General features: G+C 40.3%; 4 protein-coding genes and 1 long non-coding RNA gene across 8 annotated transcripts; 2 read left to right on the plus strand and 3 right to left on the minus strand.

Moving 5' to 3' along the window:
* Positions 1-1,897: 1,897 nt before the first annotated feature.
* Positions 1,898-33,388, plus strand: LOC109431288 (polycomb protein suz12). 3 transcript variants are annotated; one of them, XM_019707503.3, is made up of 6 exons: positions 1,898-2,499; positions 9,982-10,028; positions 10,089-11,674; positions 14,942-15,299; positions 30,573-30,879; positions 32,071-33,388. In XM_019707503.3, the coding sequence occupies exons 1-6, from the start codon at positions 2,400-2,402 to the stop codon at positions 32,394-32,396; spliced, it is 2,724 nt and encodes a 907-aa protein (XP_019563048.2). In that variant the 5' UTR covers positions 1,898-2,399; the 3' UTR covers positions 32,397-33,388. The 3 variants fall into 3 exon arrangements, with proteins under 3 accessions (XP_019563048.2, XP_029724271.1, XP_062715633.1); XM_029868411.2 differs by having other exon boundaries at positions 32,240-33,388; XM_062859649.1 differs by having other exon boundaries at positions 32,368-33,388.
* A 572-nt stretch (positions 33,389-33,960) lies between these two features.
* On the minus strand, positions 33,961-35,022 carry LOC134291649 (uncharacterized). The gene is made up of 2 exons (XR_009999211.1): positions 34,282-35,022; positions 33,961-34,211 (listed from the first exon to the last, which is right to left on the minus strand). It is a non-coding gene; the product is annotated as an uncharacterized LOC134291649 (long non-coding RNA).
* A 4,670-nt stretch (positions 35,023-39,692) lies between these two features.
* LOC109431307 (RNA-binding protein 28) lies at positions 39,693-45,355 on the minus strand. Its single transcript, XM_019707524.3, has 2 exons — positions 44,852-45,355; positions 39,693-41,295 (listed from the first exon to the last, which is right to left on the minus strand). The coding sequence occupies exons 1-2, from the start codon at positions 45,209-45,211 to the stop codon at positions 39,730-39,732; spliced, it is 1,926 nt and encodes a 641-aa protein (XP_019563069.3). The 5' UTR covers positions 45,212-45,355; the 3' UTR covers positions 39,693-39,729.
* A 349-nt stretch (positions 45,356-45,704) lies between these two features.
* LOC109431323 (tRNA-splicing endonuclease subunit Sen34) lies at positions 45,705-47,549 on the plus strand. 2 transcript variants are annotated; one of them, XM_062859650.1, is made up of 5 exons: positions 45,705-45,722; positions 45,780-45,884; positions 45,944-46,291; positions 46,413-46,520; positions 46,585-47,549. In XM_062859650.1, the coding sequence occupies exons 2-5, from the start codon at positions 45,824-45,826 to the stop codon at positions 46,926-46,928; spliced, it is 861 nt and encodes a 286-aa protein (XP_062715634.1). In that variant the 5' UTR covers positions 45,705-45,722; positions 45,780-45,823; the 3' UTR covers positions 46,929-47,549. The 2 variants fall into 2 exon arrangements, with proteins under 2 accessions (XP_062715634.1, XP_019563091.2); XM_019707546.3 differs by lacking the exon at positions 45,705-45,722 and having other exon boundaries at positions 45,729-45,884.
* Positions 47,550-57,801: 10,252 nt separating this feature from the next.
* Positions 57,802-58,887, minus strand: LOC109431996 (small ribosomal subunit protein uS2m). Its single transcript, XM_019708299.3, has 3 exons — positions 58,679-58,887; positions 58,538-58,603; positions 57,802-58,479 (listed from the first exon to the last, which is right to left on the minus strand). The coding sequence occupies exons 1-3, from the start codon at positions 58,704-58,706 to the stop codon at positions 57,851-57,853; spliced, it is 723 nt and encodes a 240-aa protein (XP_019563844.2). The 5' UTR covers positions 58,707-58,887; the 3' UTR covers positions 57,802-57,850.
* Positions 58,888-60,693: the final 1,806 nt, after the last annotated feature.

The raw sequence follows: 60,693 nt of genomic DNA on the forward strand, positions 1-60,693 counted from the left end.
TCTGTCCGGGGTATAAGAGTTACACATTCACAAAATCTGCTCGTACACTATGTACACTATTCTAGCTGCGAAATGGCTATATTTTTTGGATCGCCAAGAGGCCGTATGAATAAAGTTGAGTAAAACTCTTTACTCAGATCTCTGTGAAGTTTCACAGAGATTTGCTCCACGGCTTCATAGAGATTTAGTAAAGAGTATTTACTCAACTTTATTCATATGGCCTATGGTCACTAGTAAACCTATAGGGCACTGCACTGTTTTGATTTTGTATGGGACTTTGACGTTTCGTGGCCTTGTTGTTTACAAAATTTCTGTAAGAGTGAAAGAGAAGGAGAGATTTTCATGCAGTGCCCTATAGCCTTACTGGTTATTGTCAGACATGGTTGAAACAAACTGTCGTTTATAGTCAACAGCTTCAGGTTTCACATTGTTCAACAATAAAGTAAGGTTTTGAGAAAAACTAACCTTTTCAGTTAGGACAAATTTACTGTTTGGACACAGACAAACAGACGTATCACTTGGAACAACATGCGATAAAAATCATCGTCACGCAAACATAATCGCCCAATGCTAATTTCGCTGTGGTACGCAAATGCACTGAGTAGATGGTGGTAGTGAGCAAACGTCAAACAGGAGTAAAAACGATGTAAACGCCATGAGCGTGCGATTTGCGAACTATGGAATATTTGAATAATCCGTTAAAAAGGGAAACGATGGGAAGTGTGTTGAGTGAGACGTCTGTTTGTCTGTGGTTTGGACTTTATGTCAAGCGGATTTTTTCTATGCGAGTGCTATTGCCCGTTGTGAAGATTTTAGATTCCGACGCACTTCAATAGGGCACTGCACTGTTTTGATTTTGTATGGGATTTTGACGTTTCGTGGCCTTGTTGTTTACAAAATTTCTGTATGAGTGAAAGAGAAGGAGAGTATTTCATGCAGTGCCCTATGATTAGGCTCATTTTCAGCGTAGGTGCGTTATAAATGTTTGTTTACAATGCAAAACTATCACCAAATGTGTACCTAACAACACAGCGTAAACAATTCACCAGGACGCGGTCTGGTTTTATATCTGTGGGCCCACGCAAGAAAAATCCACGCAACTAATTTTCGCGCAGGAGTCTAAACAGGTGGTATCTCCGCAATATTTTTGCTTGGTGTAAATAGGGCACTGCACTGTTTTGATTTTGTATGAAATTTTGACATTTCCTGACCTTGTTGTTTACTAAATCCCAATGAGAGCGAAAGAGAGGGTAAGAACTACGTGCAGTGCCCTATATCAATAAATAATTATATTTGAGTGTCATAGGGCACTGCATGAAATTCTCTCTTTCTCTTTCACTCTTATAGAAATTTAGTAAACAACAAGGCCAAGAAACGTCAAAATCCCATACAAAATCAAAACAATGCACTGCCCTATAGGGTGTGTTAGAATAGTTATTTATGTAACGAGTTGCAAAAAGTTGATTTTTTCAGCACGAGTCGTACATTTATCCAACGAGGCTTGCCGAGTTGGATAAATACGAAGAGTGCTGAAAAAATCGAGTTTTGCAACGAGTTCCATACAACATTTTATGCAATGATTTTTTCATAATGCAACCCATTTGAGTTGCATAATGTTCATAATGCAACTCAAATGAGTTGCATTATGAACATTATACAACTATTTTTCATTATGCAATTCATTTCAGTTGCATAATGAACCAGTGCGGAAAAATTGTCCATTATGATACCAAAATAAGTTATATAAAATATAAATTATGATACTGAATTGCATAAAATATGTAACTTAAGTTTTGCGTGTTCTATTGCATTTGGCAGCGGCGCCATCTGTTGTTGTTTTTATTTGGCATTCAAAAGACGCCCTTTTAACGAATCCGTCTTGCTGTCAGAATTTCTTCGCGAGTGGCCGTCGAACGGTGAGCGTCATGTCAAAAACTTCCTCACTTTTGAGCGGGTTTTATTTTCCGATCGTCTTTTGCAAAAACGAAGCTGCGCATAGTGGTGAAAAAGAAAAGCTGTTTTGTTGTGACCTCAGTTGCTAAATGCAGAAAATATTATCGGATTTCGGTGCTTCAGTGTCCGGTTGTGATGTTCATGTGCGATAAGTAGTGAAAAATCCGTGACAGAATCGCTTTGCTCACGCAGGAATTTGCTGCGATCAGCGCTCGTTGCATCGAAAGAAAGGAAACCGCGCTTGCCCCGCACCTACTCTCCTCCCACTGCCCTGCTTGGTCAACAAACCATAATCGGTAAATTACTAGCAGAGGGCAGCGCCGCCGACCGCCATCAAGCTGGAAGCGAAAGATTTAAAAGCCTGCAGCGGCGGCCCCGTTGCGAGCGGGGTTGGTAGTTGCGCTGCTAGCGGTGGGGGCAACGGGACTAATTCCAAGAACCGGAAGATGGTGTCGAAGAAGAAGGAAAAAGATGCGGAAGTGACCAAACAGCCGAAAATGGAAGCATTCCAGACGGACCATGAGCTTTTTATGCAAGCCTTTGAAAGTAAGTGTTTCTTGTTTGTTTTTGTGTTGGTCTTTTTGTTTGTTTCATGGCGTTCTAATGGACAAAGTTTTTTTTTGTGTTGTTTTTTTATGAATGTATAGATCAGACGATATGAAAGGATGTTTGTGGTTGGTAACATAATTCGTGTTCAGCCGTATGAATGAGTAACTCAAGTAACTAAATGTTTAGTTTATGCGTTTTTTTTTGACCTAGTGCCTGGCCAGGGTGTCGCGATGTTATTATTAAATTACAAATCAATTTGTATTTTTATTGTCAACGTACGGTTCACGTTAGCATTGCCATTTTTAAGGTCAAGGACTCAAGGAGGTAATGGACAAACATCTCAAGTGTTTAATCAAAGATATTACCCAGGCCAAGACTAATGAAAAGTCTCTATAATAATGCAAAATGAATTGAATTGTAGATTTTAATGAATAGTTTGATTAAAAACATTGAATGCTTTTTCAAGTACAGGTCGGACTAGATTAAACGGCGTCGCGTTCTTAAGCAAACATATTTCTGACGTACGGAATTGTCCTTTCTATTTAATATACCTTATGATCCCTACAGGAATTTTCACGGAACGGACGGAAAACTGGCTAAATATACGCCCGGAATTTCTCTTTACAATAAATTTCACAAAATTCTATCAAATAAAAAGGATTTTTATCCAACATCATGGAGTTTTCATTAAAAATAGCAGCTTAGAATAGGACAGATCGGTGAAGTACTAGATTTGTAGTAATGAGCTGAATTTTAGTATGGTGAGAAGGTCAATTCTCCGTTTCTGCAATGAAATGGTGCAAAAAGCGTGGGTATTATGATTCCTTGCCTAATTTGATGCTGTTTGAGCAAAACTTTGGGCAACAGTGTTGTTGTTTTCTCCATTTATTGCAACATAAACAACATAGCTATCCAAAGTTTTGCTCAAACAGCATAAAATTAGGCAAGGAATCATAATACCTACGCTTTTTGCACCATTTCATTGCAGAAACGGATAATGGGCCTTCTCACCATACTAAAATTCAGCTCATTACTACAAATCTAGTACTACATCGAACGTGCCCCATTGCCATCGCTCTACAAGATTTTGCCAGAAGGTCATTTCAGTTTTTTTTTCGGAAATTCTTCTGGAAGTGATCCAGAAACTCCTAGCAGTCGCGTTAGAACTTTTCATACTAAAGTTTGACAAAAGAATCATGGAAATTTAGCAGTAACTTTTCAGGGATTGCACCAGGGATTACACGTAAATTTTCGCTATACATTCTTTTTGAACATTTTCTAGGATTCTATAACATTCCCCAGAAAACCATTCCCCAGAATACCAATCCCCAGAATTCCATTCCCCAGAAAACCATTTCCCAGAATGTACCATTTCCCAGAAATCCATTCCCCAGAATGCGCCATTCCCCAGAAATCCATTGCCCAGAATGTACCATTCCCCAGAAAAGCTTAATATACTCTGCTAAAAAGTTTAATTCGATACACAAACAGTACAATGTTGATCATAATGATATGTTATAGGCAAGGATTTTAACTTTATAGTATTATTACGAGCAAATATCTATTTCTTATACGGTATACGTAAAGGGCCCATATAGCCGAGGCGGTAAACGCACGGGTATTCAGCATGACCATGCTGAGGGTGACGGGTTCGATTCCCGGTCGGTCCAGGATCTTTTCGTAAAGGAAATTTCCTTGACTTCCTTGGGCATAGAGTATCTTCGTGCCTGCCACACGATATACACATGCAAAATGGTCATTGGCAGAGGAAGCTCTCAGTTAAAAACTGTGGAAGTGCTCATTGAACACTAAGCTGAGAAGCAGGCTTTGTCCCAGTGAGGACGTTACGCCAAGAAGAAGAAGAAGAAGAAGAAGATATGTAACAAATCAAAGTAAAAAATGTTTACATACATACATATCCATAAATATATTCTACAATGGTTCAAACGTTTAATTACCATTGTACACAGTTGCATGTTGATCTTTAAACCTATCTTGAAAGTTCACAAACTGTCATCATTCCAGTTGCGTTGCTATAAAATGTTTTGTTTTTGACAGATTTGTAAAAATGGTGCAGCACTTGTTTCACGACGAATAACGTTTTAAAAGTGATGTGCAAAATTTACAGAGAAAACGCATTTTCTTCTGATGTTGTTCAGTGTACAAGATGCTAATGAACCAGTTTATGGTCGGTTTAGGTACAACAAAAAAACTTTGAGATACTCGGAACTCACTGACCACGTTTTTCTACGCAAACGGTTGGATGGATCCATCCCAATGGCTGTTCCTAATTATCCGCTTCAAAGGCCCTTCATTCATGCGGTATGATAAGGGCTTTTATCATTATTGCAATACTATGGAATAGAAAAAGTGAACATATAAGCAGTTTTAACAACAATTCTAAATATTTGTAATGAAGAAGGAATAAAGTATCATTGTTTTCTTTTTGGCATTAAAACAATGTTCCTTCATTTTAAACAACATTTTTCATAGAATTAAGGCAATTAGTAAAATTTTGAAATTATAACTGCTTACATTTTCAACATATATTCTCCCTTCTTTGTACAGAGGCTGTTCTTTCGAATTGCACTTTTCAGGAAATTATGGGCATTATTACAACCACCGGCGTTAAATTGCTGTTATATTTATTATACCTATATTTTTTCAAATTTCTATACACCTGTGCTTGTGGTGCCGATAATTACCTAAACATTGTAACTCGAAAGAACAGCCTATGTAGAAAAGAAGGGAAAATCTAGGTTGAAAAAGTAAGCAGTTGTGATGCCGATAATTTCCTGAAAAGTGCAATTCGAAAGAACTGCCTATGCAGCAAAGAAGGAAAAATCTAAGTTGAATTTTTTTTTATTTATTTATTTATTTATTTATTTATTTATTCAGTATTTATTCCGTAGTACATAAGTGCAAATAATGTTCCCGAGCTGAGATATGGACTACCTTTCAACAGCTATATAATTCAATTTCTGCAATCTAGCGTTTAACAAACAACTTCAAAAAAATATTATCAAATAAAGGAAAAATTACAAAAAAAAACCTTTGAAGTAGCAAAAAGTGTTGGTATAGTTAGAGGAAAGTATTATTCTTAACCTAATATCACAGTTTGTTTATGTAGCTAGTTGTTGTAGCAGCGGATTTGCTGAAGAGGCGCATCCCATCCAAAACCTTGGGAGCACACGCTGGAACCAATCGTCAATTTGTTCTATTTTGGCAGCCCTATGCTGCCGTAATTCTGCAAAGTGACGTAAGCGCCATTCAAAATGTCGATATTTCTTGGTACATTCTGGTAAATATCTGGTGTAAAAATAACACTGTGGTATGCCTGCTGCATTAGAATGCAAGATCTAGTCGTATTCTATCATCTATGGAAGGAAACTTAAAGGATGAGCAAGAATTTTATGCAATATAAGCAAAAAATGGGCAAAAACTATCAATGTCGCTTACGTCACTTTGCAGAATTTCGGCAGTATGAACGTCATCAGTTGAGTGGAACGCATTCAAGTTCAGCATCATTTTTAAAATTCTATTCTGCTTTATCTGAAGCTTCTTCTTGTGAGTAGCTGCACAATTATGCCATGCTGGAAAACCGTAGGTCATCGCTGGTTTGAACACCGTCTTATACAGCAACAGCTTAGAGTTTATGTCCAGGTGCGAACGGCGATTTATCAGCAGGTAGAGCATCCTAATAAGTTTGTCACACTTGCTTAAAACATTTTTTATGTGTCTAGTCTAGTCTAGTCTAGTCTACACATACACAGCCATTCATTGAAAGAATCCTGGGAAATGATGAAATCGACTACTTCCATCATTTTTCTTGTCATTATTAATGATTGCAGTACATCGAAGATGCATTACAAGCATAAAGCGGCCAGGCCTACTGTGCAGCGTTTTCAATTAAATAATAAAAACAATGAGTGGGGACATCTCGTACCAACCACTCAGTTTATGAAAGCGAAAAATATGGTGAGAATCGGTGGGGGTGACGAAGCTAAGAAGGTTAATGTCACCCCTTGGTCCTTGATCCTTCCTGGGATGGAACACAGGTATTTACTCCGTGTCCTGGCCCTAGTGCCTAGGCTTAAGCGCCTTTGCTCGCTCTCTGAAAATAAACTAAAACGTTATGGTCCCTTAACCCCTCAATGATGACCCATTTTTTTAAATATAAATTAACATAATATTAACATATAAAATGTAAAATAACATATATATTAAAAAGGATAGATCTCACCGATTGAAATTGTCCAAAACATTGTGACAACAATACTCAAAGATGTTATGAGCATTCCGCTCGCTTGATTTTGAAGCATTTCGCCAGCATTTGTCTTTTTTCTCCTTGAAACTTTTTCAAATTGTATCCACATTTATTCAATGCATAACGCACACTAATCACAGTAAGCCGGACGTTTTGAACTGCTCAATGCTCTTCTTTACGCAACAACGAACTGTTGGCATGGTGACACTAGTTGCATCCCGGCAAAGAATGCCGGTTCAATTTTCACCATTTTTGAAATCTATTCATGTCGCAGTTGTCTTCCTGCACTAAAATTCAACACACACCTGCCAATCCTGTGGCTTCAAAACGCATTTCCACGTTATGCTCTGTTCGAAGTATCCCACGATCGTAGGATATGCAACCGGCATATAACGGCGATCGCGATAATTGACGACACTTTCCAAACACGCATTGCTATCTCTAGAAATGGCACACTTCAAGCAAAGGGATTTCCGGCTTATTACCTAATCTTTCACGTAAGAAACTTAATTCCGGGTGGCATACTCCCGCCGAATCATGAATCTCACGGCGGCAGAGCATCTACTCGAAACATACGGAAGTAAGTTCTTCAGCCGAACCGAACACCAGAAAAAGCGCGACGTCCTACAAAATCCCTACAAACGAAATGCTCCATTGGAACTTCACTCGCCAAACTCATCGCCGAAAAAATCATGCATGAGTTGACTCGCGATTTCACTCATTGTGCTATTTCTTGGTGTTCTTATTATTTACATCGAAGTTTTTAGGATTATATGATAGAGCAAAAGCAAACCTATCGTACAACAACATTGGATGTCGTTCAAAATTGATTTGGATTCGTTTTGCAAGCGTACGAGTTTTCGACGCTTGACTCGTGAGAGCGAGATTTTGCATGAAAATCTCGCGCGCGAGAAAATGATTCAGAATCGCGCGCGAGTTTGCTCACGCAGGAGCGGTTCATGAGTGTGCTTCGAGTGTGATTTTACCAACACTGGGCGCCACAGCTTTGGTAGAAGGTAGCCGCTCGATGCCCGCTTTTCCACACTTTCTGTCCAGATCAACAAAGTTCTTGCAACGCCACGATGTCGAAGTTGCGGGGATATAGTTCGTCGTAGATTATCCTGTCACATCCTGCGAAACCTAGTGACTTGCAATTCCATGTTCCAAGTTTCCAATCGTAGTCCTTATTTCGTCGCGTGGGTCTTTGCCGATTGTATCGAGTCGCATTTTCTCCTATGTTATTCGCAATGTGGATTTTTATGGGTGGCTTATTGGGCCTACGCCAACACTCCTGTCTCGCCGGAGGGCCATCGTGTCAGTTCTGTTTAACGTCCCAACCAACACTGGGACGACCACGCTGATGGGGCTACCACCTTGGATCTAGCTGGACGTGGTGCAGCGTTTCTTACTCAGCCGCTGGATGCCAGAACAGACGCTGGGCCGCACCTCCTTGGTGAACAGACGCTCGGGTCGTACCTCCTCAATCTAGCTGAAGTCAGAAAAACCACAGTGCCCAGACTGCACTACCAGCTAAGGCGCTGTCCATAAACTACGTAGACTTTTTTTCGGCCATCTCAGACCCCCCTCTCCTCCTCGTAGACTATTGTTCATACAAAATTTTCGAAATTTGTATGGAGCGTAGACTTTGGCGGTGGCGGTCTTTGTCATCGCTTGACCCGTGGAAGCATGAGGTAGAAACTTGTGAGGACCAGAGCTATGTTGGACGCTCTCCTTATCGACTCACCGTTTTGCAGCCCAAATTAATTGAATCAATCACTGTATGACCAATTTATAGTTGAAATATTTTTATTTCAATAAAGTTCTTGCCCCGCAGCATGTTCGAACTGACCATAAAACATCTTTTTTTGTTTAGTCAAAGAAATCATCCTTATTGTAAATTTTGAACCCTGCCATGTTTATGGGTGGTAGAAAACATAATATAGAAAAGAACTACTGAAAAGTACTTTCAAAAATTCTGGTAACTTTCAACAAACTCAACGTAATCCTTAGGGTGCTCATCTTGCCCCGCCCTACCCTATTTTATAGCAGTTACAAATTCTCCTGGTTGTCAATGGTCTGTTGAGGATGCCCAAGATGCAGCTCTAGATGTATTTTGAAGCGTTTATCTAACAACCTAGAATAGGATTTTTACTAGGTAGGGTGGGGCGGGGCAAGATGGGTCGCGGGGCAAGATGGGTCAGTGCCATTTTTGGGCGCATTACTCATGTTTTGTTTATGTTAATAATTTTGTTAGATGATCAGCATGAATATACAAAAGTTTGGGGCATTGATTGAAAAATTATTCACTCTCATTGGAAATAGAAAATAAAATGGTTTCTAGCCATTTTTCTTATGCGATACATTTCATATAATCTCCATATAAACGGCCGCGGGGCAAGATGGGTCACCTTGAATTTTGAACGTATTTTTGGAGCATTCAAAAGTTATTTATTTTTTATTACAAGACTATCTCATAAATGACTTCAATCAAGCGGATTGAACACTCAAAAATTATAACATAAAATTATGATAATTTTTTGTGAAAACATCGATTTTCAAGTCGCCTTAGGACCATTCAAATCGTAAAGATTTTTATATTCCAAATAAATTTATAAAATGTTTACTAGTAGCTCTTGTTTACTCAGTATGGATATGGAGCAAATATTAATGCGGAACAAATCTTATATTTTGACGTTTTTCGTTGAGAAAATGTGAATTACTTAAAAGGTGACCCATCTTGCCCCGCTCTTTTTTCACGGCGCAAAATCGATCACTTTTTAAAACTGCTTGTTTAACGTTGAACTTTTCGTCATTGAAATCGTCGTCATCATCAAACATTTGAAAGCAGTTTTTTCGTTCAAAAGAAAAGTTTATGATATGAAAATATAATCACTGTCATCCACATGAGGAATTTAATGCAGTGATTATATTTTCATGATCCTTGTTTTGATTTGCAGCGAGAAAACTGCTTTTTATTTTCCGAAAAATGATGACGGATGCTTGAGCCTTAACATCATATTTTGTATTTAATGAACTTTTTATCGACTTTTAGCATCTAACTAGTGTATTAAAGAATAGCGGACGCATACAAACCAATACGATTTGTATTTACAAAGTTATGGTGATCCATCCTTAGGCGACCCATCTTGCCCCGCCCCACCCTACCTAGTATCTGCGCTAAATAAAATATTTTCTCATTGTTTCGCTTTCAGAACCAACACAGATTTATCGTTATTTAAGGACCCGGAACATGATATCGGTATGTTGAGTACAATCTGATTTTCAGGTATTGTTTAATTTTCCATGGTATTCCTTACAGCCTATATTTTTGAATCGTAACTTATCATATATGCGCCACAGAATGTCCCGATCTCACAAAACACGCAATGTTTTCAAAATCGACTCTATGCTAGCTCAGAAGATGAACAAAATGCGCAACGACAAAGCAAACGGATTGTCGTTTACCGGAGAGTATCTGACGCTGCTATTTCTAGGCTTTTTCGATCAGATTCATGACGATAATATGTCGGACGATCAAAAAATTGACGATCGGGGCGAGAATGACAAGACGGTACAAGTGGAAACAGTGCTTCTGAAGATTTCTCACAACAAGCGTAAGGATATTTCATCGGCATTGATGCAAGTGGCCGTGGGGAAGTCAGACGTGGTGGTTAATCCGGCGGAAAAGCTCGCAGAAGATAAGGTGCCTACTATAAGCATTGCCACGGAATCATTTAGTTCGGTTGGAATAAACCAGGTGGCTGGGCCACAACTGTCGTTCCTCTTACTGTTTAGGGTACACATGCATTGCAGTTCGGAAAGTACCTATTGTGCTATTTCTAACGGAGCCGAAGGATTTGAAAATGGAGGAAGCGACGAAGAGCCCTCAAGCAAACGGCAAAAGATGAGTGGAACCAACAAGCTGTTCGGAACCGAATTGATAATTTACGACAAATACGGACGATGTTTGCTAAAGGAGGGAGATTACGAGCTTACGGTTCAGGAAATTTTGCCACATCAGCAACAAATGCAGAAGTACAATTCACCGAAAAAGAATGCCACATGGGAAACTATTCAGCCTTTGAACGGTGATAGGCATGATATGGATATAATTGATATCTACAAACAGAACGGAATTGATGATCAGAATCCCATTCTTATGTTCAGAAAATCTCCCAGCCTCAAATTTCGACTACAGTGGACGAAGGAAGCACTGCCTGTTCTGGTGGACAGACCACAACCCTTGTCGATAGCATTGAACAGCAGTAGCGACAAAGAAAATCACAAACCTGAGAATCTGTCGTCATCCTTTAAAAGAAATCTCAGCATTAACATCAATAATAACAGTATCCTTACACCTGCAGCAGCTACCGGAAATTCCAACATTCCCGCTCCGTTGGATGCAAATTCCGGCGCACTTGTACCGATGGGAGCTTCCAACGCAACTCCTGGCTCGACCGAACTTAAACTTTACGTCGATGAACCGAAAATCGATCACATCATCTATCAATTCGTGTACAACAACAACTCCCGCCAGCAAACGGAAACAAAGTCTGACTTCCACTGTCCGTGGTGCAGTTTGAACTGTGGCACGTTGTACCCACTGCTGAAACACCTGAAGCTATGTCACGCGAGGTTCATTTTTACGTACATTCCGATTCCCCCGAACGGAGCCCGCATCGACGTGTCGATAAACGAAATGTACGACGGGTCCTATAATGGGTCTCCTCACGACCTGCTCGGAACGGCAAATGCTTTCTCTAGGCGAGGCCCTATGCGCAGAACAGTGGTCACTAATTTGCTCGTGTGTAGACCCCGGAGGCAGAAACACAGTTTGTCCGAGTTTATCGAGTGCGATGAGAACGAGTTTGACAGCCAGCGGCCCTTCATCACCGGTCACAGCAGGTGAGTTTATTTGGTGGGAAATAATCTTAGAACTTAGCAGGCTCTTTGATAATGTATGACCGATAACCAATAGAAATCCGACACATCTCACATTCTAATAATAATCCATATAATTATGTCGTGTCCTTCCGGCTTTGGCAACCTTCTGGGTACTGGGTTCGCCATAGAAAGCAGCGACTTGGTGTTTCTTCCTTCTGCGTCACACACCATTCTCCTGCACACCGCTAACGATTGCCTTCTGTACGCTTCGCTCTAAATGACCGCAGTTTCTTCTGGAATTCATAGTAGGCACTCACATTCACACTGCTCGTCATTTTCTATTGATTTCAAGACAATTTACGATCGATACTGTCGTATGTTGCTTCACGACATTTGTGGAGGATTTGCCTGGTAATGATCTAGTCCGTTGACGACCGGCCGTCGTTGAAGCCGAATTGATAACTTCCCACGATCTTACTTGTTTTAAAAGACACACGACATGAGATGATCTGAGATAGCACATGATCGCCCTTCTTGTGAATGAGGCAGGTGACCCCTTCTTTGCAATCCTCCGGTAGTGATTCGGTTTTACAGATATTTAGTTATCCGTTGCAAACTGGTGTTCTATTTCTGGGTCTATCTTAACTTCTTCCCGCCACGACTTTTTTCAAAGTCTTGGATGCTAATAAATGCTTTGAATAAAATAATATATTGAAGTGGACTTTTGTAGGTCGGATTCGCCAAAAAGTGATGGTGCTATACAGACACCATGAACGTTAAAGGGTTAATAATATCAGCTACGATACCATCCATACCAGCTGTTTAGTTTTAAGTTGGTTAAAGGCATCGGCATCCTTACCTCCGCGACATTCAGGTGCTCTTCGAAATCCTGCTTCTACCTTTCATTCAAGCCGACGTGAGGGTCTTTGAAAAGACTTGCGTCCTTATCCTTGCACGTTTCGGCTCACGTCACGAAGCTGTTGCGTAATGCATTAAGCTTCTGGTAGAACTATTTATTATTTATTTACATTTTCAGGTGTTCTCAAATATCAAAACTGGCTGAGCGGCCATTATTTTTTCACTATGAGAAACACTGAAAACAAATCCTCAGCCTCCTAAATTCCTTTGAAGCTTCGCTTCCTCTGCTTTTCAGCACAAGCTTAACGTCATATATAACCTGTATACATTAGACGTTCGGTCGGTGCAAACGGTTTAACTGCAAAGCGTTTTAACTGCAAGTTTAGTAAGTGCAACCAATTTGCAGTTATCGCACCACCAAACGTCAAAATGGTGCGCCAGGTTAGCCCAAACGAAAGGTCGGATCAAGTTCACGGTTATTTATTGTTGATTGACAACTTGTTGACATCTGTCAGCCGTTCCAGTTATAGAACTTCGTTTGTTAATTGAAACGCAAACCTGTTACAGTTATCGAACGTCTACTGTATATAAATCTTGGTAACTTCCGTGTTTCTTGAGAACGGTATACTCTCTCTCTCTTCTCTCTTCTTGGCGTAACGTCCTCATTGGGACAAAGCCTGCTTCTCAGCTTAGTGTTCTATGAGCACTTCCACAGTTATTAACTGAGAGCTTCCTCTGCCAATGACCATTTTTGCATGCGTATATCGTGTGGCAGGCACAAAGATACTCTATGCCCAAGGAAGTCAAGTAAATTTCCGAAAAGATCCTGGACCGACCGGGAATCGAACCCGTCACCCTCAGCATGGTCATGCTGAATACCCGTGCGTTTACCGCCTCGGCTATATGGGCCCTGAGAACGGTATACATCAGTTTCATTTCCCCGCACTTTGTTTCTTCCAGGAAGCGTTTCTTCTCTGAAAGCGGCGTGTCTGCTGTTTCCGCATCTGTTTGCATCGTTTGGCTGCAGCATTACCGGTCAGGCTGCGTTCTTTTCCTACAAAATCGATCTGCACTCCTTGTCGAACCATTCGTTCTGTCGACTCCTTTCCACGTACCCATTGTTGCTCTCGCGCTACGTCGACGATGGGTGCTTTTACTGTAACTACAGCAGTCTTCTAGAGGGGCCACATCGAGCTCTGTTCGTCTGGCAACACTGTCGCGAGATTCGCTGCTTATGCTGAGGTGACATATGGAATGATCATCTCCAGGTAGTGGTCGTGTCGAACAAGTGTTCTGTTGCTGATTTTTCGTTGCATTTTTTACAGCTAGCTCGCAGGACTGACTATTCAGAGAACCATAGTGCAAAGTTGAGTTTAGAGTCCTTCTTTGGCAATCCGACACCTATCAGTCGTTCCCAACATGCGAAACAGGCGCTGTGGTGAGCTGCTCCTGAAAAACAGTCGATTAAATTTGCAGAAGCCAACACTCCATTTCCCTGTCATCCTACGACTAAAGTTTCCACCGTGGGTAGTTACCCGATCTTCCCTAAGGTTACTTGCAGTACGGCTGGTGTCACGAAAGGTTCATGGATAGGAGTTGCTGAACAGAGGCTAGTAATGGGATATGAATTACGCAATTCCCATTCTTTATCGTGCCTGTAGTAGAATTCCCTGTTTCTTGGAACAGCACGGCAGTTCCATCATTCCTCGCACTCGCACTTCTCCCAAAAAAGACGGATCTCCTGCTTCCGCTTCTGTTTGTATCATTCCACGTTCTACCGTATTCCATGCTGCAGGATGACCGCCCACTCAGAAGTATTCATTTATATCATTTATTAATTAGTAACTTAAGACATATTGTCTTTTTAAATGTTACAACGAATTGATCGATAGAAGAAGTATGGTTACTCTAAACGTTCGCATCATGGATCTTGTCCAACACACATCCTGCAGTGCCACGAGTCGAACTCGCGAGATCGGCAGTTTCACGTACCGAGCTACCAATTGCAAGTCCTGTTTCGTCACTGAGGTCGTCGATGTCATTGGTTTTGGTTCTTTTTCGGAGGTCCATGGTGCACAGTGGAGCTAAGAGCCCTTCACTGACCCTCGGGTATTGATCAGCCGGTCCCAACAAGGAGAACAGACGTTCAGCCTTATGAAAGCAAACCCCCATTCCCTGTCGGCTACATCCAAAGTTCATTTAGCCCGGCACTCTAAAAAGGTGAATTTTCGCAAAATTTGTTCTTCATGGAAACAGATATACAAAACACCCATTTAACCCTTATGTGGCCGGCAGGGTACCCGGGTACCCAGCACCCATTTAAAATACACGGTGTAGAAAAAAGCAAAAAGTTTGCCGGCCACATAACGGTTAATTCAATAGCACTGCTGAAAGTTTTCGATTAACAATAACGCCTTCTATACATTTTAGAATGTATCACCACACGATGACGTGTCTGCCGGTCCATCCCAAAGAGTTGGACATCGATTCCGAGGGAGAAAGCGACCCGCTGTGGCTGCAGCACAAAACCATGCAGATGATCGACGAATTCACCGACGTGAACGAAGGCGAAAAGGAGCTGATGAAAATGTGGAACCTACACGTGATGAAGTACGGTTACGTGGGCGATTGTCAGATCCCGGTCGCGCTGGACATGTTCATTGATTGCCGAGGACGGGACCTGCTGAGGAAGAATCTGTACCGCAACTTCATACTGCACGTGTGCTCGATGTTCGATTTTGGGCTGGTCTCGCCCGAAGTGATGCAAAATGCCATAAGGAAACTACAGGTGAAGATTATTTTGTGATATTGCTTTACGGGACGGTTTGAGCTCACCAAGATCAAAGTTAACACAATAATTGTCATATACATTCATAGCTATTTATCATTTTCCATTTTAACACTATGATTACATTATCAGTTTATGCTGCGCGTTTGCATAAGTAGGTATCTAAAATTCGTTAGAATAAATCTTGTGGGTAGTATGATTAAGTTCAAGTATGAGTTCTGTTTAAGTTCTGGGCATGTTCAGGAAATGCTTGAGATACTGGGCTATAAATCAATCCTGCCATACCATTCAAAGTTCATCAAGTAGTTGAGGTTTTAATCGCTGATGGAATCAGGCCATTTCGATTTTCGACAGCTTTCACATATTCTGCCTAGATCTATCATTGGGAGATGTATTGATAATTTCACTTTGGTAGGTATTTGTTCATTTTACTGGTACCGTGTGCGCACCTAACTTTGCGCAGGTCCAAACTTTGCGCATTCTTGTAAAATAATTAAAAAAATAACTAAATGTCAACATTTTCACCAGTTTAATCATTGCACTAGCATTGTGTAAGCATAAACATTATTTGGCGAAAATTATATTACCATAAAATCTTTGTTTATGTTGAATAATAAACAAAAAATACACAAAAACGTCAAAATTTGCCTCGCCTTAACACGGCTGCCAAGAAGTAACTCTACTAAAAATCAACATTTTCTCCGATAAAACTGTGCAACGATGATTAATTTTGCAGTTAATTTACAAAAAAGGTGATATTCTAGTAATATCAATCACAGTTCGTAATATTTTTTTCAATTTAACTAGGTAGTAAATAGTGAAGCGATGCCGATGCTTAGCAACCTCAAGAACTGAAGCACCTTTATAGATAAATTAGTTAGCCATGATTTTGTTGCACAATAAATGTTCATTAGTTGTTAATCGCTCAAACTGACTGGACGCGTTTTACTCTGCTCCATACCTCCCAATAGGTTATGGGTCTCCATAGTAACCAGTCAACAAAGTGAAAATTTTTTCTTCGCAGTTCGAAAGTTAGTCGCGTTCGGGAATTTTCCATCGTTTTTCGGAAGCAGAAATGACGTCGCTGGAAAAATTGGGCGTAACCCGCCTGAACGGAAGCAACTATTCAAGCTGGAAATTCAAGATCGAGTTATTGCTGATTCGTGAAGATCTCTGGGAGTACGTGACCGGAACCTGCCCAGGAGAAACGCAAGCGAACCAAGCCGCAGTAGCAGCATGGAAGAAGGGAGATCAGAAGGCCAGAGCTACAATTGGTCTTCTGGTCGACGACAACCAACGGAAGCTGATTCAAGACACCACCACGTCGAAGGAAGCCTGGGAGAGCCTCAGAAGAAACTTCGAGCGCACCACTCTCACGTCGAAGGTTTCCATCCTCAAGAAAGTGTGCGACATGCGTTACACTGATGGCGAGGACATCGAGAAGCACATCACGGAGATGCAAGATCTCTTCGAGCGGCTTTCGGTGGCGGGCCAGGTGCTGGACGCGAATCTGCAGGTGGCGATGGTCCTCAGAAGTATGCCGGACTCTTTCAACCCCCTAACGACGGCTCTGGAAAGCCGGTCGGATGCCGAGCTGACGTTCGATCTCGTGAAGACGAAGTTGATCGACGAAGTGGCCAAGCGAAGCAGTTCCGGAGGAGCGCAGTCGGTGTTAAAGGCAGGTACGAAGAAGCAGATCATTTGCCACCACTGCCACAAGGCCGGACACAAGCAAAAGGACTGCCGTTTGCTGGTGCAGGAACGGGATGAAGAAAACCGGAGGAACGAACCAAAACAGCAAGGTAGGAGGACCAAGGCGAAGGTAGCTCGTAGCCCTGAGGAGTACGCATTCATGGCCAAGGTCGGCGGCAGCTCGGATTCATGGGTGATTGATTCCGGAGCAACCTCCCACATGGCGGCCAACAAGGAGTGCTTCGACTCGCTGGACGAGACCATCACCGATGACGTCGTGCTGGCAAACGGGATCAAGACGAAATGTGCTGGCAAAGGTATGTGTCGTGTTCAGTGCGCTGGTCCCGATGGATCCGCGAATATCATGACCCTCAACAACACGCTGTTTGTTCCTGACCTCGAAACGAACCTGTTCTCCGTGAGATCGGCTACGAAGAATGGAGCGACGATCGTTTTCGATGAAGCCGGATGCCGCATTTCCAAGGGTGAGAAAATTGTGGCAGTTGGAAAGGTTTCCGGAGGATTGTACAGTCTTCAACTCACGCACAATGCAAGTCTGGCGCAAAGTGCGGGCCATTCGGAGAACTGTCAACATGCGTGGCACAGGAGATTCGGCCACAGAGACCCGGAAGCAGTCGGCGAGCTGGAGAAGAAGAATCTGGCAACCGGCATCAAGATTGTGCATTGTGGAGTAAAGGCCGTTTGTGAATGTTGTTTGGAGTGCAAGTTCGCAAGACTACCTTTCCCGAAGAGTTCCGAGAAGAAGACGAAGCAACCTCTCGATCTGGTGCACACGGACCTGTGCGGACCAATGAACACCCCAACTCCAGGTGGGTGTCGGTATTTTATGGCTATAACGGACGATTTCACACGCTTTTCAGTGGTGTACTTTCTTCGACGCAAATCAGAGGCCACCGCGTTCATCAAGCAGTACGTGCAAGAGATGAAGACGTCGTTCGGCAGACCGCCAAAAATCATTCGATCGGACCAGGGTGGCGAATTCCAAAATCAAGCACTGGCTACGTTTTGTCGTCAAGAGGGCATTCAGCAGCAGTTCAGTACCAGCCATACGCCTCAGCAGAACGGAGTAGCTGAAAGAAAGAACCGATCGTTAGTCGAGATGGGAAGATGTCTGTTACGTGATGCCAAGATGCCGAACAAATATTGGGCTGAAGCAATCAACACAGCGTGCTACCTCCAAAATATGTTGCCGTCCAGTGCTGTCTCGAAAACGCCTTTCGAGATGTGGACATCGAAGAAACCGGACGTCAATCACCTGCGATTGTTCGGATCGCAGGCCTACGTGTGGATCCCGAAGGAGAAGCGTTCCAAGCTGGACCCAAAATCGATGAAAATGACGTTCGTCGGTTACTCGCAGCAGCATAAGGGCTACCGTTTCCTGGATCTAGCGACGAACAAGCTCGTCGTGTCACGTGATGCCAGGTTCATCCCAGCTGAGGAAATTGGCGAAACCAACGACCGTGAAGGGAATGTCGTGTATTATCCGTTCAAAACCGTTAGTCAGCAGTCTGAAGTAGTCCCCGATGATCAAGTTGAAGAGCCTGAGGAGGAGAAGCTCGCACCGATGGGCGATGGTGTATCTTCCGAGGAAAGCGATTTCGAAGGGTTCGACGAGACAACGTTTTGTGGTGAGGACAACTACGATACTGCGGTTGAAGACGAAGTCGAGGATGTACGAAGATCCAATCGATCGAACATCGGTGTGCCACCGGTACGGTATGGAGAAGCTACCCGGCTGGCCTCAACCCACCAAGACGAACCCCGTACGTATGAGGAAGCTATGTGCAGCCAGGAATGTCGAGAATGGAAGAAAGCGATGGACGAAGAGTTTGCATCCCTCCAAGAGAACTCGACATGGGACATCGTGGAGAAGCCCGCGAATCGGAAGCCAATCGGATGCAAATGGATTTTCAAGAAGAAGCTCGACGAGTCAGGTCAAGTAATCCGTTTCAAGGCGCGACTAGTAGCACAGGGCTATAGTCAGAAGTTCGGCGTCGACTACGATGAGGTTTTTGCGCCTGTGGCCAATCACACTACGCTTCGCACCCTGTTGTCAATTGCTGCTCGTCGATCCCTGCATGTCAAGCACATTGATGTCAAGTCGGCATATTTGCACGGGGACCTTACCGAGACCATCTACATGAAGCAACCGAAAGGCTATCACACCGGGTCTCAGGAGGAGGTGTGCCTGTTGAAGCGTAGTCTCTACGGGCTGAAGCAAGCGGGACGCATCTGGAACCAGAAGATATCGGAGAAACTGAAGCGGCTTGGATACGAACCATCCGAGGCAGATCCGTGTCTCTACATCCGGAACGTCGATGGAGTGATGTCGTTTATTTTGCTGTACGTCGACGATATGCTCGTGGCAAGTCCGGACAACGATGAGTATGAGCGGGTGTACCGCTATCTGTCGAAATACTTCAAGCTTACGGCCCTGGGGGACATCACCAATTACCTGGGCATTAGGCCGTCCCTTATTTTGCAAAAATTGGAAATGTTATAAGTTCGTTAGTGGAAAATGATCGTTTTAGCTAAAAAATGATCGTGTCAAAATTTGAAGTCCGTATCTCAAGGCTAAGTGGTCCCTCAAGGGACCTAAAGTTGTCAAAAATTATATGGGACCAAAAAACATGAAATTTTTTTCGTCAAAAAAAAATACGCTATTCTACTTAAACCGGTGATATTAGGACCCTGAAGGGCCAAAAATGTGCTTAGATTTGCGATATCTCTACTCGTTTTTGAGTTATTGAACAAAGTAGGGTAAGTTTTCTTCGGAATCTAAAAAAAATGGTCAAAAATGCTGATTTTTCAGACGTTTTTTGTCAATATCTTGGAAACGAGTAGAGATATCGCAAATCTAAGTGCATTTTTAGCCCTTAGGGTCCTAAAATCACCGGTTTTAGTGGAATAGCGTATTTGTTTTGTCGAAAAAAATTTCATGTTTTTTTGGTCCCATACAATTTTTGACAACTTTAGGCCTTTTAGGTTCGGCGTAGACAAGGCGAAGCCATCAAAAATTCCCATGGACCCTGGATATCCGAACGTGCAGCAAAAGGAGGAGGAAGGAATGCCAAACGGCGAGCGCTACCAAAGCCTGGTTGGCGCTTTGCTGTACGTTGCGGTATGCACCAGACCCGATATTGCGATTGCGGCGTCCATCCTGGGGCGCAAGGTCAGTCAACCCTCTGAAGCGGACTGGATCGAAGCGAAGAGAACCCTACGGTACCTTACATCAACGGCGGATTTGAAGCTAGAGCTCGGTGGAACCGGCGAGCTTGAAGGATTTGTTGACGCAGACTGGGCCGGCGATAAGGTTGACCGTAAATCCAACTCTGGGTTCGTGTTCAAACTCGGAGACGGTGCCATCAGCTGGGCTGCAAGGAAACAGCAGTGCGTCAGCTTGTCTTCGACGGAAGCGGAGTACGTGGCACTATCCGAGGCTAGCCAGGAACTTCTCTGGTTGACGAAGCTGATGCACGACGTCGGCGAGGATGTCACCAAACCCGTGGTGATGCATGAGGACAATCAAAGCTGCATTGCCATGCTGTCGTCTACAGGAGGAGAAAGTCGACGAACAAAACATATTGACACTCGGTTCAACTTCGTGAGGGAACTGATGTCAACCAATGTCATGGAAGTTCGATATTGTCCAACGGATTCGATGATCGCGGACATTCTGACGAAACCATTGGCGCGAGTTAAACTGGAACGATTCCGCGCCCAGATCGGTCTGAAGTTCTTCGACGTTGAGGAGGAGTGAAGCGATGCCGATGCTTAGCAACCTCAAGAACTGAAGCACCTTTATAGATAAATTAGTTAGCCATGATTTTGTTGCACAATAAATGTTCATTAGTTGTTAATCGCTCAAACTGACTGGACGCGTTTTACTCTGCTCCATACCTCCCAATAAATAGTGGTGCGCAATGTTTGGAACATATATTTGCACTGTGTTCCTAATTTTTGCGCACTTTCAGTAAATGCATGATGAACGTGAATACATGACTTATGAACCATTTAAATATTATGTAACAATTGTATTGACAATTTCAGGCCTACCTCCACCATGTAGCAAATTTTGTATGGAAATTAGTAGAAAATTGTGTGAACCGTAGCACTACGGCAGGCACTCTTGGTCTGTCTACAATGTTACGTGATTTGTGAACAGTCCTTCATTTGACTTTTCCGGCGGTCAATGTTAGGGACGATTCAAATATGACGTCCACCATTTTTTTTAATTTTAGAACCCCCTCCTCCCCCGGGTTACCCCGTCACGCTTCATAGTACCTATAGCTAATACATGGCATATCACACTTTTTCAGAAAACTCCAACCCCACCCCTCTCCCACCAGAGATGGACGTCATATTTAAATGATCCCTTATTGTTCCTATCCGTAACGATCACTCCATTTATCAGGAAGCTTTTACCTTTGATCTCTACCCACTGGAAAACCCCTCATGAATTTTGGATTGTTCACAGGGTAGGTGCCTAGTACGAACCGCAGACGAATTCAAGAACTGCCGGAGGCCTCCGTCGCCCCTCTCTCGTAGGACAAAGTATTTCAACAAAGATCAGTTAAGAGCACACTACCTGAATAACTTTAGTTCAATGGGCAAACATTATATAATAGTATTTTTGATGACTTTTTCAAGCAATCCATAGCATGCGCAAAATTAGGCACACCATGCGCAAAGTTAGGAACAATCGAAGATTTTGTGCGCAAAGTTAGGAACAAGGCAATGACATTGTTTTTCTATTTTAAGTACCGTCAAGGCGCCATTCACCGTGGGGGCTCCATTCACCGTGTGCCTTCGAATATTTTTTCATTATTTCCATATCATGATTGAATGATATGACAATTTCCCTTCAATTTCACCAATACAACACTAATGTATTGTTACCATGTCAAAACGCTCATTAGAAACATTTAAAAGTATCATTTTGACACTAAAGTGTGTTTACATGAAGCGGGTTTCTGCTCGTTCACTGCATTCATAGTGAAAAAACGAAAACTGCGCTAAGGTGATTTAAGCGATAAACTAAATGTAGTAACGTTTTTATTCCACCAAGAAGCAATTAAATGCACATATCAGGTATGTATTTTGCATTACCGAAGTAAGTTTAACAAGAAAGTCCGATTACTCGTACTTTTTAAGTGAAATAAAAAGGCACGGTAAATGGGTACCCTAAAAATCAATGGTCTCCATTCACCGTGCCCCATATTGTCCCATATATCTAGAAAAAATCGAAAATTTGAATATTCGTTTTTCTAATAAAACATTGCAAATTATTACTTGAAATGAATTTAAAAGAAGAAAATTCCCTTGGCTGGGTTGTTTTGATCATTTTTAAACAAAATAGAATAAAATTTCTCATACACGGTGAATGGGTCCCTACTACCACGGTGAATGGTGACCTACCACGGAATTAGGCGACCCCACTACCCTTTACTAATTGTACTATATCACCAAATTTTGTGAAAAAATTTCTACTTCTGTGGATATTGCTTTAATTTTAGCCTAAAATGAAGGCAATTAAAAGCGGCACCAACAATGTTTATAAGACTGGTGTCAAATGACAGCCCTTATTTGCCCCGAATCTTCTTAGATCCACGGTGAATGGTGCCTTGACGGTATTTTTTGGTTCATATTATGATTTTTTAAATATTGCAGACTCAAAGAAGGATCATTAGTCTATCGTATGAGCATGTTGTTCATGCTATTATTTGTTTATTTGTATTTTTTATAACGATTAGAAATTTGATTTTTCTTAACTGCGCAAAGTTTGGTGCATACACGGTAGTTGGTTTTTGGTTTTTAATTTTTCTCTAAATAACGGATCAATATAATCAAAATTGGTTTCATTTTTTTTTTCATTGTAGAAAATGTTTATCAGATTTCCAAAAACATTTTAAACAAAATTTTGAAAATAATGGTTTGTGGAAAAATGAAAAACATTTTACCACAGACAAACAGACGTAACACTCTGATAATTCACATCGTACACCGATTTAACGGTCTTTTTCAAAATTAGATAGTTAGCCAACTGCCCAACCGTGGCGCTCGCATCGTTTTTGTTCGAGTTTGACGTTTGCTCACTACCGCCAAGGATGGGAAAATATCATTAATTTATTGCGTATCCCTCACTCACATCCACGCACAATCTGATGCGAGTGTGCTACTCCCCCAGCCAAGCAGAATCTTTCCACTTTCATTGTCCATTCTTTCTAATCGCCGAGCACCGGGCGACGCAAGCAACGGCGGCCGAATGAATCGCTACCGAATCTGAGTGCCGAAGGCGAACGAACCAATATTCGCCTTGACGGAGGCTCTCTGAGAGAATTGCGCTGTGCGTGAAAACATTTTTTTTTAACATGGGAAAGGATAGGAGCTGCATTTTCAAATGCTTCTAATTCTTTATAGAAATTTTTTTAAGCAAAACGTTCTTAATGTTATCGAATGAGATTTTGATACGCTATATTATAGACATAACATTGTGCTTTAAAAACATTTTGTCTAAAACCAGTTATAGTGTAGCTAATTGAAAGTATATTGCAAAACATTAACTCTTTTTTCAATCTGAAGTCCCTAAAATATTTTAGAAGCATTTGAAAATGCAGCTCCTATCCTTTCCCATGTTAAAAAAAATTGTTTTCACGCACAGCGCAATTCTCTCAAAGAGTTCCGTCAAGGCGAATTGAACGAATGTTTGCGTTCTGAGTCGGGTGCGAGAGCATTCGTTTTGGAACGTTCATTTAGCGTTCAGTGGAAGCATTCAGTACTGGGATTTGAATCAGTGAGAGTGCGTTTTGATTCAATCAGCTGAATGCCACTAGGTAGTTGAGAGAGCAAACGTACTTTTCGTATACACCGATGCAAGCTGATTCAATTCGCTCTCTATTTGTTTCTCTCCTGATTCGCTTCGTTGGCGTTGATGGCGAGCCGTTCGTGCTGCGTTCGTTCTTAGTGCGCCGTGCTCTCACTCAGTATTGGGTTGTTGGCGTTCTTTTTGCTAGTTTGCATCGCCGACATTCGGGTGAGCGAATGAGTTTTCCCATGCTTGACTACCGCCACCTAGTTGGTGGTCGGCCAAACATAGGCCTTTTAGCATTGGGCGAATATGTTTCCGTGACTATGATTTGAATCGAAAAATGTGCGAAGTGTTACGTCTGTTTGTCTGTGATTTTACTCTAAACGTGTATGGAAATGGGGTCTTCAGTTAGCCTAGTGGTTAAGGCTATGGATAGCCAATCCGGAGACGGCGGGTTCGATGTCCGTTCCTGTTGGGAAAATTTTCTCGACTCCCTGGGCATAGTATATCATTGTACATGCCTCACAATATACAAATTCATGCAATGGCAGGCAAAGAAAGCCCCCTTCAATTAATAACTATGGAAGTGCTCTAGGAACACTAAGTTGAAGAGAGGCAGTCCAAGTTCCAATGCGAACGTCGAGCCATAAAGAAGAAGAAGAAGTGTACGGAAATGCATCAAGTTTTGCCTTAATGCTAAGTAAGTTATTTTTACTCCAGTGCCGGAGTATACTCTATACAGCACTTTGCGCGATTTTCCTTCAGTTTCCCCGAACGTTTAGGGTTCCCAGGTCTTTAAACCGCGTACTGTCAGCGCGTACACGGTCGCCCACGAAGTCGCCGACGTCTACCTGGTTGCCTGCTGAATATAATACAGGGCAACCGGAAGAATCTGCGTCTTATACCGAGCGAATTTTGTCTGCGTTTGCTAGTTACGGGACCTAAGCTAGTTACGCAACCCGGCCAGGCCCCATTTGTAGCTACACACAAGTGCTCCAAGATAAACAAATCCTTCAACAACTTCGAACACTTCATCGGCACTGACAGCACTATGCTTGCCTCTGTCTCTAGAGGTTTCAGTCTGTTCAACAGGACATGTGACAGTATCTTGTACGCCGGCTTTAAAAGGGTAATCTCACTGTAATTGGCACATTCTAGTATGTGCCCTTTCTTGTAGATTTGAAATATTGGGCCATCCAAAAAGCTGGTGTTCAATTCTTCATTCTACAAGGATGGGAGTATAAGAATCCGGTAGATTGATTGATGCAGCCGTAGCTGCTCGATTGGGGACTAGTTCTTCCCAGTAGGCTTGTTGTTTTCAGTTCCTTAAGGCCTTCTTAACGTTTCCAGTGTTGGTGTTTCCACTGCTGATGTTGAACCTGTTCATGCATGGATTCTTCGGCACCTGTATTGTTACCATTCAATTAATTTTCCAATCAACTAATACCATTGTTTTGTCTGTCAGAATTTTGTTTTGCCATTGCACATGGCAGGAACTGACGCAGTATTGTGTGTGCCATTGATAGTTGAATAAAATCTCCGCATATCGTTTTTATCCATGCTTTCGCGAGCTTCAGCAATTACACTCTTCGGGCTTCCTTTTCTCGCTTCGGTGGATTCATTTTTCTTCTTGTTTTCCTGGTGGCTTACTTCTCGTTTGTCACTCGTTGGCATTCCTCGTCGAACCAACCATTGCATTTTCATAAGTCCTGTTCAACGACGTAGGTTGAACTTGCTCGAAGTTGCTGCATCCCGTTCTTACCCGTTTGATGACAAATGGGTAAGAGCAAGATGCAGCAACTTCGAGCAAGTTCAACCTATGTCGTTGAACAGGACTATACTGCCCCCACTCGCATAACAGTCCCATCTTTGCTGGGATTCCTATTCATATGGGACAGTTTTGCGAGTGGGGGCAGTATAGATAAGCACCCATCTCTTTCGTTTGTAGGGTGAAGATCACTGCGTCCAGATTTTAGAATTATTGATTGTGATATACCACAGACAAACAGACGTAACACTCTTCAAAACGGCTTGGCACATGCATTTAACGATCAATTCAAATAACATTTGATTTGCGCGATCGTTCCACCAGATGCGCTAGTGTTTGATCGCTTTGACGTTTGTCAGTGTACACGTTGCTGAATGATGCAAACGAAAATTACAGGTAATTTGTGTAGTAGTGTGCGTGTCAGCAAAACGTCAAATCGAAATCCATCATGGCCGACAGTGTCGCGCGCGGTTCTACCAACAGATGGCAGTGTGCTCATGAAAATGACACTGTGCAAAAGTTTTTGATGAATTTCCTCTAAGAGTTACGTCTGTTTGTCTGTGGATATACCCTTTTTGCTGTGAGGTGCGCAAGTTATCTCAGTAACATGTTTGTCACTGAGATGCCTTAGGCCACCCGAATAAAAAATACAGTAGAAAAACCGAACGTTGTATTGTAACAGTACTATTTAGAACCATATTCTTACAATAGACACCACTGTAAAAATAAAAAATACAAAAACAATAAGATGTAATGTAGACACCTATACCGTGAATTGTAAATAAGATTTTTACAATATATTATACAGGTTGTTAAGTATCGTAACAATATAAAAAAATATTTTTCTCCATATATATTTTTTTGCAAAACCATACATTTTATTGTTAATGAATTGTTCAAAATACTGATACGTGGGTTTAAATATACCGTACATTGTATGGTTTCAAACAATAAAATGTACCGTAAATAAATTGTTTTTAATTGTAATTTCACTACTGGTTATACATTTAATCAAATGGTTTTGGAATGGTTCTCTTTTGTTATGTTGTATTGTTTTACATTACATAAACCATATATTGTTATATTATCTTGTCATTTTCCTCCTGTTAATGGCACATTAGGCTTACTAGATTTATAAGAATGCGCTTTGGAAATTCTCCAGAGCGTTTTCGATAACCCACGATCGCCCACGTCTAAGTCTGAGTAGTCTCTGATTGCATTAACAGTTGAAGCTTAGGCTCCCATGCCCCACCAGCCAGATAACTGGGTTTTGCAAACTAAGCATTATTTGTGGCAACACTTTGAGCGGCATGATGGAACTATGCCGAGCGCGCTAAGTGTTATTAGACCACTAATGTATTTGCATGAAGTGGGTGACGAGGTACATAAGTATCATTACAGCGTGCTTAACCGTTATTGAAATATTGAGGCACCAGTTTGACTACAGCTTGAAATACATAACAACTCATGAGAAAACTGTCAAGTTCGATTCAAATATAAGTTAGGTTAAAAAGCGAACCAGCAGACGAACCTATATTAGAAGTCATTTCAGTGTTCAGTCCAGTCCAGTCTTGTTAGAGATCACAGTCATTTACACCTTTTCGTCGATATTCGGCTGCCTTTGTCTCCGACATTCGCAACACAAGCAATCAAACTACCGTACGAAACAAAAATGTCAAACGAATGCACTTGACCACGATTGCGTCTTCGGGAGACGGTTCGGCTTTTGTTATTCCTGTCTTCTTCCACAATGAGAGCTGTGATGGCCATATGTGTGTTGTATTCAATTCAACAAACAAGAATAAACTAATATTAACATTCATAATCGGAATTGGCTAAAATCCATGCGAAAAGCTAGAATTAGACAAATGTCATCGTGTCAGACGACATTAATTTGGCCCTTTTCTATGTTTATTGACCTTCGTCCTACCGCTCGTGTTGTGTGTAAGAGGTAACAGTAGCGCATGAATGTAACAGAGCAAGCTGACACCCGACTGCGGCATCGAAATGAAGGTAGTGAAAAATGTCGAATGTTTACAAGACTGGTTCAGTCCATATGTTAAAGATGGCTCTACGTCAAAGATAAAGTTTGTCAATCGCATTTGATTCGATTGTGGTCGAAGGCAAGTGAGAGAAGACGAGAAAACTACCGAAAAAATAGTGTTGAACTCATCCACCGATTTACCACAGACAAACAGACGTAACTCTTAGAGGAAATTCTTTAAAAACTTTTGCCCGGTGTCATTTTCATGAGCACACTGCCACCTGTTGGTAAAACCGCGCGCGACACTGTCGGCCATGATGGATTTCGATTTGACGTTTTGCTGACACGCACACTACTACACAAACTGCCTGTAATTTTCGTTTGCATCATTCAGCAACGTGTACACTGGCAAACGTCAAAGCGATCGAACACTAGCGTCTCTGGTAGAACGATCGCGCAAATCAAATGAAATTTGAATTGATCGTTAAATGCATGTACCAAGCCGTTTTGAAGAGTGTTACGTCTGTTTGTCTGTGGATTTACCGTAATCTGACCTGCATCTTTCCGGGTTGGCCTACATTCGTATTTCTCTCATCGCACCCTACACACCTACCATACCACACCATATCTCTTGGAACCCTGCTTGGACCTGCAGTTCTTAGGACATCTGATTTACCACTGATTTAAACATGTTATTGACTTTAAATTGATGTTTCAACTTATTCACTTTTTTCTCTTTCCTTTCCTTTGCATCAAAAAAGTCACAAACATCAACAAAACAAAGCACGGAAAAAATCTTAAACTAAATAAATAATTAAAAATTCACGGAAAAATAATGTTTCGGAAAAGTGAATGGTTCAAACGTAAGAAAAACAGTATGATATATTTTTACATAAAAATCCAATGTAAATGTATAGTATAGCGAACCATTTCATTACAATACACTTTATTGTAGCTGGTAAACTGTATGGTGCAGGAATGGTTTTCACCAAACACCCTATGGTCAGTTTTTATCCGGGCAGACAGGGTCAAATATTTGACAAGGAAAGAACTCAAGAAACAACATCAGTTTGACACTAATGAAAATTCGATCGAGTCAAACAAGATGTTTGATCATTGGTTTCTTTTTGGACAAATATTTGACCCTGTGTACTAGCAGCTTTAGTATCGACTTAATTCAAGACCATATATTATGGATGAATTGAGATCCTGAGTTACAGTATGTGATTCCCCCTTTCTGGCGAGACTAGCTTTATAAAGCCAACCACGTGCTTAGGGGATAAGATCCATATGTCAGCAGGCCCTAAGAAGGGCTTGCTAAGAACTTTGAACCTACGTTGGGAACCTGCAATAGCAGAGGATGTGTTCTGATGTTTCTCTCTCCTCGTCACAGAAGCGACAATAAACTGGTAACATCGCCAGAGCCGTTAGTCTCTCCTATACTCTTGTCTCTGATGACTAAGGTACACCGGGGCAAGTTGAAACGGGTGGGGCAAGATGAAACACGAAGTTTTGAAATAGTTTTCATTACAATTTGGAAATTTTTCTTTCGCCAAAAGATTGTTTGAATCAAAAACTTTGTGTTAAGGCATTCAAGCTGTTTAGCATCATTGAAAAACCTCATGTTAACCCGCTGTTTCATCTTGCCCCACCCGTTTCAACTTGCCCCGGTGTACCTTACTGCAAATGCCAAATGACCTTTATGATCTTATGTAATTGCTAAAATGACTTGCATTATGAACATAATGCATTTTTATAAGGGAACTCAAAGTTGCATATGAATCAGTGTGGACAAGTGAAACTTATGATTCTGAAATGAGATGCATAACATGAGATTACGATGCAGAATTAGATTAAAAAACTATACAGGGTGTTAGGTTCCTGAGTGCAAACTTTTTTAAGGGTGATAGAGGACCATAAATGGTGAAAAAAATTGTTCTACGCATATGGTCAAATCTCAACCGTTACGTAGTTATTGAACTTCCCATGTTTTTGACTCTCATTGCCTTAACTGGCTATAACTTTTGAAATGGTCAAACTTATCGCAATTTTTTGTCACTTATTCGAAAGATTATTTATTTTTCTATCAAATGGCATCTTTGAATCGATTGATTTAGTTAAATAATAAAGTTTTCTAGAGCAAAATAGCTTAAAATAGTGTGTTTTAATTTGTTTTTGTCAATTATCTTTGAAACATGCGTAATAAACTGAAATTCTTTCTTTGGCAAAGTTGTGGCCCCTGTTCCACTCTACAATTCGTTCTTTAACACTAAACTTCTAGCTCTTATCGTTTTCTTGCAATTTTGATTTAAACACCGCATTTCAGGTCATAAATTTGCAAAAGTCAAGGTAAGCACTTTTTTGCGCACTGTGCCGCACATTTAAATCGAAATTGCAAGAAAACGATAAGAGCTAGAAGTTTGGTGCCAAAGAACGAATTGTATAGTGGAACAGAGGCCACAACTTTGCCAAAGAAAGAATTTTAATTTATTATGCATGTTTCAAAGATAATTGACAAAAACGAATTAAAACAGACTATTTTGAGCAATTTGACTGTAGAAAACTTGGTTATTTAACTAAAACAATCAATTCAAAGATGCCATTTGATTGTAAATTCAATAATCTTTTGAACAAGGGTCAAAAAATTGCGATAAATTTGACCATTGTCAAGTTGTAGCCAGTTAAGGCAATGAGAGTCAAAAACATGGGAAGTTCAATAACTACGTAACGGTTGAGATTTGACCATATGCGTAGAACAATTTTTTTCACCATTAATGGTCCTCTATCACCCTTTAAAAAGTTTGCACTCAGGAACCTAACACCCTGTATTCCCCAAGCTCATACCAAACACATATAAAATTAAGATTTTCGCTTTCATTTTCATTTAATGACATGTTTATTGCTTTAAGTTAGGTGGTGTGGCATAGAAACATCTTCATCGAAATAGAATCTAACAGAACATGTTTGAAAAAACTGTTTAATCTTGTTTGCCTTCCCTAGAATTTGTTGTTTGAGAATCCGGATCTCCAGAAGCAAGTAGCCACGTCTCGAAAAGACCAGATGGAATACTGGAACACTGTGACCGTACACAAGCAGGCCCAACCAAAGACAGAGAAGGCAACGGATAGAGCTGGCGCAGGCGCAAGCGGAACTCCGTCCACTCCTTCCCACAAAGCTGGCTCGGCTGGAACCGGAAGCGATAAGCGGGTCAAACCAACAATGACCCCTGCCAAAAGTAACTTCTCACTTGCCGGCGCGGGTGCTGCCACACATGCTGGCAGTTCCGTTTCGACGATTGACAAAAATGGTAAGTGTTCACTTAGCTGAGTGCCGGTGTCGTGTGTGCTGCATATATCGCCCCACTACGGTAACGCTTCATACATGTTCATCAGCGTCTCCAGTAGGGTGGGTCATCGTTGCCATTTTTACGGGTCATGGGTTTTGTTAGCAAGTCAGCTAAATTTTAAAGCAAACTGGCTTTCCACATAGCGTTTGAAATTGTTATGGTTATTAGTATCGAGAATAGTCCACATATATGGCGAAACAAGTTTGTCAGGTTTATGAAGTAAAACAGCAATAGCACGTTAATTTTTCGAATCAAATAGTCGTATCGGTGAGCTCGTTTTATGAATTTATTTTTATATAGGATACCTTCTTGGCAACTCGTGATTCATATTTTGTGTTGTGCAGTTTCATCATTCAGTTTCAACATACTGTTTCGGTTGTTAATCATGACTAAATTTTGTCGGCCGGAAGCTTGGCTTAATTTGATAATTTAGTTTTTAAATGGAAATTTATAAATATGGTCAATTTCGAGTTAAATAGGTTTTATAAAACATCCCTGTACTCACTTGTTTCGGTTGGGCAAAATGTTACCTCATCGCATTTACCAACCGGTCAGCATTACTGTTTTGGGTTCATTCAAATATTACGTAACACAAATTTTAACAACTTTGAATTCCCTCCCTAAATTTTCTATGAAGCGTAACACAACAGCAAATCCCTTCCCTTAGCGTTACATAATATTTGAATGAACCCTTTGCGTATGAAACCGGGAAACAAACAAGTTAACATGATCTGCTGAAACCCGTGCCATATTATGATTATGACACACGGCTTTTCGCAACAACTCTATCTTCTTCCTTCAGATAGTATTTTTTCTATAATTAGTGCATCACTTGTTACTTTTTGCTGAAAAAAAATCTGTGGGAAATGGTGTTGTTGTTTATCGCGAGAATTACCATTAGATTTTGTATTTTATTCTGGTGATATTTCATCAGCAGTTTTTCGACATTTTTATAGAAAACTAATCCTTATACAAAAATCAAACGCTATGTGTGAATATCTAGATGCATCCTATGTACTCAGAGTCATTTGGAGTCCCACACAGATGCAAACGATTTACTATGACCGACTTTTCTGGACAATGACCCACACTAGTCTCGAGTGCTCCATCTGGATGTTTATATGTGTCTACAATTCATGTAACATATTACAGCCATTTCACAATCCCGTCGTCGAAGTGCCAGTGCCGCGCTTCATTCCAATTCATCATTAGCCAACAACACTGCCAACAAAGACACACATCATTCATCCGCTCACCCCAATCCATCTCAATCGTCTTCTTATGCTTCACCACACTCCAACAAACGATCGTCCACTGCCAGTGCTAGCCACAACAGCAGCATTGGCAATGCCACCAGGAGCAGCAGCAACAACAGCGGTGGTAATAGCGGCAGCAGCAGTGCCAACAAAACCTCCACTATTACTACCCGAAGAAAGTCTCTTTCCGTAGGTACCCAAAGGAAGCGATCCCTCAACTGACCTTGGTTCTAATCATATCCGTGGGCGTATGTTTTGAGATGTGACTGTAACAGAAACTGCCTAATCGGCCACTTAGTTGGCTTTCTTATGCCTGAAGAGTAGAAGTAAAGTCAATCCTGATATCAAAGAGAAGTCTTGAGAGCGAGAGGGAAAAGAATGTGTGATTTTTGTATAAAACATATAAATTTGGGATATGTGCGAGCGTGTGGTCTGTTTTGCATTAGTAGCAGTAAGCAATACGATAAAACAATGGGGTTTTGTATTCGTTCTTGAATATGTATAGGACAAAAAAAGGGCAGAAACAAATGCAACAGTTTTAGATGCTAAGTCGAATCGAACAACCAATAAGCGTAGAACCGAGCAGATAGAACTATTTCAGGATTAGTGAAAGAATAAAAACCTAGGACTGAACGTGATTTGTTCAACAACTCAAGGAACTGTACAAGTATAAAAGTTTATGGCAGTCTAACCCTGTATTTATATAGTAATGGATTTTTTTTGCTACATCGTATATGTCAATACAGATGCTAAGTGTACTACAATTAGAATTGCCTCGTTTGCAAAATTTTGACATCTCAAACAAAGAACGTAAACGTATTTTTAAAGCGATATTTGACCTATGAAAAGGAGATAATATAACAGCTGAAAAAGGTTAAGAAGCAACAACCAAAAACGTACCCCGTTCAGCAAATACAAAAAAAAACTTAACAGTCCCCGCTGTAGCCTAGTGTGCTGAACTATTTTTAATTTTCAACGCTATTCGATGCGTTTTCCCACAGTTCTGTTTTCGATAAAATTACAAAAAGTTGTTTGTTTGTACTTGTACTATTTCTACTATTTCATGCCATTTCGAAGTGAGCAAACGCTTAGGTTACTTCTTTCAAACGTGTTAAAACTTGTTGCGAGGAAAAAAAACTCGAAAATGTCTTCATTCTGTTTCATTGCGTATAGTTTGAGTATTGCAATAAAATTCGGCAATTGATATTTTATAACTGCTTCTTTACTTTCACTGCGTTTGTGTGATATCACAAAAAAATGTCCCTGTCTTGGTATTTCGATAAAATCATGACATAGCTACACTCCAAAAAATCTTCACGTCAAGGCTACCTGAAAAGGTACGTAGCTTTTTTCCATCGCATCGTAGCACTTACGTGAACCGAAGGTAACAAACAATGAACGCATGAACCGATGAACTGTTACTGTTCCATCGGAGTTCCACATAGCTGCTACGTGATTTTTCCAGTACATTTCACGAAATGTTTTAGTAGCATTTAGATGGTACCCTAGTGTGTTTTATTCAATAGTGTGATGAATTTTACGGTGTTTTATGCTAGGGTTTGTTTATTCAGTATTGATCGAGTTGAAATCGATTTTTTATCAAAATGCTTGCGTCGGATCCAACTTCGGAAGAGGTGCGCTGTGTATTTAAATTTAATGGACCTTGTATACTACAAGGCACACCACTTTCGAAGTAAGGTCAGAAGCAATAATTTTGAGAAAAAAACGATTTTCATTAGTCGAAAACTTCATTTTTTGACTGGTTTGGCAATAATAACAAATTGACTTCGGTCAAATTTCTGTTTATTTACACTAAATCTGGCACTAAGTCTTGGCACATTATGGTCGTCGCAAGTATTTAACAGTTCGCACTTTGAAAATAATTGCTACTGCTGCGTATGCCTTATTTGGCGATGTTGGTGCATGTAGTGTGCTGCCGAAACAGAATGCTGCTATTCTTCTTCGGATCATTTCTGTTAGCAGCTTGCAGTTTTCATCGACGGCACCCGTTCAGCGGTGCCTAAACAATAACAATTCCTGTCGTAGCACAATAAAAAACATTGCATACCAATTAATTTTAATTAGTTTTTAAGTTTAATCAACTTACCTTTGACAAAAATGTCGGGTGATATCGAAAAAAAAAATCAGGAGTCGAGGTTTGTTTTCAAATTACGCCATCTTGGCGATGACATGCACACAAAATGATAGCGGCATCACAACAATGAACACGGAATGAAGTTGTCACAATGAACTCAGGTGGCTACGTAATTTCCAAGTGAGAGATACTGAGAAGCTGCATAAAGGCAACTGGAACATCATATCATATTTATCTCTGGCTAGATAATAGTCACCTTCATCAGATAAATTCAGGCAAATGAACACTTTTCAGACGCTACGTGATTTTCCACGTAGCCTTGACATGTGGATTTTTCAGAGTGTAGATTAGCGTAAAACGAGATACAGTGATACAGTCTGACCTAAGTTCTCAGTTAATAACTGTGAAAGTCCTCATAGACCATAGATTGAAGTGCTCAGCTGAGTGATATCTTATGAATATACTGAAAGTAATATAGTTGTAATTTTAGACTGTTTTCAGTAGCATATGTCTAGATTGAGTTTAAATAAGGGCGAAAGTAACATGAGAGAGTTCTCTTCATCGACTCTCTCTTCTGCAAATTAAAGTGACAAGATGCAAATTCAATCGAACTTTTTTACACTTAGACGCTAGATTGCATCGCAACCTAGCGATTTATGACCATAAAGTGCAATCATACTTGCATCTTGTCACTTTAATTTGAAGAAGAGAGAGTCGATGAAGAGAACTCTCTCATGTTACTTTCGCCCTTATTTAAACTCAATCTAGGTAATCTATGCAATCACGAGCATTCGTTAAAAAGAAAATCTTATAAAGTAAAGGGATAATGTGACCCATTCTTCAAAAAGTGCTGTTGCAGAGGATATCGAGATGGTTAGATCTGCTACACAGAAATGTGTGAATGACGGTGTCTTCCCAGAGGTTTGGAAGCGGCAGAACCTGGTCTTATATCCAAAGGCGGGAAACTTCCTGGGGACCCACGGTGGTGCATAGGGTCGAATTGAAAAATCTCCATCCTGGGCGATTGCCCGTCATCGCTGTGGCCAGGTCAAATTTCTTTCGACTTGCATGGTTTCGTTGTTGCGGCTGCGCCGCCATGAGCCTATGGTTCTGCTTCTGCTGCGATGTCCTGCTGGGTTCCAATCTAACACTTGCTTACAGATTTCGTTTTCGCCCCTGCGTAGAGTGTGGCCAACCCACCTCCATTTTCGCTCCAGAATTTCTGTCCCTAATCCTATCGGCTTTTGATGACATCGACTATGGAAATCCATTTGTGAGGCCACCATGCACGAATTATATACCGCAGGTATCTATTGATGAAGACCTGCAGCCGTTGAGTGTTCTCCACTGATACACACCAGATTTCACTGGCGTATAGCAGCACAGATTTCACGTTTGAGTTGAAAATTCGAATTTTGGTGCGTCGACTAATCTGGTTGTTTTTTTTTTCATACGTTTCTTAAACTCGCAAAAGCAGCCCTCGCCTTCCTGATCCGTTCACCTATGTCGATCTTGATGTCACCATCGGCTACCATTTGGCTACCAAGATGTTGGAAGCTTTCAACATTCTCCACTGATGGCCTAGCTTCCGTAAGGCTGGAAGGGTTGATCGTGTTTACATCGAACGATTTGGTCTTGTTGACGTTGATAGCAAATGGCAAGATCATCGAACTGCCGTTGAGCTAGGAGAGCAATGCATCAGCCAATTCGAAGTCATTTAGGTGCTCCATGGTAAGATCTGCCACAGCACCCAACGATTTGTTTCACTATCAATCGCTCCTACCAGGATCTCGTCGATTATGATGAGGAACAGAAGCGGTGATAGAATACATTCTTGCCTCACTCCAGCAACGACCCGGATGAAATCGGATAAAACACCGTTATGCAGTACTCTGCATGAAAATGCCCTGCACTGTGCTTCAATTGGGTTTTTAAATTAAGAAAAATTCAATGATTTTATATTTTTAAACGAAAGAGCACCTTTTCTCAGATTTCTAGATTTCAAGTTCAAATTTTTAGAACTTTGTTTAGATACCTAAAATCAATTTCAAAGAGATTTTTCGAAATTACCTTTTGACAGCTGGCCCACTGCTTGACAGCTCCGCCCAGTACAAAATGCGACGAGGGGTGATTCGACAAATCGCTCCCATACAAACTTCAAACTGATTTTTAAATAGGTTCCCGGGCACCAAAATTCATGAAAATTTGGATTTCGGCTCAGTTTTGCATGCTGATTCAGAATATGGAATTATCTTAACACCGCTAAAGAAGCCAATTAGGCCGATGATTTTCTCAGGGGCACCCTTGCGCCTGAGGGCTTCCCACATATTTTCATGATTGAGACGGTCGAAATCTTTTTCGTAATCAATGAACTCCAAGAGACTCTTGGAATTCATTGATTTGCAGTAACATGATGCCCCGCCAATTATCGCATACAGTCAGGTCACCCTTTTTGACTACCTTTACTAAGACGCCTTGCATGCAGTCGGCCGGAAATGTCGCGTGTCCCATATGTTGCAGAATAATTGATGCATCAGTTGTGCTTGTGTGGATACTGATCAGCTTGAGCATCTCAGCTGATATGCGATCGACCCCCGGGGCTCTGTTCGATTTCATGCTAAGTATGACTGTTTCTATCTCCTGCACTGATGGAGCTTCGGTGTTGATGGCATGGCCAACACTTGAAAAAGGTTTCCAAAGTGCTCGAACCAGCGTTTCAACTGGGTCGGTCAATAACTGTCCAGACGTTTCTTTCAAGGGCATCGTAGCATTCATCTTAGTCCCACTAAGGCAACGTTAAGCATCGTAGAGAAGACGGATGTCTCCGGAGTTAGCGGTTTTCTCGCCTTCGTCGGCTAGGGAGTCCGTCCACGCTCTTTTCTCCCATCTACATAAGCGTTTTACTTCCTTCTCGAGAGTCGAATAGCGCTGACGGGCTACGGCTCCTCTATCTTCCTCCAGATATCAGCTGTGATCCACTGTTTTCTCCGGGTGCGTAGCTCACCCAAATTATTCACGCCGGTGACGATGAAGGCGTTCTTGATGGCGCTCCATTTGATCTTCTACGTTTCCACCTTCTGGAATATCAGCAGCACGGTTCTCTAGCTCCTCGACGCATGACCCGTGGAAGCATGAGGTAGAAGTTTGTGAGGACCAGTGCTATGTTGAACGCTCTCCTTATCGACTCACCGTTTTGCAGCCCCAAAGATAAGGCGAAGCCGCTCCTGACTCCAAACGACGGCTTGCGCTGAAAAGTTAATCGATTGTTTACCATCAGCGGGCAACTAATCGATCAATTTTTTAGCGCAAACCATTGTTTGGTTCTTCAGATTTATGCTCTAGAAAATTCGAGGTGTTTTTCGTCATATCTTCACCTTAACCAAGCTTCCTAATATATTGGAGACACAAGAACAAGAATCACAAAAATAACTAGCATAAACGGTTCACTCGAAAGCATCACATCGTCAAACCAGGGATAGGGTGCGACTGAAAACTCTTTGCGTGCCGCACACGCTGCTACGAGACAGCACAACAAACCAGAATAAGACGAGTACGTGCAATCGGTTGTGTGTTGCTCGCTTACTTTGCCGCGCGCTGGAGCTCTCCTGTCTCTCAGTGAGAGACTCTCACGCTCTGTCGTATGCACTCTCTCGGTGCTTGTCTCCGTGCTTTGCACTTGGCTTGATACTACGCATGATTGGGAAAATTTCGAATCAAACGACCATCACTTGTCAACCCTTGACAAGCTTAACAACTTTGCCGAAAACACAAACTCTTCAATTTATTTATTAAGTGATTTTTTTTTGTCTTTATTATCGAGACTTTCAGCCCGAGGCTGGTTCGTCTCCGAAAGGTTATGAGTCAAAACAGATACAGAGTGTGGAGACTATTTTTTCTTACTTAGTAAACGTTCAACCTTTTTTGCTTGTTTTCTGGACATTCGTTCCCTCTTGTCATTCCAAGCTCGAATTGCTTCGGTAGTTGCAACCTTAAAATCAAGTAATTCTAATTCACTTTCACTGTCACTGTCAGTGTCCACTTTGGTATTGCTATCCCCTATGTGACCAGAATTGTTTTGCACATCATCTGATATTGTTATCATGCTGTCGTCGTCGTCGCTTTCATTGTCTTTCGTTTGCGGCCTTTTCTCCTGTGGCTGGTTGTTGGAATCTGCAGTCAATAGACAGTTGGCGCTTCTCTGTTTTCTTTGTGATTTCTTTTCCTTTCTGTTGTCGTTTGTGTGTTGTTTCACTCGAACACCCGGCGGCTCCTGACTCGTCCCGTTCGAATTCGGTAGCTTGTGTTGACTGTTGTTTTCCCTGTTGCTTTTTTACTTCTTCGCCCCGCTGTGGTGTCATAATCGGACAGGCTTTTTTGAGATGCGTATCCAATTTGCACACGTCCATTTGTATCCAATGTGCACACGTCAATTTCATCCCATCAAAATAGATCCGCCCTTTCCTACCGAAGAAGGTGAGCAATTCCGGGATTTCCGTCTTGATGTCCATGTGTACTCCACGGACACCAGAAAACATATTCAGACCGCTGTCTGCTGGAAAACGTTCACGAACGACGCGTTTGACTGTGCCGTAATTTCCTAGTACTGAAGACAATTCAGTATCTGGTACCTCCGGTGGAAGATCAAACACCCGAACGTATCGTGTGTGACCTCCCGCTACCGACATGTGCACCATCACTTTTTTTCCGCCGGTGTAAAGAAACGGCAGCACACTGCTGTTGTTCTGCAGAACAAAGTTCATCGCACTTTCACACTTGAAACGAATGAACACGGCTTTCTCGTCAGAAATTTTGTATGCCGTGTCCATCATTGACCGGTCACCTTTGAGGGTTTTGACAAACCGTGCCATATCTTCAATAGTTGGCTGTGCAGCGTTTTCGGGAAATTGAAAAGCTAAAGTAAATTTAACTTCTATTTCGTTTCCCATTTCGACAGCTACCGTTTGTTGAGGCTGGTTATAATTTTTCGCTACACAACAGTTACTCGGACGCGCGGTTGAAAATTTCAACTAAGTGATTTTTTCTGTTTGGTGACAAGCACAGTCCCAAGCACCGTGCATTACTCCCTGTGCCGTGGAGCTGGTGCTGCGATTTGTCTCACGCACAATTACGAAAGCTCTCAATCATACGTCTCTGTCTCTCAAGAGAATTTGAGTTTGAGACAAGAGACAAGTACTTGAGATTGTGAGAAGCACACGTTTTTTTCGCACCGCACGGTGCATGCCGCCAAGTTTGCCCTTAAGCATGTGAATATGTTTCTGAAACAATGATTTGAATCGAAAAATGTTCGAAGTGTTACGTCCGTTTGTCTGTGACCCTCTTGTACATTTAATAAAATAATCTATCACACTTACCTATGTCAAATGCGGTTTATCTAGATGCCCAAAACAAAAAAAAAACAACCATCTCATTAACAAATATCGCCTCGCTTTTATTCACATCTCATTCACTGTACCACTTATTACGAGCGCTCGCATTGCTAGTTGCTTGACTGATCATCTCCTTGTACTTGCCGACCGTTTGCTGGAAGTATCGATCCTCCTTGTTCTGCGCCATGAAACCGGGCTGCTTCTGCTGGGCTCGTCGCGATGCCTTGAGGTTGCGATTGCGTTCGTGTTGCTGCTTGACTCGTTTCTTGCGTGCTTCCTTCTTCTCGGCCTTCAGTCGGGCAACGTGGGCTTCCGCTTGGGTGTTGATTTTCCTGTTCGATCGGATACCGACCTTGCCTTTGCGCGATATTTCCCCACTGAAATCTTCAGTGCTTTCGATGATATTTCTCCGGCGTTCTTTCGTCGCTGGTTTGGGGTTTCCTGCTTTGGCATGTTTAGCGGAAAACTGCGTGCTCGGTACTATGGCCATTTGTTCCTTGGCGTTCTTCTGATGCTCCTTCTTGCGAATTAGTTTCTCTATTTTCTTGGCACGTATTTTCTCTAGTTTCTGCTGGTACGTGGGGTTATTGAGTCGTGACTTCAACATCCGTTGCTGTTTGATGTTGTGCACTTTTCGGTCTTCGATACTGAATGAAACAATGGGTCTGCGATTCTTGCCGAAAACTGACGGGTTGTTATTCAGCTTTCTGAGAACTTCTAAGGCAGTGGCATGGGCTTTGAACGACAGGAATCCGTATCCTCGCGATTGCCCCGAGGGATTACCGAATGACGGCTTATTTTCTCGCATAACACGACATTCGTTGGGGTTTTTACCAGCATGCTTCAAAACCATCTGTCGTAGATCGTTGTTGGTATAGTTTGCTGGCAAATTGTGAATTGTCAACCGTTCCCTTGATACAAATCTGTTGAGGTTTTTCAACATTTGAGCACATCGTTGCTCCAGTTGCAAACGTTGAGCCATATCAGATTTGGAAACCTCTTTCGCACTTGGTGAACCCGCCATTATGACACCTTCCTTCAGGAGATACAAATTTCGAGAATCTTTTGGCACTTTGTCTTTGCTTTCCTTATCCCGAATCTGTTTCTTTTTCAACGCTTCCAGGATTTCGACAAACTGATCGTTTATCTGAATCTTCAAGCTTTGTTTCCTGCTCATTTCAGCTGAATCCATCAACTTGAAGATTACGAATGCAGTTCCCTTCGAGTGGCCCGATGCCCGTTCTTTGTTGATAAGTACCTTCTCTACGGTGCCGAATTGCGACAAGACATCCTTGATACTCGATTCATCTGCATCGTACGGGACATTCTTCAGAAATACCGTTCTACCTTCCTCTATCTCATGATGATTTTTCTCCCTTTGATGTGTGACCTCTAGCTTCACATCTTTCAGTGCTTCTTTTACGTCTTCTTTGTCATCGTCTTCGTCATCATCATCTTCATCATCCTCGTCCTCCACATCATCGTCATCCTCTTCCTCTTCTTCGGCTTCATCTTCGTCGCTTTCTTCCTTGATTTCCGTTTCCTGAATGTCATCGTCTTCCTGTTTGATTTCCTCGGTTTTCACCTCCGTTTCTGTTTTTGCCTTTTTGTATGTGCCCTTATGTTGCGCGTAGCATATCTGAAAAAAAAAATCACATGAAATTAACCATTGCTTATCTTTTTTTTTTTTACTTAATCATTTATTTAAGGCTTATGCGCTAACAGACATAACGGAGCCGAATTCAATTTAAACTTTTTACAATTTAATGTTTTTGACTTATAAACTATGTTAGTTTTGGGGAACCGTAAAACTCGCGGTTTGGTCGAGGTTAGGGGGAACAAAAATATTTTAGGAAAGGATAGGATGATGGGGGCTTTTCGTTGACACTTGGCAGCATGTTGTGGCGTGATGCTGCTGGTCAAACGTAGAGTGGACGAACAACCTGTAACGATACAAACAAACGATTTTCGAAGGGATACGAGGTGGACAAGTGGAACAACAAGACGGGGATATCATACAAAGACTTCAGCTTGTTTTAGAAAGTCGTACACAAGCTTCATGTACTCAAGATCAAGTCTACCCAACACATCTCTACTGTCTTCCTTTTCTGGTTTTCCTCGGGCCCTGAGGGATACACATAAATCGGATCTGGCAATACCGTATTCTGGGCATTCCCACACAACATGGTTGATATCTTGTTAGCCTGCACCACAGCTACAGCGATTGCTGTCTGTGAGCCCTATTCGATAGAAATGCGAGCAGCATTGCTTATCTTGCAATTTAATGAAATGATCCAAGCAATCCAAGATGGATGAGTAACATAACGATTGTTTTATAAGGTTCAGGCTTATGGGTGTATTTTTCTATTAAAATAAGCGAAAATCAACATTTGTGCCAGCCTAAAGGATAATTGTGCTACCATGATAAAAAATGGAATAATTACGAAAAGTTTCTGCTCTGTAGAGAAATCAACTCCAAACACCCTTTCTTATGATCTCACTGGATTACCTGAGGGCAGGGTTGTTACGAGAAGCGTGGAAAAAAAATCCGCGCCAAATCCGCGCGAGCAAAATTTGAATCCGCGCCAAATCCGCGCGATTGTGAAATTAAATTTGCGCCAAATCCGCGAGAGTGTGGAAGTAAAGTTTCATTTTTCTACATTACGTATATATTGATCATAAAATTTGAACAATCTACAATAGTGTATAAAGGAAAGGCACTTTCTACTGGAATGGATTAATTGAGTGCCGGGTGGGAGTTGAACTGTTGATTCGTAAATTAACGCAGTTCATCTTAAATGTTCTAATTTTTCTGCATATTGAAAACGTTTTATCACAACTCTATTTCATGTTTTTTTTCAGTAATTTTTAGTAAAATCGCTGTAGCAATCTACAGAGCGTTCTTAAAGATATCTGCCAGAGTTCGTCATTCAGGAGAATATACCAAAAGATTTGTGAAGAAATTTCTAGCAAAGAAAATATTGGAAAAATTTAAAAAAGTAATCATGGAGCTATTTCTTAAAAATCCTTGAAAACGCTGAATGAAACGGAAATAATTTCTGAAGTTTTTATATACAGTATCTAATACAAAATTTTTCGAGAAATTCTCAAAATAATAAGCATGAATTTGAGTAGGACATTGTGAGGGTAATTCTAAGAAATTTAAAAAAAAAGTAATGTCTGGAGAATCCCAGTCAGTGAGACATAATAGAAAGAAACATAATCTTTAGATAAGTATTATCCAGGGAGAATACCTTAGGGCTCGTCTTCAAATTATGTAGGGCATAGACTGTTAGGATGCGGAGGTGGCCTGGTCAAAGTCTAAGCTTCATACTTATTTCGAAAATTGTGTATGGACAAAGTCTATGAGGGTGGTTTTGAAATGGTCAAAAATAAGTCTACGCGTAGTTTATGGAGAGCGTCTTGAGGAAATACTGAAGAAATTCCAAAGGAACACAAGGGAAGATGCCTGTACAAACAGAAAATAACTTCCTCCGCAGTTAAAATACTAAAAAATCCCTACTGCAATCATTGGAGGAAATTCTGGGTAAAATTCCTGAAAGACGATATTGCATTTTTCAAAAGATTTTCTTGCTGGTTTAAAATACCTTCAGGTTTTTTTTCTAGAATTTTCCAGGTACTTGTCCAGTTATTTATCCATGAATTCCTTTAAAGATTCCCCAGGTTTTTTTTTCAAAGTTTTCACTATTAATTCTCATAAAGATTTATATGCAATAGTGTAGAATTAGCAACTAGTTAAAATACACAAAAATAAAAAAAATATATGCATTTTTATAAATTTCCTTCATGGTGCCACGACAGTTGTTCTAAAATGATCTAAGGATTTCTACTACAAATAGCGGTGTACCACTCTGAAAATACCAACGGTAAATCTATTGTTACGGGAGCTCTTCTAGTGGCTTCTGATGGATAGATTACTCCAGCCATGAATTCCTGAGAAATATTTGTAATGAAATTCCTAGAATCATTTTTCAAAAGATCAATCAATCTATGCGCGTAGGAAATTTGTCCCCTCTGTTCCAATGCCGTGCGTGCTTGTTATACACTACAGCCAGCGTGCACTACTTTGGAACTAAAAAGTCTTACCGTTGTGTCAGAAACTCTTTCGAGAATAATCTTCTTCTTTCGATATTTTTACAGGATTTTTTACAGAAAAAAAATCAGGCATTGCGAAACAAATCACTCGAGAATTTTATAGATGAAGCTGAACCATTAACCCGAAAAAAAATCATTCAAAAAGATCAATAAGAAAAGGACAATATCAGAAAAGATCCATAGAGGAATTCCGTGGATACACCATGAAGAAGACCCTTGATGATTACTTGGATTTTGTTATAGAATTTCTAAGAAGTATTCGAAGTAGAGCTCGAAGTTTAGTTTATTCCTCTAAATCCAATAGATAATATGTTGTGTCGGATGATCAATTACAAAGGTGAGAGAGTGCTAGCATGTTTTACTTAACCCTCGAGCGATCGCGCTGTTGTATTTTGTACAACACGTTAAAAAAATCTCGCTTTTCGTACTTAGCATTAGCGTGGTGCTGACGGTGGTGGCCAACCGCGCGAGTTACGGAAGGTTAAATACGTATGTTGTAATAACTAATTATACAAAATGAAGTTGATTGCTACGACAATAAACTACATAGATGTAATGTAACTAACTTAGTTTAGTTCAGACTTCAGAGCTTTCTAGATCATTTTCGTATTGAATTATTAATGAAACATTCTTCCAAAGGCTCTAGGATTCATACCAACGGGAATCAAAGTTATTTCAAGCACTAAAAGGGCTTAACTCTCAGTATTTTCATATACAAGATTCACCGAATAATGTTCGTCGAAGGGATTCGTCAAGCGCTGATTGGTGGATCAAAAGAAGGCAATCTCACACAAAGAACTATGATGCAAATCAGAGTAAAATCATGTACAAAATTTGCATGACGGAACAGCAAAACCAATTCCGCGCCAAATCCGCGCGAGGGCCGAATTCCAGGGGCAAATCCGCGTCAAATCCGCGAAAATCGCGAAATCCGCGCTGTTGTAACCACCCTGCCTGAGGGTTATCTTCTTCGGCAATATGGGTCAGGATTATAACATTTGATAAACAAATTGAAAGTACTTATTTTCGAGTAATCCTAATCACCTCAAATTCAAATTCCTGCCCTAAATTATACGAACCTGTAGCTTCCGTCCCATGAAGATGTTTCCGTCCATCTCCTGAATGGCCCGATCGGATTCCTCTCGCTTCGTGTACTGCAGGAACACACAACCAACAAGCCGGCCATCTGGACGCTTCAGGATGTTGACCTCCTCCAGGGTTCCGTACTTCTCGAACTCGGACCGCAACAGTTTGTCGGTTATTTTGTAGGACACGTTCCGCACGATGATGCGGTTCTGATGGTGGGCAAACTCGCGACTTCGCTTGCGGATAGCATTCTTGCTGAAGCCCCTGTGCTCATCTTGATCCTGGTGGTGGTGGTGATGGGAGTCGTGTTTTGTATCAACCGACGGCTTTGTATCTTCCTCGCCCGAACTCATTTCTTCTAACTTGAAGGGGAGTTTTGTTAAACTAATTAGAGATGTTTTTTTTTACAATAAAATTGTTTGAAAATGTTTCAAGTAAAACGACGAGCTAACGCAACGCATGTGGCGGCAGAAAACACGTTTGTAAATATTTTGGAGCGAATGAAATGCGCAGGGTAAAAAAAGGCAGCTGTCAAAACAGAACACTGAACAAAACCTTCCGATGCGAATCAGATTATTTTTGGCACGGATCGTTTTTTTTTTGCTCTAACAATTTTGAACCTATTTACTTGATTTTCCGTGAACGGATAGTATTGACCGTGTCTCCCAGTGTACAAATTTCCATGTGAGTTGGTTCCAATTTGTTATAGCAAGAAAACCATTCGCGCAAAAAAAAAATCGAGTGTGTGCCATGGAAAATTTGTGAACATTGGGTTTTTTACCGTGAGCGCCGTTGGCGTTGTTAGTCGACTTATCAAAAACAAACCACCCACCACCCATGCAAAGCTTAAAGAGAATATTCTCGGTAATCTTGAATGGAATTGAATTTAAATTAATTCTAACAGTGACAATTTTTTAACAGTTATTGTGAGATAAAACAGCTGTACTTTGAGTAACGTAGTAAAAATGGATGATAAGATTTCTGTAACATTTCAACATAATCGTGGTTTTGTCTACGATGTAGAAGGTAACTTAGACAAAGACAACTAGTTTGGTCACAATATAATGCCTCAAACCATTTCACAGATTACATCAAACTTCGTTCCACGCACCGCATCGTTGGTAGTCTGATAGGAACACCGGTATCCAAACCACGAAGCGCCAGTAGCTTTGGGCTTCCGGCTGTGCTAACTCCACTGGAGATCAGATTGGCACTCGACGAAGGATTGATAGAACTGATTGATAAGGAGGCGCAGCTGACTCGGTGTCCAAGCGAAGAGGCCAAACAACAGTTTGCCCGTTTGAGCCAGAAACAGATCGACGAACAGAGACAACCCGTTGTTGAAAAGAGACTTCGGGAGTTCAAACAGTATTTGCCTAAAATCATCGAGGGAAAACGCAAAAAGCTGCTCAAAAGTGGAGTTAAGGAAGAAGGTATAGATATGCGTTTCTTGGACTAGATAGTTTTATTTTTAATATATAATTCATCGTCCATGCCCTAGGTATGGCAATTGGGTACACAACAAATAATATAACATATTATGATTCTTTGCAGATATTACAATTAATGAGGAACAACTATTAAAGGAAGAAAATCACAAACTGGCAACAATGGAAATCGACAGGTTAATTCAAATCCCGCAGGAGTACCCTCTTAAGACTGGTATGCATCATTTCCCTGGGAACATTGTTGAACATCGGATTCACTACAATATATCTCCTTCCAGAATGCACTTATGTTAATTATAACCTTCCCGAGTGCGACCGCCTGAAATACAAAATATTCAGGGATCTCTGGAAAACTCGTCCGGTGTTCATAACCGGAGGCGATTCGTTTGGATGCGATTTTCTTCTCTATCCGGGGGATCCGCTCTACTACCATGCTTCCCACGTGGTTCATGTTCTGGCAAATGCTGCACAACGATTGGACGCAAAATATCTCATCCGATGTTGCCGACTGGCGGTGGTGGTGAATAAAGTTTGCATATTTGCCTATGAAGAAGGGCCAGGTGGAGAAATCCGATACCAAACCATGGAATGGGAGGGCAATGTAGCAGCAGAAGAGCTTTGAGGTAAAGGAAGGGACGAAGTGAGCTCCATCACATCATTTCACTGTAAATTACTTTAATAAGGCATGAGGTCATCCTCGAGTTCATCCTATTTCGAAAATATACGATGCTTAATGATTGTATCCCTTTAGGGATGATGAAAATGGGAGCACTTTGCTTAAAATGCTTAATGATTGTATCCCTTTAGGGATGATGAAAATGGGAGCACTTTGCTTAAACTGAATTCCATTCCCCTATAAGAACTGTAGTTAAGTAGAAATTTGTTGTAGGTTCTCAAATTATTTAATGCAACACATGACCAATTTCTGAACTAAGCACATGTTTTCTGTGAGAAATGTACATATGTCGATCAAGTTTGTGATGATACTGTCTGGGAGTGATTCATCTGTATAGTGTCTGAGGTAGAAACGAGTGGACAGAATATGTATATACCTAGGAGTTCAGAATATATACTAGGAGTTTATCCAAGAATTGCTCTAGGAGTTCTGTAATTCTGTAATCTCAACGCACCCTCTGGCCCCGATCTGGCCGATCTGCGCTTTAACCCCCGCTGAGCGATACGTCTACCGGACGGAGTACGACGATGTTACAAACTCTGGACTTAATAAAAAGTGATTTTCTAATGCCGTTGGTCTAGCCTAGTAATCCTACATTATAGAGATCTGCGGAGGCGGCCATTGTAAGCCAATCGTGCAGAAAGAACTGTCAAAGTGTGAGCCAAATGAACAGGCTGATCGTTCGTAAGAAGGCGTCGATTGAACGGTATTGCAATCCGAACTAAATAAATTAAAATTATTTATTTTTAATATCGAGAAATTGACGGTATATGTAAGTTTAGTAAAAAGATAGAATTTAATTAATTCTGCTTTCAAAAGCTCAAGCTTATGACGAAACTTTTGTTGCTGCACTTCTCGAAAAAACTTTCATTGCTGCTTCTTGCTTCATTTCTGCCGATATGTTTAGCTTAACACTTTGCAATAAATTTCAGATTTCATCGATTGCTCCGCTATTTTTTCAAAATTTTGAAAAAAAATCTACCATAATTAGAAAATGTAAACAAAACAACTTGAACCACTACGAAGTCACGCACAAAGTTTGAACATCTAGCTTTGCAGCAAGTGTTGGCAGCTGATGTAAACAAAATGAACAGCGTTGCCGAATCGACATATGTAACTTCCGCTTATCTCTATGTAGAGGATTTCTAGTCTAGCCTTATAGAACCTACAGCTACGTCACAAATGTCCGATCTTTAAGGGAGGGGGGCGCTGTGTACTCCGTTGATAAAACGATTGATCAATTACGCACTGCTGTTTCTACATCAATGGCGTTCTGCAATGTTATAATTATTCGAGAATCTCTATCATAACTTGTTCTGATAACCTAGTTATGACAAGCCGAACAGTCGGCACTGAAAAGTCACAGATTGACAATCTATCAAAAGATGAGCTTGTAGCACTAGAACTAATAGAGCTAAACTCGTTTTCTAGTTTGAAGCTTTTGTAAGCTTTAAGATCAGTTTACTAGTACTTTTTTTTTTTTTTTTTTTCTCCCTTTTAAATGGCTCAGACCTGTTTGGTCCATATTTGCCAAGTGTCAAGTTTGTATCAGTTATTCAAAATGACGGTTACGCGAACAAAACTATTTGAGTGTTTTCATGAAAGTGTAATCTATACCAACTACTCCAGTGATTATTCAGATAAAGTGATTAAATAATGATAATTAAATATGATAATAAAAAGGAATATTTACAAGAATCAAACACTAACTTTTGCTTCATTGATGAATTCAGCCAACTGTAAATACTGGTCTAGTTTTTTATTTTTTAATATATTTTTTAATTCAAGTTTCTGAATGAGAACAGGGTACTTACTTCTAATTGTTGAAAGTCTAACACAATCAAAAAGGATATGGTGTAGATTTTCCTGGATATTGCAAGTGGTACAAATGTCTGATCTAATGAGTTTCCATTGTGCAAGTCTTTCTTTGGTAGCCGTATGAAAAGTTCGAATTCTATTGATTATTATGGTTTCTGTTGTTGATAGTTGTATATTGTAAAACCATGGTTTAAGTTCTATTTTATCCATTATTTCAAAGTGTTTAATACCTTTTTCTGTAGATAACATTTCATATTCTCTGGTCCATTCAGTTAAAAGTTCATGTTTAAAATTTAACAGGCAGTCTCCTAAAGTAAGAGCATAGTTTTCTTGTTGTGTTCTATTTACACCTAACTTAGCAGCTGCATCAGCTCTATCATTACCCAATATATTTACATGTCCTGGAATCCATTGTATAACAATTTCTTCCAAATTATTGTAGTAAATCAATGTAAAAAGTTTATTTATTAAATAATTGTCTGTATTAGGGTTGAGAAGATTGAGGCAACTACTTTGTGAGTCTGTCAAAATTACTATTTTAAGTTGGTTTGTGCTAATTGCGTATTCTATTGCTTCTATAATTGCTACTAATTCTGCATTCATTATTGAAAAAGCTGGACTAAGTTTAAAGCTGAAAGACTTTCTATTTTTCTCATCATAAAAACCGTAACCTACACCTTGAATTGTTTTAGAGCCATCTGTAAAAATTTTAAAATTAGTTGAAAAGTTATCTCTAAGTAAATATTGTACCAACAACTTTTGAACTGATATGGGGGTTGTATTTTTATTTAAATTGTTGATTACCGGGTTAATAATGAGTTTGTTTAGATCGTCTAGTGTAATTGTGTCGTCTATTGAAGCTTTGCATTGAAGAATGTGAAAATTATTAATTGATGCAACTTTTTCTAAATAAGAAGTGTATTTAGGTATTACATCTGAATTGATCAAGTCTTTAATTTTATTTACAGTAGGACTATTATTATAGAATAAAGTTTTAAGGATTTCTTTGAAAGTTAAATATTGTGCTCTGTATTTTAATGGGAGTTCACCTGCTTCTGCATATATTACATGAATTGGGGTTGATTGTAAAAATCTGAAGCTAGTTCGTATGGATAAGTTCTGAACTTTTTCAAGTCTATTGAAATCTGTTTTACTAGTGGAGGAATAAACTGAAATACCATAATCTAAAACGGATCTAATAATTGAGTTATTTATTTTTTGCAAAGTAGCTGGATGGCAACCACCCTTTTTTCTGCTGAGCATTTTTAGTATATTAATTTTTCGTTTACACTTATTTACAGTTTCTGTGATATGAGTTTTGAAGTTAAGTTTTTGATCAATCCAGATACCTAAATATTTATGTACAGCTTTGATTTCTATTGGATTATTGTTTATATGAATATTAATGTTATCGGGAGGATTATTGGAAAAGCATATTGTACCTGATTTATTTGAATTTACTTTCATTCCCAAGGATATTAATTCAGAGTTTATTAAGTTAAGAGATGAGTTCATTTTATTACTGGCAATAGTTAAATTATCACCTTCGGTTACCAAAGCAAAATCATCTGCAAATTGAATAAGAATACCCTCTATTTCAGTAGAATGAAGTTTCGAAGTATATATGTTAAAAAGGATTGGTGATAATGGGCAACCTTGTGGAAGACCCTTATTAGTCTGTCTTTCTATTGTGCTACCATCGTTAAGTGTAAGGATAATATTCCTTTGTTTTAAATATATATACAGCCAATTCACTAATTCCGGAGGGTAATTATAATCTTTAAGAATATTAAGTAGTTTAGATATATTTACATTATCAAAAGCTTTAGATAAGTCCAGAAATGTTACTAAAACTATTTTACTCTCACCCTTTGCTTTATTTACTAAGGAAACTAAGGTATTTACACAATTTACAGATGATGTTTTCTTTTTAAAGCCAAAGGAATATTTAGGGATAATGTCATTTTCTGTTGTATATTTATTTAGTTCTTTTTTGATTTTCATATTTATAGTTTTAAGAAAAGTTGAGATTAAACATATAGGTCTATACGATTCCGAAGAATTTTCAGGCTTACCGGGTTTTAGGATAGGAACACATTTAATTTTTAACCAATCCAAAGGAATGGTTAAAGAAGTTAAAACATTATTACAAATTAAACTTATTTGTTGTAGTAATTCAAAGTTAAGGTTTTTAAGAATAAGAAAGGAAATGTTATCAGGGCCAGGAGCTGAACTGTTTTTCTTTGAGCGAATATAACTAAAAACTTCATTAAAATTAATAGATAATTTATTTACAGTGGGTTGAATATTATATTGAACTTCGTTTGTTATGTTTGGAAAATTTGTGTCCATAAACTGAGATGACAGAATTGGATCATTTAACAATTTAATGTTATTCTTATTTGAATATCCACCACTTATTAGTTTCACAGTGGACCAAAGTTGTTTGATATTTAATTCTGGGGTCAATAAGTCCGTTAATTGATGAAAGCTTTTTCGTTTCTCTTTACGAATTTTAGCTTTTAAAATTGTTCTTGCTTTTTTAAATGCTAGAAAGTTTTCTAAAGTTAAATTTTTACAGTATGCAACAAGTTTTTTGTTTTTATCAACAAGAAGATTTTGAATTTCAGTAGTCCACCACTTTTTTGGTTGGAACTTTTTGTTGGGTTTGTATTTAGCATCTGTTATTATTTGATTGAAAGAGGTTATCAGTTCATTTGGGGTGTTTAAAGAATTTGGATCGATCAGGTTTAGATTTTCTATTGCTTTCTTGTTATTTACTAGTACTGTTTGGTAGTTGAAGTGTTTTGCAGCATTAAGAATTTGGAAAATTATTATTTTGTGGTCTCCACAAATTTCTTCATCCAAAACCGTCCAACTGGTTTTCGGGGCTAAATCAGATGAAACGAATGTAATGTCTATTGCAGATGGAGTAGTGTTAGGTGGTTTAAGCATTGTAGGTGAGCCATCATTTATTGAAGTAATGTCCTTATTGTCTATCAAATCAATTAGAAGTTCTCCTCTTGGGCAAATTTTGTTAGCATTATTCCAGATTGGATGATGGGCATTAAAGTCACCAGCTAAAACTGTACTTATATTTACTTTATCAATGAAATCAAAAAGAAGTTTTAAGGGATGTTTAATTTGGTTATTGTTAATTGGACTGGGGGGGATATAAATTGAAATAAGTAAATATGGGACAGTAGTGTTAAGAGTTTTGACAGCTATTGCTTCTATGGGATGTAAATCAGGAATTTTCAAAATTTCAAAATCAATTTCGTTTTTTATTAAGAACCCCACTCCCCCATAACCATTGTCACGGGTTCGTTTTGGGAACTTATATCCGGCAAATTTAAAATCTTCGTTTGGTTTTAACCAAATTTCAGATAAGAAAGCAATGTCTATTTTATGTGATTGTAGCAAATGAGAAAGTAATGACCGGTTTGCAGTTGGACGAATGCTATTGATATTGTTTTGGAGGAAGTTTAAATTCCTGAAGTCAGCCATTTCAGGATTTACGGTCGGGAGGTTCAGAATTTTGTAGAATCTCGGGATTGACCAGTTCGTTAAGTTGTTTATTTATGTCAATTAGAAGTTGATGGTTGTTTGTTTTACTGTTTGTTTCATTAGCCTGTGAAATGTTGTTAACAATTGTTTCTTGGATTTGTTTTATTTTGTTGATGAGTTTAGTAACATTGAGTTGTTTAATAATTTCTACCTTAAGTTTGTTGACGATCTGTTCAAGTTCTGTTTTTGTTATGTATTCTGAGGGAGCATTATTATTGTTGTTATTCGTCTGGGTATTGTTTGGCGGTGTGTTCTTGTTAATGACTTGTTTTTGGTTGATCACGTTTGGAGGTTTGTTTTTGAGGGTTTGGTTTTGGGGGTTTTCTGTATTCACGATTAAATCTTGTTCTTGGTTTTCAGGTTCATCTAGTTCTGGAAATTCGGCCTTATCTTGGAGTCTGTACTGTACTTGTCTTTGAACTGGGTATAGTTTAGCAGCTTCCATAAAAGTTAGCTTATTGTAAGCCATTGCCTTTCTTATGTCATCTTGTCTTTGTCTTTCCTTACAGTCTGGGTCAAACGCTTTATGTGCCTCCTTACAATGCCAACAACTGATATTCAATGAATTACATTCATGTCCTTGATGTCCTTCATTCGAGCAGTTGGTGCATCTTACTTTAGGTGACTTACATGCTTTTGTTTTGTGTCCATATCTGACGCATTTTACACAGCATTTCAATGGAAAAATGTAGCATTCCACTTCCTTGGGTTGTCCGTAAATTTGTACTTCGCGGGGAAGTTTTTCCCCCTCTGCATAAATTCTGATTGAGTATGTTGGGACTAGATCTTTCTTCTGTAGCTTCATTATTCTTTCAATTTTTGTGATTTTGATTCTTTCTGATTCAAGGTTTGCTAACAATTCAGATTCTGGGATTGAGGGTGGTATATCTTTTACGATTCCTATGGTTTCCTTGTACATGGTAGGGACATAGATTTTGTATTTGAAATCTTCTGTTAATACCTTGGAGTTGATTAGTTGTTCGGCATGTCTGGGATTAGCAAATGTAATTTTGTACCTGTTTCTTCCGGCTTGAACTAGTTCCTGATACGTTATTTTGATGTTGTGTAGTAGTCTAGCTATTTCCATTATGTGAAGTGGTTTGGATTGTTCATCTTTCGGTTCTATGATAAATGTTTTAAAAACTCGGTTTTTTTCCCAGTCCCCGAAGAGACCAGAATTCGGTTTTCCATTTTTATTCTTGTCCTTCTGTTTTTCTTTCGATTTTTTGTCCTGTTTGTTTGTTCCGGAGTCCATTTTCTGTTTCTTGATTCGTTCGTTTCCGTTTGTCATGTCATCTGTCATTTTCCTGCGCAAATTACCATCTGTAGCTGATTCATATCCTGATATAGATTGGTTATCCTCTAGGGGACTAGAAAATCCCCCGTTCTCATCATCACTTTCGTCCATCTAACGAGGATCATTTGATCACTCGCTAGAACCAGACGAATACCTACCGTCAGCACACAACAACAAAGTAAATTCAGTGGATTCAAAAGTTAATTAAGGATTAATCACTTCAATCTTCACTAATCACTGTATGTAATCAATAATGACCAACACTCCTGACCGCAGTCAAATAGTGAGGCTTATCAAAAATTCAATTAATAACGCCGCGATAACTTAACACTCGGGAATATTTTCCAACACGTCCTCTTCGATCGAAATTTGGAGGGAGAATGTTGTACTAGTACTTATCATCTAATTCTGCTAAACCGAACTTGTAATTGTCAAAAAAGAATTTAATTTTAAAAGTGAAGTGTGACGCAGTTAATAATTGCCAGACTAGAAACAGCAGATGCGGTTCGACAAGAGGACATCCACTAATCAATAGGACAGATCGGTGAAGTACTAGATTTGTAGTAATGAGCTGAATTTTAGTATGGTGAGAAGGTCAATTCTCCGTTTCTGCAAAGAAATGGTGCAAAAAGCGTGGGTATTATGATTCCTTGCCTAATTTGATCCTGTTTGAGCAAAACTTTGGGCAACAGTGTTGTTGTTTTCTCCATTTCTTGCAACATAAACAACATAGTTATCCAAAGTTTTGCTCAAACATCATTAATTTAGGCAAAGAATCATAATACCCACGCTTTTTGCACCATTTCATTGCAGAAACGGAGAATTGACCTTCTCACCATACAAAAATTCAGCTCATTACTACAAAGCTAGTACAACACCGAACGTGCCCCATTATGTCAAACTATGAGGCGGACACGATATTTGAATTCTTGAAATTATTAATATTACTACCGATGGAGGGAGGAAGTAAGAATTAAGGGAATTTAGTTACTTAGGGAATTAGGGAATTAGTTCGATCGTGGATGATCTCTTGGGGCTGTAAAAGAAGGCTGATTAATATTAGTTGGGTTGACCCTTTCCTTCCCACGACTTGTATGATTTCCGATTGTCTGAGCACACGTTACTACTCTTGGTCTAAATTTAAATTCAATTGGTTTTAAAGCAGATTGATTGATATCTAAATTAGTTGAACTGTTCATCAATAGATTTGCACTAAGATTACTGTGCTAGACGGGAGTACCATTTTGTCTTGATGTAGATTATTCTTTTGGTCAAGACTGGACTGCTCGAAGTACGGTAGGTCGGCGTAGCTTACTTGAATCCAACAGATGAAGTTCCTGCTTCGGAATGACGTCTGCAGGTAGTTATTTCTTCATAGCTAACTCAGTTCTAAAATGGTAGAAGAGATAAAAGCCCACCTAACTCCATAAATAGGCGGCCGCATAGTTTAGTATTATATTTATAACAATCACTGTTAAAATAAAAATATAGTTTTTAAAACACAATACTTTTCCAATCTGCATGATTTTGTACTCACCGAATTTGTCACAATATGTTGACATTCCTCACTAGCATCACGGAACACAAAAACATTCCCAAAAACCAATGCGCAATTGAATATAAAATTAAAAGAAATTATCAAACACATATTTGGAGATGGATCAGCCTCGTCCAAAAATCTCCTTCAAAAGGCCAGCGACGGCTCGAATTACCCCACATTAGGTTTGGACCTCGGTTAGGACATTTAGAATCATCCGGGAGGGAGCTGATCTGTACGTTTGTACTTTCAAATTATACTTCGCGCTTAATCCCACTTTATTATTCAACAAACGCTGACTATCACGATAATCTCAAAGATCGTGACCAGACCGGAGGTAGAACCAATCAACCAATTGCTCTAGGAGTTGCTCCGAAAATTGCTCCAAGACTTCCTCCGAGAATTGCTCTAGGAGTTACCTTAAACATGTTTCAGGAGTTTCTCTGATAATTGATCCAGGAGTTCTTTCGTCGGACATGGCACCAGGAGTTCCTCCTGGAATTACTCCAGGACTTCATCTATGAAATCCTCTAGGAGTTCCTCCGGTAATTGCTTCACGAGTTCTTGCTCCAAAAGTTCCTCCGTAAATTGCTCTAGGAGCTTCCCCGAAAATTGCCCCAAGAGTTCCTTCAATAATTCCTCCAGGAGTTCTTCTGAGAATTGCTCCAGAAGTTCCTCCGGGAATTGTACGAGGAGTTCAACCGGACATTGAAGTACCCCCGCCGAGATGCCTTCAGGAATTATATCGAGAATCCCTTTACGAGTTTCCCTGAGAATGCTTCTAGGGATTCCCCTGGAAGTTTATCTAGGATTCCTCTGGGATTTTCTTCAAGAGTTCTCGTTTGCATTACTCTAGAACTTCTCCTGGGAATATCCATAAGAGTTCTCCTGAAAATTTCTCTATGGGTTCACCAAGGAAATTCGACCAGGAATTCTCCCGGAAATTCTATCGGAATTTTTTAGGAGTTCCCCTAGGAAATCCTCTAGGAGATTTCCCAGGAATTCCTGTGTAGACGCGAAGTGGTCACGGCACTGCACTGGCTTTCTTTCGTTTCACTTAATGTAACTCTAGGTACACTGAAACAAACTACAAACACTTTATTAACTAAAGATAGATTGTATGTAATAATAAAATCGATGCACCACACCCGCGAACCGAAAGTCCAACCAAACTCACGCCGCAAACGATCCCACACGGACGACGATCCCACCGGACAACGACACCACAACAACAATACAACAACGCCCCGGCGTCAATCGTGGGTCTTTTAACTTGCCGTCGCAAGAACTCATTCTCCCGATCTGAAAAGAAATAAGAGAAAAGAGAAAAGCCAAAACGGGCGTCGTCCACTCTGGCTTCATTAGTTCGGCCGCGTGACTGAGACCTTGTTGGGGTTCAGTCAGCGCTGCCGGGCGACAAACAAAAATTAAAAGAAAAACATTTCTCCGGCATTGGAGCGAGAACGTTATATCACCAGGTCAACCAGCAACAAGCAGTAAGCATTCTCTCTGCTTGCATCGCTTGTTTCTTGGTTAACCGGCGTTGGTCTATAAACATGACCGTGAAATCCACATGTGATGTAATCCACTAATTGCGTGGAGCACCATGAGGAAATAAAGGGTCTTTCTTAGATCAATGGTGATCATTGATCTTTAGATTTAATCGATACAGGGAGGGAAATGCTTCCTTCGGTCGGCAGGACCGCTACACCTGAAGGAGTTTCCCCAGGAAATCATCCAGGAGTTCCGCTGGGAATTCTTTTATGAGCTTTAGGAGTTCCCCCGGGAATGTCACAAGGAGTTCCCTCGAGAATTCCTCTAGGAATTACCCCAGAAATGTCTCTAAGATTTTCCCCGGAAAGTTCTAAAACTGCAGGTAACTTATGTCACAGCTTTCAATTGATGCAAACATTTTGAAAATCGGTGGTTGCCATCATGGTGAAAAATATGTTTTGGTATAAAAATCCAAGATGGCGGCAAAAATCAATATGGCCGACCCAACTTTTTATTATTGTAAATAGTAACTCTATCTTTCCTCTTTCCAACAATTCGTTTTGAGGTGGTTTTTGGAGAAACTTTCTAGTTATAATGGTTTAAATGAGCCACCATTTGACCAAAATCGAGGGGTCTGCAAGAATTGTTGTGGCTCTAACAGGGGGTTCATCAATTTGAGTAACCAAAGCATTTTCTTTACCTTTTTTAGCGAGGACTTTCAGAAAATCGGCACCTTAAACATTTTTGAAGACAAGGTGTAAATAGCGGGTCAGTTCCAGCGAGAGCTACCCAATGCAAATCAAATTTCCCTGTTTCCTACCACGACTAGGTATTAAATACACTGATTAGCTATGATATAAGATAATTGAAAGGTCATCACGTAGGTGACCCATCTTGCCCCATCCTGTGCTACTATTTAGTATCTGAAATCAATCGAGAACGAAGTTAATAGCTCCTGCAGAAAATTTGAAGATTATTTTTATAGAACTTTAAACGAAAGTTGTGTTTTCTTATACGTTAAACAACTCCATAATGTTTATAGACACTATTTTCAACCCCATTAAATAATAATGACAAAGTTTCTTTCTAATTGATCACATGTCCCATTTTCGACTGCAGACGTGCAATCATTTTCTATTTTTCACAATCTTGCTTTCATTTCTCCTGTGCATCTTCCTTCATTTTGTCTTTTCCCAGCAAAATAGCACTTTTGAACAACTTACAGTACAGCTCGATGGCCGATGGAGTGTCGTCATTTCCGGGCACCGGATACGTGATTAGATTTGGATTGCAGTTGGTGTCGACGATTCCGATCGTCGGTATGGACATTTTGGCGGAATCTTTCACCGCCGTGTGCATCTCCAGGATGTTATTCTGGGTGTTGAGGAAAATGCACAAATCCGGGAGTCGCGTAACGGCTCCAAACTGGACGTTCGAGTTGGTGAATACTCCGCCACGCCAGAACCGTGTGTGCGAATATTCACCACATTCCATGGCAGCTTTCTCGACAATGTGTCCCGTCTGGGCATTCCGGTTGAAGAACAGGATAACTCCGCCACGGTACGCAACGTGGGCCGTGACGTTCAGTGCCAGGCGCAAGTATTCCGCCGTCTTGTCCAGATCAATGATGCAGTGCCCTAGTCGACTACCGAATAGGTAGCCTTTCATGTTACTGTTCAACGTGCCTTCCTTGTGACCAAGGTGAATTTTCGCCTTGAACAAGTCTTCCACCGTGAACAGCCGGTGTACCCCGAAGTAGTCCGGATGTTTGAGAATGTCATTTTCTGGAATTATAACCGTAAAGAAATCATTTCTGCTGAAGTCTTCTGCACTTAAGTGTACCTTTATCGGATGGGACTGTTGTAGTCGATTCCGGTACGGCCAATGTTGACAGACATCTGAACGGAGCTAAATGATACAAATTTGTTAGTGATGTAATGCCTTTGGGCGGTCCTCTAGTTTTGATGTCAACTTGCAACCTACCTCTATTAAGAACTACTTTCCGTAACATTTTTATGCACAACACTTTCGTGCCAATGATAATTGTTGTTATAATTAGTACGATAGATCAGATACTACAGTTTTATAAAATTAAATAAAGTGAGAAGTAACGAAAGGGTACGAAGCACAAGGGAATCAACAAAATTTCACATGCTCTGCCGAGTGCTCTTTTCGTTGTTTTGGTTTTTTGACAAGTTGCGCCACGGGAAGAGCTTTTTATAGCAATCGTCTGAAGAGCCCGAAGAGCCGGGGCAAGGTAATTATTTTTATGACACCGTACACTAGGGTGGCCCGTGCACGTATGAAAGAAATCGAATCAACAATGATTTTTCTTTCCACAATGAGTTCCGTTGCGCGAATATTTCTGGAGCTCGATTTGAAAAGGTCGTATGTGCTTTGGTCGATTAAAAATTCGATCAGTTGGATTCGCTTATTATAGCAAAAACCGTTGAAATTGAACAAAGTTGATACATACAGCAGAATCATCAGAAAACAGGCTTTCCGTTCCATCATTAAAAATCTCCAAAATATCTTCCCTATTGCTACAATAACTAAAATAAACTGATCGAATTTTATTCGATCAACGATCAAATCTGACTATCCACATATCCGCGAGCGGTAATGGCGGCGGCGGGCATAACCTACCGGTTCGGATTTTGACGTTTCATGGGGGAAAGTCAAAACAGTTTCATTCTCCTCCTCACCCCTTCGCCTACCGTTCGGTGGCGCCAACCGATTGCGATCCCCATGAAACGTCAAAATGCGAATCGGTTATTTGTGCCCGCCGCCGCCATTACCGCTCGCGGATAAGTGGATACAAGTCAATGGTTGCTCTTCCGTGATTGATTTCAGCTGGTACCAATAGGCTCCTAAAGTCCTATCGAGTTTCTTGTTTTAAACCACAATATATGGTTCAAGAGTACATATTTACTCAATTTTTGACGTTTTTATTAACCGTAGTTGAAAATATATAATTTTTATTTTTTTAGCCTTTTGTCTCGTCCCTAGCTTATAACACATACTTTGAGTAATTTTTTTTTCACCATGTATGTCAGATAGGAACATTTTTGAAATCCCAGTGCGAAAAATGTCGAGCTCAGTCACACAAGGTAGACCTCAAATGTCAAAGTAGAACTATTTACCATTTTACTTATTTCGAATTTTCTCATTATTCCTTTGTTTTTCAAGTTCGAGTAAAGTACAATTTCGATTAGAATACCATGCTTGATCGTATTATTCAATATAAGCGAGATTTCGTCTTTAATTTTAGGACCCTATTGCACTGAGATCCAAATGAATAAGGGCTGGGACACTCCACTTTTTCTCAAAGTGCAATTTTAGCAGCTCATGCATTTTGGATCAATAACGGCGCCGGCCACGTCCTTATAGTCAGTTGGGAAGGGAAAGGATTGTTAGAGTGTGGTGGTTGTTGCTACTAAAGACCGAGAGCACTTCTGCATCCCCACAACCAGCACGGACTGGGTTATTTGTTAGACGGAAAGGATGGGAGATCTGGGAGTCACCGTTGGGTCGGTGATGCGATCCATGGATAGGGGTTATTTATAGTGTTCGTGATAGATTGTGTGGTGAATATGGTGAATAACGTCAAGCGGCACAGCACGCTTTGGTTGCATAACTTGTAGGCGTTATTGTATACACTGTGCTGTGAGTGGAAGTTGGAAGGGAGGGAAACGATTTTTTTCCAATTCGTTTCTGGTTCTAGCGATGGCTATGAACATATGAATATACATAAGTTGTATATGTAGAGAAGAGAGAGAGAGTAAGTGGATAGATAGATAGATACAAAGTAGGATGAAAGGGACGGGCCAGGGATTGAACCCATGACTTTCTGCATACGAATCAGAAGCGGTAGCCACTAGACCACCAAGCCCGTCTTGATCGAATTTTATATCGACAAATGTATGTATATACGACCTATTCAAATCGAGCTCCAGATTTATAAGCTGTAATCAATGAGGGTGTGAAAAACATATTTA

The sequence above is a fragment of the Aedes albopictus genome, chromosome 3 (assembly GCF_035046485.1).
Source record: "Aedes albopictus strain Foshan chromosome 3, AalbF5, whole genome shotgun sequence".
In the NCBI taxonomy this organism is placed as follows: Eukaryota; Metazoa; Arthropoda; class Insecta; order Diptera; family Culicidae; genus Aedes; species Aedes albopictus.

What these genes read in the sequence shown, in the direction of transcription:
- LOC109431288 (XM_019707503.3), top strand. Translation starts at nt 2,400, where the DNA reads ATGGTGTCGAAGAAGAAGGAAAAAGATGCGGAAGTGACCAAACAGCCG. An exon ending in TTCATCACCGGTCACAGCAG is followed by an intron (nt 11,675 to 14,941) that starts GTGAGTTTATTT and finishes TATACATTTTAG; the next exon opens with AATGTATCACCACACGATGA. An exon ending in ATGCCATAAGGAAACTACAG is followed by an intron (nt 15,300 to 30,572) that starts GTGAAGATTATT and finishes TGCCTTCCCTAG; the next exon opens with AATTTGTTGTTTGAGAATCC.
- LOC109431307 (XM_019707524.3), bottom strand. Translation starts at nt 45,211, where the DNA reads ATGAGTTCGGGCGAGGAAGATACAAAGCCGTCGGTTGATACAAAACAC. An exon ending in TCATGGGACGGAAGCTACAG is followed by an intron (nt 41,296 to 44,851) that starts GTTCGTATAATT and finishes TTTTTTTTTCAG; the next exon opens with ATATGCTACGCGCAACATAA.
- LOC109431323 (XM_062859650.1), top strand. Translation starts at nt 45,824, where the DNA reads ATGGATGATAAGATTTCTGTAACATTTCAACATAATCGTGGTTTTGTC. An exon ending in TTTTGTCTACGATGTAGAAG is followed by an intron (nt 45,885 to 45,943) that starts GTAACTTAGACA and finishes ACCATTTCACAG; the next exon opens with ATTACATCAAACTTCGTTCC. An exon ending in GGAGTACCCTCTTAAGACTG is followed by an intron (nt 46,521 to 46,584) that starts GTATGCATCATT and finishes ATCTCCTTCCAG; the next exon opens with AATGCACTTATGTTAATTAT.
- LOC109431996 (XM_019708299.3), bottom strand. Translation starts at nt 58,706, where the DNA reads ATGTTACGGAAAGTAGTTCTTAATAGAG. An exon ending in GAAAGTAGTTCTTAATAGAG is followed by an intron (nt 58,604 to 58,678) that starts GTAGGTTGCAAG and finishes TGTATCATTTAG; the next exon opens with CTCCGTTCAGATGTCTGTCA. An exon ending in AACAGTCCCATCCGATAAAG is followed by an intron (nt 58,480 to 58,537) that starts GTACACTTAAGT and finishes TTATAATTCCAG; the next exon opens with AAAATGACATTCTCAAACAT.